At 37.7% G+C, this 72,089-nt stretch overlaps 4 protein-coding genes and 1 long non-coding RNA gene across 22 annotated transcripts in view; 3 read left to right on the top strand and 2 right to left on the bottom strand.

Moving 5' to 3' along the window:
- Positions 1-443, bottom strand: part of LOC110923724 (F-box protein CPR1) — a 1,038-nt gene extending 595 nt beyond the window's left edge. Inside the window, exon 1 of the mRNA XM_022167785.1 lies at positions 1-443. This exon is cut by the window's left edge and continues 595 nt beyond it. Within this exon, the coding sequence (XP_022023477.1) occupies positions 1-443 (443 nt within the window).
- A 4,379-nt stretch (positions 444-4,822) lies between these two features.
- Positions 4,823-5,908, top strand: LOC110925731 (F-box/kelch-repeat protein At3g06240). Its single transcript, XM_022169591.2, has one exon. It carries the CDS (start codon positions 4,823-4,825, stop codon positions 5,906-5,908), a length of 1,086 nt encoding a protein of 361 aa, XP_022025283.1.
- A 27,445-nt stretch (positions 5,909-33,353) lies between these two features.
- Positions 33,354-47,611, top strand: LOC110924024. Its single transcript, XM_035985378.1, has 2 exons — positions 33,354-34,343; positions 46,460-47,611. The coding sequence occupies exons 1-2, from the start codon at positions 33,354-33,356 to the stop codon at positions 47,609-47,611; spliced, it is 2,142 nt and encodes a 713-aa protein (XP_035841271.1).
- Positions 47,612-56,833: 9,222 nt separating this feature from the next.
- On the top strand, positions 56,834-58,076 carry LOC110924025 (F-box/FBD/LRR-repeat protein At1g13570-like). The gene is made up of 4 exons (XM_022168070.1): positions 56,834-56,839; positions 57,395-57,490; positions 57,576-57,734; positions 57,810-58,076. The coding sequence occupies exons 1-4, from the start codon at positions 56,834-56,836 to the stop codon at positions 58,074-58,076; spliced, it is 528 nt and encodes a 175-aa protein (XP_022023762.1).
- Positions 58,077-58,967: 891 nt separating this feature from the next.
- LOC110924662 lies at positions 58,968-64,323 on the bottom strand. 18 transcript variants are annotated; one of them, XR_004884783.1, is made up of 18 exons: positions 64,111-64,323; positions 63,806-63,858; positions 63,259-63,335; positions 63,111-63,172; positions 62,875-63,041; positions 62,731-62,801; positions 62,540-62,639; positions 62,358-62,414; positions 62,199-62,255; positions 62,030-62,110; positions 61,542-61,610; positions 61,372-61,452; positions 61,243-61,295; positions 60,821-60,894; positions 60,299-60,448; positions 59,739-59,804; positions 59,454-59,514; positions 58,968-59,360 (listed from the first exon to the last, which is right to left on the bottom strand). It is a non-coding gene; the product is annotated as an uncharacterized LOC110924662 (long non-coding RNA). The 18 variants fall into 18 exon arrangements; XR_004884780.1 differs by having other exon boundaries at positions 63,111-63,149; XR_004884778.1 differs by lacking the exon at positions 63,806-63,858 and adding an exon at positions 63,422-63,487 and having other exon boundaries at positions 63,111-63,149.
- Between the last annotated feature and the right edge of the window lie 7,766 nt (positions 64,324-72,089).

The following is a 72,089-nucleotide window of genomic DNA, read 5'->3' as shown; positions in this document are numbered from 1 at the left end:
GGGTCAATAGTTTTAGGACAAACCCCGAAAACAAAAGCATAGTTTCCGTCTGGCAATACTATATCAACAGATTTCCTAATTGATGGATTCCAAAAAACAATCAATCCCTTCGAACGCACGAGCAAACTCACCAATCCGTGAGAGCAACCGAGCACAGATGGATGCCAAAGTGGCTTAACAGTAGAGGGAACCGCAGGAGAAAACTTGTGATGCCGGGAACTGTCATCATCAACAATCGAAACATATCTGTCCTTAGAATATGCTGTGTACTTTATCAGTAGATGATGCGGTTGAGTCTGGTTGATGCTGTGATCAGTGATAAATTCCGAGCTATTGATCAAAGACTTCCATGGTTTTGAAACCGATCTGAACCTGATCAGTGATTTGACTGGAAACTTTTTCATGATTTCCCCTTGGATTTCGAAAGGAATGCAGGCGGACATTGTCACTTATGGGGATGGTTATTGTATCAGCTTTGAATCTAGGTTTCTATGAGATTATGAGGATACGAATATTATGGAAACAAGTTAGGGAAGAGACGTAGAGGTGATGAAGGGATATAATTTTGTAAAGTCTGGATGAAATTTTGGGCCACTGGGCTTCTTCACATGCAATGCTACATGGATCATGGATCATGTTCTTTATATTTTTTCCCACGAATTTCGTACCCATCCCAAAAAAACCCAAAACCGGGTATGTTGATACGCGGACAGTGGCGGATCTAGAAAATCTACATAGGGGTAACGGTTTAATAAAAAGGGGTAACGAAATCGAAAAGACGTCAAATTTTTCCAAAATTTACACTACCGTCGGAGCGTCAAGGGGCAACGGAGGTTACCCCTTCTATTACTGTAGGTCCGCCCCTGTACGCGGAGTAGTGTACCCGGTTACAAACTCCACCGTACCCGTAGATATGAATATGATACATTTTCTAGTGTAATACTCTATGCCATGCTTGCGGTGTGCGTGCATATAGTGCATACATGTGTGTACGGTTGGGGGCAAAAGTGAAATTGCACTAATTTTAATGTCATTTTACTACTATCGTGAAAATAACGTTAAAAACGGGGGACGGTAATCATGCATCATGTGGTGGTGTTGATAGCCGAAAGACGCGGGGGTACATGCACTAATTGGTCTGTCCCGATTGTTGAGTGATATTTGCGTTAGGTCCAAGGCTTGATGCAAAACTTCTATGGAGCCGGGAGTCTCACTGGAAGCAGCCTCTCTATTCCTACGGGGTAGAGGTAAGTCTGTCTACATTTTACCCTCCTCAAACTCTACCTTAGCTTTGCTATTGGTGGGATTTACCAAGTATGATAATGATGATGATGATGACGACGACGACGATGATTCTAGTGTAATACTCGAACCCGGTGACAAACCCGCCCTACCCTTTGGGTATGAATTAGGTACATTTCTAGTGTAATCCCCGAACCCAGTTATAAAACCTGAACCTGGGTTTTTTCAATACACAAATCAGGTTTAATGAATACCCAATTACCGATAGAGTGGATCTAGCCGTTTTTTATAAGCTAAGTCCTTACATTAGTCGCCTTTTTCTACCATTTTAACCCTCATTTGTTAGTATAAATAGAGAGTGAATGTTTTGGTTGAATCACAATGCTAAAAAACCTCTCAAAATCATAAAAACGAATATCCATTATGAAGAACACATTGTTATGATATTCTTGGCTTTGTTGTGATGAATATTTTATACATCTTTTATCCAATCGCCCTTCACTTAAGAGGTTCAGTCCGGTAACTTTCCACTTGAGTATACGTTCTCATGTTATGGGCTTTCAAAACTTATTTGGAAGTTGTAACGTGTTGTAGCTTATTCTTCGCTTGGATTTTGATTATAAATGCACCATTAATGAAAGAAAAGTTTTGAACTTTGGTTGTTAATCTTTGTTTTGGCCTATGCTGCAAGTGGCTTGTACTAGACTCCGTTCCACAAGAGCTTCCAACCTCACCAATCCACCTCAAACACGTATGCTTCGAAGAAAGTAGTCTTGTTGACGGCTATGGGTTAGGTTTTCTTCTTGTTTTGAACAAATGTTCTTGTTTTTCTTAATCGCTAATGTTAAATGCGTCAATATGTAGACTACTAAAATGAAAAAGGTTAGCGCCAAGTGTATGTGTTATATTGAGTTCAAAGTTGACCTCAGAATAACCGAGTTGATGATACGGGCCACAATTGGTTGGGGCGTGAGCTATCATCATCATTGCTGCAGTTTGGTGCAATGGTAAGTACTATTTTACTTGTTGAGCAACCTTTGCTCTATGAAATTAGCAACCAATTCATGAAAATTTACATAAAGTTTTAATAAAATAACACTATGAAACTTTTATATCAGATATGAGATAACCATATCATATTACAAAAAGTATATCTGAGTCAAGAACAATTACAAAAAGCACTCCAAGAAAACTGCTACGTTTCCTACAAATATTTTCTACGCATTTCCAATGAATGTAAATTCTGAGAATTTTCCCACAAAATCCCGACGGAAAACATAAAAAGCAACAAGAAAGTGACAAAAACTATATGCGTAGGAAAAGCGTGGGAAAATTCCTACGAAATTCCGACATAATAGTTTTCTGTTTCAACGAACCACACAAAACAATATCATTAAAAATTTGTTCAAGACATTGATACGAACCACACAAAACAATATCATTAAAAATTTGCTTTTGTATGTTTTTATGGCTCTTTACGACAATAAAAAGTTTAAGAAACTGAATAAAAAATTTATGGTGGAGAAAACGGAATGATGATACTTTAGAGGTTAAAAGTGTTATTTATATACTTTTATTTGTTGTAAATTGAATTTTCCTACTTGGAAAATTTCCGAGTTATAACCTAGTACATAACTAAGTAATCATAATTTCTTAAAAGAGAGATAGAGAATGATAATTTTGTTTAATATTAATAAGGAGAGGAGGTTTAGTATTTAAAAGTTGTGCTGAGAGACTTTTATTTTATTTTATTTTATTTTTTATTTTTTATTTTATGGAGGTTTGGTATTTAAAAGTTGGGTTTATAGACCTCTTATTAAAAAGAAAAGAAAAGAAAAGGGAAGGTATATTAGTTTTTTTATTATTATTATTATTATTATTATTATTATTATTATTATTATTATTATTATTATTATTATTATGATGATGATGAATATAAACTGATGATAAATAGTGTTTCAATTTTTTTAAGTAATTGTGTTTTTATTCTTTCTTTCTTTATAATTTATTTAATTTTTTAGTTAGAAATAGTAATTGATAATTTTGGTATTTGTTTTTTATTAGTAGTATTTTATTTAGCATTTAATTTGACTTTTTAGTAATAATTTACGTATGTTAACTTTAAAGAAAATCTAAATTTGCATCTATGTTTATTTATTTTTATAATATTCCAAGTTATTTGTCCGCGCATTGTGACGGTATGTTATTGCGGACATCAGATTGGTATCAGTTCGGTTCGTTACAGTATAAGTATGATTCATACAATTAGTATAGAAATTGACACGTGTTTTACATCGACCGAATACAATAAAAATGAACAATCGTACCGAAACCAATGTTGTTCGAACGGTAACGATCGGTTCAAATTGTCATGGTACTGGTACTGGTACCGGTATCGACATTCATTTATCATCAGTCATCACAAACAATTCGGTTCGTTACAGTATAAGTATCATTCATAAAATTAGTATATAAATCGACACATGTTTTAGATCGACCGAATACAATAAAAATGAATAACAGTACCGAAACCAATGTTGTTCGAATGATAACGATTGGTTCAGATTGTCATGATACTGGTACCAATATTCATTTATCATCAGTCATCACAAACAAATTTTTATAAAATCAAAAAAGTGTTAAAGCAGAAACCATAAAAATGAATAAAGGTATCAGTACTGATGTTGTTTGGTACGATACGCTAGTGATACGTTGTCAGTTTATCCAAGAAAAAATAAAAATTAATACCGGTACCGAATCAATGTTGTTCGTTTGGTTTCAGTTCGTTTCACTACGGTAGCAGCACGATATCTATTATCAACAAGAAATAATAAAAAATGATATATACCAGTACCAATGTTGTTCGGTTCAGTAATGTATAGTAGCGATGCGATCTTAGCTTATCAAAAGCACAAATAACAATAAATAGTGGTACCGCTACAAATGTTGTACAGTCGGTTTCGGTTCCGCTTGGTACGATAACAACATAATAGACATTTTCAAAAAAGTTTATATGCCAATCTTCCAAAATAAATAAATAAAGATTTAACACAAACCAACTGAACAATATCAGTATCTATATTCGTTTATATTATTTTCAATGGATGTCAGGTTTTCTTTTTCTATTAATATAGTGAATGTCTGCTCCGTAACAAACTGACCAAATACCAAACAAATTCCTATCGCGCAGAAGAATCTCACTAGTTTATTTTCAAATCAAACCACATATAAATTTAAGCATTTAAATTTAATTTAAATTTATTTAAATATATATTAAAAAGTAACAACTTTTCTTTATTATATCATTATATTTTTTGTTATTCTGATTAAATATTTATCATCATTAAAATATATGCCAACTCAACTAATTGTGTCCATCGTAATGTATTTAAAACTAGTTATTATTAATATCGATTTATAAATGGTAATGTAAATGGAAATAAATATGGAATTTGAAATCCTAAAAAACCTCCTTAAAAATCTCCGAATTAACCAAGGTGTCGGTTAATAAAATCCCTTTGTTAAGTAAACTAAACTAAACTAAAATCGGTGATTTCAATTGCTTGCAGATCTGAAGAACATGTGGACTAAGAAGACGAAGGGTGATGAGGTTCCATTTAGTTTAATTGAATCTGAGATACTACCAAGAGTTGCGGCTAAGTCAGACATAGGTCGTTGCAGGTGTGTTTGCAAACAGTGGAAATCGTTTTTATCGACACCTACCTTCGGCAAGATGCACCTCCGGCTTCACGGAACCACCATCGACGACTATAAAGTTGTCATACTTGACGGACCCACCTTATGCACGCTTTGCCCTTCTAAGCCTAACCAACAAGCGTATATCTTATCAAGCTTGGATGGATTGGTATGTTTAGGCTTACCGGAATCTTCTCAGCTAGTTTTTTGGAATCCATTTACAGGCGTCTCCAGGAAGTTGGCGTCTAACCCGCATAGTCCTTTTGACTACTCTGCTTCCTGTCACGATGCTGATGTTGTCGGTTTCTACAAGGACTCTTCTTCTAACGATTACAAACTTTTATATTTGTCTTGCGGGGGTTACTTTGGGGCTTATATCTATTCCCACACATCGGATACATGGAGAGAGATCAAGATTGATTTTGATGCTGATATCTGCGACGCTTGGTCTCCTGCTACTTTATGTGGCCAATGCCTTTATTTCGCAGTGTCAGCTTATATACACGCTCAAAGGCAAATGCATTGGTGGATTATCTGTTTTGATGTGGAGACCGAGACTTTTAGGAAAATATGTTGTCCCCCTCTTCCGGATGATGATGATATTAGGAGTTATTGTGCAACTTTAGTCCTTCTCAATGGATTCCTCCACCTGTATGTATCCTATACCATATTTATAAATGACATATGCTCCAAGCAGTGCAATCTGTGGAGGATGATGGACGCTGATGGGTGGGTGAAGGTGGTTGCTTTCTGTGACCCACTAGATGAGGATAACTTTACTATGCAGCAGCGTATATGCACAGCGAGTACTGGCAGTTGGCTTGCCGTTTTGGATGAGGATAACAATTCTTTCACAAAGATCAACTCTGAGGACTTCATAACACACTATCGCCATTTTTCTTCTCCGAGTTTTGAGTATACATCTAGGCGAGCGATATATGTTGAGACTCTTGTATCACCATATCCCTGATCGAATTCTTCAGCACAACCAATGGCCGCCCACCTTATGATTGTGACTAGAAAACCCCTTGTTTCTTTTTTATGATTGATTGATTGATTGTTTGTTTGTACTGCTGGTTTAATTCCTAAACATATATTAATATTTGAAACTGTTTTATATGATATAATAATAATAGAAAGCTAATATGTTTTAGAATACACAGATCAGTCCTGCAACTGGTGTTTGGTCACAGTTTGGGCCTTTGGTTGGATCTGTTGTCCTTTAATTGATTGTTGTATTTATTTTTGATTCTTTGTGCGTTGAGTTTCCTTTTCAGCCCTACATAATTAATTAGCGTCATCAAATCAAATCTGGTGGTGGTTTTGCTGGTTTATTATTGCTATACCTACGTGTTTGTTGGATCAATAGCCGAATTGGAATAACTATAACCTGAACGAATAAGCATTTGTGCTTTTGCTTATTAGGGAGAAATAAATACCATGTGATGCGATAGTGATGTTTAGAAGATATATTTTTCGATGTAGAAACTAGTATCTAAACATCTATACATGAAAGAAAATATAATGATGACCCAAGATTATTTGTATGCACTGCATTAGTGTATATAGTAACATTGATGAAATATGGTTACGTCGTCGTCACTAATGAATGATAGAATCAGGGTGATTAAGCAGAAATAGGGACTCTGTGTAGGAGGCCATCTGGAAGAGCGAACCATAAATCCCAAGACCATTATAAACTTCAAGTTCACCATCACCTTCATGCATCAGTTGGCCATTCTTCCTAAATCCAATTAAACAACTATAACACCTAACCTTAACACAAAATAGTTTTGTAAACGAGGATTTTGGAACACTAATTTTCAACATCATCCATACGTCACAAGCTAGTTCCATTCCATAGTAGTAGTCAAGCACAACAAGAGACTCCGTGAGCTTTAATATGTCCAGAGATTTAGGATATATACGGCTCACACTATCCGGAAGATCTACTTCTCCAAAATTTTCACTTGTCAAATCAAATGTAATGATCCGATGAAAACGATCAAATTCAGAATCAATCACAACCCAATGAATAACCCCATCTATAACTACCACATCATTCGACTGAAGCAGATTCATTGATATGCTTCTCCAAGCGCCAGAACTTAATGTAAAAACTCCAGCCTCATTGGTATGTGAAAATTTAACAATCTTAGGGTCAAAAGTTTTAGGACAAACCCCAAAACCAAAAACCAAAAACATATCATAATTGTACAACTTTTATGACTAGAGTGGCATAATTATAGTAGATATGAATATTAAAATCAACTGATTTTTTTTAATGGTCAACGAATCCTCCAATTGCTGGCGAAATTCACCACATCAGAATACTCGCCTCCGTACCGGGGAAAACCCTCACCTAGGGCCGAAGCCCGTAAACACTCGCCCGAAGGCACGACAGTGCAGTGAGGTAAAACCCGCTTAGTTCAAAGATCGAACTAGCGATCTCCGCCTAGTCTCCCATCATTACCAGGTGCCGCAGAAACTAATGGAGAGGGCAGGAATCGAACCTGGGTCACTTAGAACACCAACTCTCTCGCGTACCACTCCACGACTAGCTCATTGGCTTAAAATCAACTAAATGAGTAAAATAAATAACATGTAAAACTATAAATAATTAATAAACTAAAAAGTTATGAAGATGTTATTTAGTTTACCATTATTTAATTTAGAAAAGATATCCAACATTCCTTGTACTGGAAGGTGGTATGCAAGTGGTGTTTGTGGAGTGAATCTTAAGAGTAAGTTTGATATTATGTGATGCAAGGCTTTTGTTATGTGATCATATGGAGGTTACGCGTTTGAGACGTAAAAACAACCTCTTGCATAAATGCAGGATAAGAATGCGTTCAAAGGACCTGGATATGAACCAACCAGCGGATGAATTCTATTGGAATAAAGTTGCTACACCAAAAGTGAACTTGTCAGTTATGCGGCTTATTGGAGGAATCAGTAAGCCACCTGCTTCTCCATTGTTCAGTGGCGAGAGAAGTTAATTGGAGTCAGATTTTGATGAGGGTAAATCTACCGACTCAAAACAATTATGATGTGGTTAACGCGTTACTTCAATCTGTGAATCGGATAGTAGCCGAAGAAGATCATACATGCGGTTCTATTATTAACATGTTTGAGGATTTGGCAAAGCCGGAATGAAAAGATTTTTAAAGGTGTGTCTAACTCAGTGAACAAATTGGTGAAATAGAGGGTTCTTTCGATTGGATCCAGCACAGAACCAAGTTCAAAGGAATCTCATGCTATCCATGTGCCGTTTTTAGCTAGTCTGTCCACTTGTGCTCTATGTAGACTTTGTTGTTTCTGTTTTGCTTGTGTGTTGGGCTTCTGAGCATCTTGCTTAGGAGTCCAGTTGGTTTTAATCAAAATTTTCTTGTTAGTCGTTAAAAAAGGGCATCTGGTGGTCACGAACAGTTCAGATATTAGTCATATGTGATGATGCAAAAGGGTAGTTCGTCGTCACTAACAATTCATATGATATGTGCCGAAATATAGTGAAAGAATACTAAATGGGTCATATATATTAATCTAAAATAAAACGGGTCAATCGTGGCAAAATATACTGGCCTAAAACAGGTCAAAATATAGACAACTAAAATGAGACGGTCACTACCAAGTCTAAGTGTTATATTGACCTTGAAGTTGACCTCAGAAAAACTGATGCAGGTCACCAGTTGGTTGTTAGTGGCGGAGCTTGAACGAAAAATCAATGGGGGCAGACTCTCAAATCCAAATCAGTGGGGGCCGGACTCTTAAAAATCCAATATTTTATGCTACAAAAGTAATTCGGAAATTTTGGCTACAATTAACACTATGAGCGAAAAATTGGGAGGGTCCAGGGCACCCCCGGGCCACCAAGATGCTCCGCCACTGGTTGGGGTGTTGAGCTAATATCATCATTCCTACAGTTTGGTGCAAGGGTATTTAGTATTTTATTTTGTTAAGCAACCTTTACTCTATAAAATTAGCAGCCAATTCATGAAAATTTACATAGTTTAATTAAAAAGCAATATCATGAAAATTTAAATATTAGTTAACCATACCATATTACAAAAACCATACCCTAAGGGTAACCAAGTATTCACTAAAACCTGGTTATGTATTGAAAAAACTTTTTCGGATATTCAAAAAACTCAGGTTCATCGCTAACCATCACACACATCGAGAAAAAAATTGACCGTTTGAATTGTTTTTGACTGTTTGGTCAATTTTAAAAAAATTTAATTCATCTCAAATAAATTATTCATCTCTCTATATAAAACCATCCATACCACACAACCAAACCACAAAATTCTCTACATTTTATATTCACATTCACCAACCATTTTCAGTCTTTCACATTCACAACCCAATGGCAAACCCGTGGATGGAAGAAGATAACATTGCGTTGAGGTTATCTTATGTAGCGGTCCAACACGAACCCACATCTCCTACGAGACGATCCACCTTTTGGAGTCGGGTGCACGGGTTATTTGCAACCTAGTGGGTGACACGAACCGAACCGCGAATCAATTAGATTCACGATTCACCCAGATCCGTTACCAAGTTTCTAGATTCCATGCCACATTCTTGAATGTGCCAAACCCCAACAACGAGCTCTCGAAGGACGAGTTTATTCAAGTTGCCTGTATCGACTACAAGCACCACTTCGACGAGGGTTTCACCCACGTAGCGGCGTGGCGCATTCTTGCGAACTATGTTTGAGTTATAAATTTTTAGATTTTATGATTTTAATTTTATATAATGTATTAAATTTTAAGTTTTAATTATGTGTAATGTTATTAGTTTATGTAATGTTTTAAGTTTAAGTTTTAATTATATGTAATATTTTAAGTTATTCAATCTTAAATTTTAAGTTTTAAGATATTTAATTTTGAGAATATAATTAAAAAAATTGTGGCTAGGGCAAGCGACGCCACCATTTACTAGTAAATAGGTACTTAGTGCACTTTTTTTAATACTTTTATAACTATAGAGGGCATAATTATATTATTTATGAATATCAAAATCAACTAAATGAGTAAAATAAATCATACATTTAAAATTATATAATGTTAATAAACTAAATGATTATCATTATTTAGAAAAAAGATATCTAACACTCTTTGTATAAAAAGAAAAAGAAAAAGAAAAAAAAAGTGAATGGTCGTGCACAAATTTCAGAGGAGTGAATTTTTTAGCAACGCAAAGTTATTGTTATATGATCTAGAGATTATGTTAATGAGATGTGAAAACAACCTTTTACAGAAATGCAAGATAAAAATGTGTTTAGACCTACTTAGGTCCAGCCAATTAATAAATAATATATTTAAAATTATAATATATTAATAATCTAAAAAGTTATAATTATGTTAATTCAATATACCATTTAAAGCCCAATTGACTTGTTACCTAGAACCAACAAATTTAAAGATTCACCTCTATAAATTACATATAAAATAACAAATTTAAAGCCCAATTGACTTGTTACCTATCAAATAGAGTGTTAAAACCCGCGAATCAAGTCCAACCATGACCAGTTTCACGCAAACCAGTTTCGATAGTGTTTTCAGATCAGATTTTAAACCTGATTCAGATTCCAACTGAGTTTCCTTTAACCTATAAGAGAGCTGGCATATCATGTATACCCGTACACGATAAGATACGACACGATAAAACACGATACACGAAATCCCATACACGAATATGACAAGATAACTTATCGTGTCCTTTTTTTTTTCAAACACGAACACGACAATTACCTGTTAATACCTGTTAACACGACTGTTCGACTGTTATACACAAAAATTACATATTAATACCTGTTAACACGAACAAAAACACGAACACGACATGCTATCTGAGAGTTACAGAGGGAGTTTAGGGTTTTTTTTTTTTTTTTTTTTTGAATTGAATGATGAATGAAAATAGAAAGGAATTAAGGAACCCACACGCACATGGCTGATGAGTTTTATTTAATTTAATTTCTTATCGTGTACTAACGGGTATTAACAGGTAACCAGGTATTTAACCTATTTATACATGAAAATTAACAGGTAATCTCGTGTCTACCTATTGGTACACGATACCTGTTAAGGCCATACACGATACATGTTAACTTCGTGTAGATTCGTGCCGTGTATTCGTGTAAAATTGCCAGCCCTACCTATAAGACTATAAGGGGTTGTTTGACAACTTCTGAATGGGTAAGTGCTGCACTAGCAAGAGGTCTAACCGTTAAGTATTAAACCAGTAAGAAGTCTGGACTATTAAGAGCCAGTATGATGCTTAATCACTCAGATGCAAATGTCTGACAAATTAAGATAAGAGGTCTTAACCATTTAGACTCGGTATTATGCTTAATCATTCAGAGGCAAATGTCTGAACCATTAAGACATCTGCTCGCGAAACAAACAATCTGAACCATTAAGTACTGAACCAATAAGAGGTATGAACTATTAAAAGTCCATTAAGACCTTAAATAAACAACCCCTAAGTCATTATGTCATCCTAGGCTATCAAATGCACGACCTGATGGGCCTGATAATGGGCCCATGTTAGATAGAATCTATGATATATCTCTCAAACAAATTATATTTCAATTGAACCTTTTCAATGCAACCATAACATAACTTATCGTTTTTGTTGAGTATATTGTTCTTCAGCGGAATCTAAACCATCAAGTTCTACTTTTTTTGAGGATTAATAACCAAGAACTTATAGTAACATCGCTTGCAATTCCTATTCTCAAATGTTAATCGAAAAAAAAAAAGTAACCAAATTATTATGTATTTTATTTGTTTGAAGCTATTATAATCACTTGATGGTAAAATAAAATAGTATAACTCATCATTTATTGATCATTTTTGTTGTGTGTGGTGTTAAACTGATTATATGACCGTTATACGCGTTAGTCATAATCTGATATAGGTAGGGTTCATCAGATGATTAGTTTCAAAGAACACGGATTTTTGAAATAGGATAAACTAATACTGTATTTGTCGAGGAACCTCCTGTTAAGAAACTAACACTTACCGGATGGGATAACGATCCCGAATATTGGTTAAATTACCCATATCTGTCTTCTCGTTGTATCACTTAACTGACCTATCAATCCGTTATTTTGATCTTGACCATCCACCACATGAATAAACGTCCTCACGTCATGGCTTCAAAACTTATCTGAATAATGTAATGCTGCAACTTATAGCTGAAACAGATGATGACTGCACCATTCATGAGCTATTCAGGTGTTTACCTTTGATTGAACATCTAACTACTTGGTCTAATTATGTTGAGGTACCATTTAATATTTATACACTATATATAAATGAAACATAAGTTTTGAACTTTGGTTGTTAATATTTGTTTTGGCCTATGGTTCAAGCGGCTTGTGATAGACTCGGCTCCATAAGAGCTTCCAACCTCTCTTATCCACCTCAAATACTTTTGTTTCAAGAAAGTTTATATGGATAACAACAAGATATTAGCTTTTCTTCTTCTTTTAATCAATTTGATTACCCGGAGTAGGAAAAAATTAAGCTAGAGGTAAACGTGTAATTATGATGTGCTTGTTTTGATTCACACCTCAAAATACATTGATACAAACCTTGGTGTATATTGCTGATGATGAATATATGGAAGAGTGATACAAACCTTGGTGTATATTGCTGATGATGAATATATGGAAGAGGAATACTCCGTTGTTACGTTGTATGGGAAGAACCAGAATATTCAAATGTTTGGTTGGAAAATTTGAATGAATTGGAGATTGGAGAATTCGATAACTTGAAGCATGAGACGGACTTTGTGAAGTTTATCTTGGCTAGGTCACCCAAGCTAAAGCAGATGAGCATATTCTATGTTCTCTACGATGAGAAACAACAGTTGAAGATGTCAAAAACTCTCTTACAAGCCCCACGTGTGTCGCCGGTAGTAATAAGTTATATGTGAGAGTCACTTCAAAGCAGGGCCGGTCCAACCATTTTAGAGGCCCAAAGCGAAGGAAAAAAATTGAGGCCCTACTGAGAAATGGTCCAATATGTCAGGAAAAAATTGGGGTCCTACTGAGAAATGGTCCAATATGTCAGGAGTAAGCCGAATAAAATGTATCAAATATGTCACAAACAAATAAATGGATGAAGTTCAAAGACCTTTAGATCACTCAACTTTCTTGAGAATTAATGCTGAGATTTATGATGGTAAGAAATGAGTTTTGTTTAGAAAAAAAAGCTGATGTTTTGGTAATTTAAGAAAAAGAGTTTCTTAATCGTTTCAATCGTTATAGTGGGATATGTGTTGTCTACAATGGTGATTGTTATCTAAATGAGTGTAACAAATTCTAAAAGAAGGCTAGTGTATGTGATTGTCTCATTAACTTTTTCATCAACTCTTTAAGAAAATTTTCACTTAATCTTTGGTAATTATTAGAGAAACTGAACAACGTTTTGAACCATGATTTTTAAGATAACAAAGTCGTTACTTATAAAATTTCCTAAGAAATAAGCATCTACATTATACCCATTATAGATAGATGGTCTCCAACACATCCACGATTTTACCTAAAATCACCAAATTTTGAAAAATATACAAACCACTGTACCTTTTGTATTGTACATCATCAATATAGTTCTAAACGTCCAATCTTTTCTTTCCAAATTAATACTCTCTATTAAATCACCATAAATCCTCTCTCTGTAAAATGTACTCAATTCACTTTTGTTTCAGTAAAAGATATCTAATTGTTTGGGATCATGTTATAAAACATGGATCTAGATACCAATCTTCGCAACGAACAAACAAGATCTGTATGAATACAAAGATCAACGGAAGCACAAAAACAACTCTCAAACAACTCCTAAAGGTTATTAATACAATAACCTTCAACGACTAACAAGATCTCTAATCTAACTTCACAGATTCAAGACAAATATGTGACAAAACTTTAGAAACCCTAATCGCTCAAATTGGAGAGAGAGAGAAACGACTGCGTGAATAATTGACTGAACAACTAGAACTTTCTTTATACTTCAGACTTCAACTCTTGTAGATAAGCCCAGCACATAAGCCCAGCAGCATGTAGATAAGTGTACACACAAGCCCAGCAAGCCCAACGTGATTTATAGCAAGTCCAGCATGTTTTATACATGAAAAAAAAGATAACAAGAAAATATTATAAGAAACTATTACAAAACATAATAAACGAAATATACATAAATGTATGTGTATAAAATACACACAACTTAATGTAAGTCATTGAACTGGAAGAAATGTTATGTATTTTAACACCCCCCTCTCAGATCAATGACTTTTAAACAAATCCTGCATATTTAGCCGATTACACAATGTTTCATGCTGAGTAGCTAACATACCTTTGGTAAACAAATCTGCAACTTGATCAGAGGATTGAATACCTACAGCTTTGATAATCCCTCTCGATATTTTTTCCCTCGAGAAGAAAATATCAAGTTCGAAGTGTTTAGTTCGGTCATGAAACACAGGATTGGCAGCAATTGCCAACACTGCTGTGCTATCACAGGCTAAAGACACAGGAAGTTGCACATTAACTCCAAGCTCAGTTAAAACATTTATGAGCCATAATACTTCACAAGCAGCAGCACACAACGCTCTATACTCAGCTTCCGCTGAGGATCTAGAGATTGTGCTCTGCTTTTTACTCTTCCAGGAAATAAGCGAATCTCCCATGAAAATACAAAAACCTGTAACTGATTTACGAGACTCGGTCAAAGATTTTCCCCAATCAGAATCAGCGAAAGCTTTTAGTTCGCAACTTTCACTTTTCCTTAACATAACTCCATTACCAGGTGACTTCTTTAAGTACCTTAGTAATTTATAAGCAATTTCCAAATGTCCAACAGTAGGATTGTGCATTTGTTGACTCAAAAAAATGCACTCTGTAAGCTATGTCAGGTCTCGTATGAGACAAATAAATCAGCTTACCGATCAACTTTTGATAATAACTCATATTAGCCAACAATTGACATTTTTCTTTACAAATATTAGTCACAACATGATTTTGCTCTATAGGACAGTTAACGGGTTTACACCCTAACATACCATATTCGTTCAACAACTCCATGCAATATTTTCTTTGTGACAAACACAAACTGTTATTACCTTTTAACACTTCTATTCCCAAAAAATACTTTAATTCACCTAAGTCCTTGATCATAAAGTTTGTTCGTAATAAACCTTTTACACTGTTTATTTCATCTGTACTATTACCAGTTAAAACAATGCCATCAACATAAACTAACAAGATAACAACAATCTCACCTTTACGTTTAACAAATAAGGAATAATCACACATACTTTGAATGAATCCAAAATAAACTAAAACTTTTACAAGCTTTTCATTCCACATTCTAGGTGCTTGTTTTAGACCATAAAGAGATCTTTTTAATTTGACACTCTAGACTCGTCCTTAGAAAAATACCCTTCAGGTAAAGACATGTACACATCTTCATGTAATTCACCATACAAAAATGCATTATTTATGCCTAGTTGATACAAATTCCAATCAAAGTTAACAGTAAGTGAAAGAACACACCTAACAGTGACCATTTTAACAACCGGTGCAAATGTTTCATCAAAATCCACCCCCTCTTTCTGACTGTACCCCTTAGCAACCAGCCTAGCCTTAAACCTCTCAATCTCACCGGAATACTTATATTTGATCTTCTAGATCCATTTACAACCTACCAAACTTCTACCCTTAGGTAAATCTACAAGATCCCATGTCCCATTCCTATTGAGCGCTTCAATTTCATTATTCATGGCAGATACCCAATTGGGATCTTTGACAGCCACAGAAAATGAATTAGGTTCACTAGCTTTATTTAAACTGGCAGCAAAACATTTGTTTTCTATAGACAAGTTTAAATAGTTTACTACTTTCTCAATTCCATACTTTACCTTTCCTTCAACAACATAGTCATTAAACTTCTTAGGCATGTTAGAATTTCTACTAGATCTCCTAGGTTCAACCTGAACACTCAATTCAGAACTTGTTCCCTCAGAATTAATATTTTCTACATTACTTTCACTCACACCCTCTGTGACAACCCGAGTTTTCAAGGTCTTTCCTCACAACTACGTTCTCTTATTTCGTAACGCTCTTTTACGTGCACTTGATTATTTGATTGCATATTGCTGATTATTGTTAATTGGTTAAAGGTTAAGCATGAAACTTTGTGAATTATTTGATGTGTTATTAATATGCATATATACATATTTTAAATCTTAAATGCTCATGATGAAACACCCACTTATGTTGATATATGTGTTATGTATTAATAATATGTTTTAAATAGTTAATAAAAGAGGACCCACCCGAAACACTCACACGAAAACACCCCTCACCTGGCGAAAACACTTTGGTGTTTTCGTCCAGGAGTGGGCCGGCGAAGACAGAATGGGCTTCTGGCCCAGTAGCGATCAAGTATATGTTTCTGTCCCAACCTTTACGTGAGAGTTTCATTCGGCAAACCCTAACTCCTTTCTTCAAGTCGATGGCAACCCTTCTCTCATTCGAAGCTAGATTACCCTTGTTCGATCATTCTCAGTTCGGTTAGTGATTTACACGTTTAGTTGACTTAAATGCTAAATATATGATTATGATATTTAAACTTGTTCTTAACTGTGATACGTGTGATCAATTGATTTCTTGACTTATTGCAAAACTTGATATCGATCTATGGTTTTGGCATTATTGTGATTAGGATGGTGTAAATCTTATTTTTGTGTGAGTTGTTAATTGTGATTGCTTAGCTGTTATGCGTTGAAAGAACTGTGATGTGATTGTGTTTGTGGGTAACATCAGTTTAGTCATACATGTAATATTAGGGTTTTATGTGTAGTGAAGACCTAGTTATGTAACAATCTTGATATGACATGGGTATGATAGTGGATGTTGATGTTGTGGGATTGTAGGATGAACAGTTGATTATTTAGCAGAATACGGTTCTATGTGGTAACATGTTGATGAATACCTGGTAATCACAACGGCTCGCTGATATGTAATAATGATGGAGTGATGATCATGATTGTATGAATAGATCTGACTGAACAAATGATTGTTGTGGCTGATGATACTGTTAGACGATGATTAGAGTTCCTGGAATGTGTAACTGTTGTCGATGATCATGTCCGACTCGACGAAAACCCCGTGTCAACGAAGACACTGCCCGACGAAAACACAACCACTACGAAATCTCTTTGGGATTTCGTCGCCCAAGGGATTTCGCCGCCTAGGGGATTTCGCCGAAGGTGATTTCACCAAAAAGAGATTTCGCCGCATATTCTGTGAAGTTGGAATATTAGCACAGTAACTCAGTTAAGGTTGTTGACTCTGTTAAGTTAAGTTTGTTAACCCTGTTAGGTTAAGTCTGTTAACTATGATAAACCTGGTAAATGATAACTATGTTAGAATAAACTGAGAAAGCATCTATGTGAAGCATGAATTGCATGAAATTGATTAACTATTTACATGATATGTGGTGCTAAGTGCCAAGCACACTTTGTGATATAGATTGCATACGAGTCATTACAAACATAAACTGATTGTGTATACGTGCATACTATAGGCTTTGATTGAATTGCCGTGCTACGTGAACTCTTGTTTCAACTAGTATAATGATGTGTGTGGTTATGTGAACGCTACTTGTATAATGTAAGCGTGGGATACATGATTCATGTGTAAGCGAAACTGATTTAATTTTCGGTAACCACAGTAGGGATTGGTTGACCAACGGGGAACTAGTAAAGTAACTTAACAAACCGAGCAAACCAAGGTGAGTTCACACTCCTAAGGCATGGGATTCCCGGTGGGTTGGGAATGGGATTGAATAACTACAACAGAACTTGTACATTTACCACCACTAGACTACTTACCACCGTCTTCAGATTGGGAAGGACGCCAGCGCTAAACCTACGTACTCGATACGTACCACTGTCCTCGGATTGGGAAGGGCACTTATGTAAAACCTACGTAATCTCATACACACTACTGTCCTCGGATTGGGAAGGGCACTGACGTAAAACTTACGTAAACTCATACTTACCACTGTCCTCGGATTAGGAAGGACACCTATAGATACAACTAGTCTAGTAATATACAACATGGGAAGCCCCCACTGATTATGGTCATGTTTGGGAAACAGGGTATACTGGTAATTCACATGGGAAGCCCCCACCAACTATGAATATGTTTGGGAAACAGGGTGAACTGGTTAATCATATTTTCAACTATGGGGTAAACCCCACGACAAGTAAGCCAACTAAAGACAAACTATGTTTTCGTAAGCAACTTAAAACGAACACCCAACTGTGAACTCGCTCAACTTTGTTGTTGACTCGTTGTTACATGCCTTGCAGGCCTTTAGGTACATATCAATGGAACTTGCTGTCTGAGAAGCTGGAGTGGTCATGGGTCGAGCTACGTGGAAACGCAACACAAGACTAAGAGCTTATACATGTGGTTTATAAACACTTAACGAGTTAAATATGCTTCCGCTGTAAAATGTGAATTATTGTAACGTTGTAACACTATTGTTAATAAATGAAAGTTTTATTTAAATATACTCATGAGTTCAATGTGATTGGTGGCTAAGATCCTGGTCAGTCACTGATGTGCGTGAAGTGTGTTATAATTTTGATGAGTATTTAAGCCCTTTTTACACTTTTAGCCAAGTTTTAAATTTATAAAACACGATATTCACTAACACTAAACACACATATGGGCAAGTGCACCCATCGTGGACGTAGTATAGTGTTGGTAAGATACCGAGGTCGTCCAAGGACACAAGAGCTTTTAATACCGGTTTATCCTCAACGTCTAACCAAATCAAAAAGTTAGAGAAATGTTTTAAACTAAAAAATAAAAACTAACTAAATGCTGAAAAGTAAAATAAAATAAAAACAGATAGACAAGATGAATCACTTGGATCCGATACGTGTATTAGTATAACCTTTGATTATTTTCGCACTTTTGCACTTGTTTAAGAGATTATCTTAGTTATTGTAGTAGGCCCCTCTTTTGAAGGCGACGTTACCCTCAACCCAGTAGTTTGAGTCAGCAAGGATACAATCCTAAAGGGTCGGATTATTGAAAGATAATGAATTAAGTTATTAATGCAAATTGTGGTAGGCCCCGCTTTTGGCGGTGACGTTACCCTCGGCTAAGTAGTCTGAGTCAGCAGGGATACAGTCCTAAATAGCCGGGTTATAGTATTAATAGTAGTTAACTTATGAGGGGGTCAAAGAGTTTGGATCCCCGCCATCCAATACCTATGGGCATTGAAGGAGATCCTACTAAATTTGACCCAGGTCCCAAGCAGGACCTCTAAACGCTGAACAAGGGCAAGACCCTTACCAAACCGTTCCCTTAACCCCCGACCAGGTAGCCAACATATCTCCATATAGACCGTGGAGATATGAATGGTGAAAATCTTTTATTTTATATAGACAGTAAAATAATGCCAAGACACCACGGACAAACGATAAGGAAAGATCACCTTCAACATAAGTAACTAGTTATTAAAGTCATTAATACAAAACCAAATAAAAAGTGCAAAAGATTAAAAATAAAAAGTATTATACTAAACACTTGTCTTCACCAAGTGATGTAAGAGACTTAGGCAAACATGGCCTTGATTGTCAAGAACTCTTACGATCAATCTTGGATCCCGAGACGACTCACACACTCTACGATGGACAATGGATGATGGTGGTGGATGATGGTGTTATGGTGGTGGTGGGTGGTGGATGAAGTGTGAGAGAGGTGGTGTGCCAAGGGATGAGAGAGAATGAAACCAAGCTCCTCTATTTATAGGCTGAACAGAAGGCTGGACACGGCCCCGTGTCCGCTGGACACGGCCCCGTGCCCGTCTGACATTCTCTCTCTTCATTAATTGTAATTGCGAATTACAATTAATGCGCCTGCTGTACTTTCACCACGCCCCCGTGCCCGCTGGACACGGCCCCGTGGTGGGCAATGGAAGCTTCTACTGGTTTGTCTTTTCTGCTGCTTCCTGGGCACGCCCCCGTGTTCGCTGGACACGGGGCGTGTTCAGACTCTGTTTCTTCTCCTTTGTCTTGGGAGGTGCCGTTGAGGGTCCGGGCAGTCCACTTTTGTTCCTTTTCTTGTATTTTTGCTAGAATTAGTTGTCTTTTTGCTTCTTTTGTGATTTTGAGCTCATTTCATCCTGAAAATACAAAAGGAAGACAAAAACACTCTTTTTCCAACATTAGTACTTAAAAAGGGTTAGTTTTATGCCTTAATTGATGTGATTTATATGTTGCATTTTACACACATCAAATACCCCGACACTCCCAAATGGAATAGGTAGAAGAGAAGGTTTTTAGCTTGTCCTAGAGTGTCGGGAATCCAAGGTCTTTGTAAGTTTTATTTTTATTTATTTACAATCCTATTCGTTATGATTTAATTTGAACGTTTCATAAGATAAATTACTTATTTGGGCATAACATGCCTTATTAAAATTCCATTTATATACGAGTTCACATACCTCACGGGAGATCACTCAACACTCGGCCGAAGGTGTATATTTTAGTGAATCACTCGAGAGCGGCATGGAACTTACGCCTTCCATAGGCTTGCCAAGCAATCAATCCTTCTCATTTTTAACTTTTTACCTTTGTAAATATCAAGAGGACTTTTGGGGTGAAGGGTTAGGCTTGGGTTAAAGGTGGGTGGTTGGGTTAGTGGTTAGTAAAAAGGGCGAAAATCGTAAAAAGCGTCGGTTTTCGTAAAATGCCTTGTTTTTAGTGACTTTTTATTTTTTTGAAGTATTTCTCCAAACAAGCTTTTTTAAATAGCTTTTGTTTGTTTTTGACTTCATCACTATTGTTTTTTTTTTTTTTTTTACGTCACATGAAAGGGCAAGTTTACGAAAAACCGAGCTCGTTACTAAAATAAAGGGCGAAAAATAAAAAAGGTTTTTGGTGGGTAAAAAGGGTTTTTTTTTTTGGGTAATGAAATGAAAGGTTTAGGCTCAAAGGGGCTATCTAGGGGGATTTTTGGGTAGGTGATAAAAAAAATGAAAAATAATGGTTTTGAAAGAAAAATGGTTAGTCCTAATGCCTCCATCATTTACTTACTTGGGTTTAAGTTGGTAAGGACCGGGAATGTATCGTCGTGGCAAGTTCTAGATTTGTAAGAACCAAGCGGCTATTCACACAAGAAACGAAAAATGAGCATTTAGTCTAAAGATGTGTATATTTTTATGCTCAATAAAGGCTCAAAACTCACTTTTGTGGGAATGGGTTTTTAATGTGATCAAGTATATATAATCAAATTTTTAACTAAGCTTGTTATGCCGTTTCATAATTTTCTTATGTTGGTTCCTTTTTTATCACGACGCTATCGGTTGTAAACTTGTAAAAATATAACCTTTTTAGAACTTGTTATTCCCAACTTAAACTAAGACAAGTAAATAAAAAGAATAATAAAAAAAAGTTTTTGAAAAAATTTGGGGTGTTTAGCGGTTCCAATAGAGTTTTGTGTAAGGCTTGTGTTTAGGATTTTGCAAAATTCCAAGGTTTTAGCATCCCCCCCACACTTAAATTACACATTGTCCTCAATGTGTCCAAAAATAATGTTTTTGGTTGATTAGAATGTGTAAAAGTGGGTTTAAAAGCAAAGTTTTGTGTTACTGGCATCCTGGACACGGCCCCGTGTTGACCGGGCACGGCCCCGTGGTCAAGTGCCAGTAACAAAAATTAGAGAATAGAAACAAAAGCCTGGACACGGGGGCGTGTCCGCTGAACACGGCCCGTGTCCAGTTACCTGAACTGGGTGATTTTCTGCAGGGGGCTCAGCACGGGGCCGTGTTGGTTGAGCACGGCCCGTGTTGAGCCTTCTGTGATGGAGATTTTTGTCGGGTTGCTCTGTTCTTCTTGCATGGTTCCATTTTTCTCGTTCCCTTTTTCATCCATTACCACCATGAGTGTGTTTTATTTGTTAAAACAACCATCAATCTTAAAAACCGTCATAACATTGCTAATCATAGAGAGAGACATTACATTAAGATAAAGATAAAAGTACATAAATATTAAACTTATGGAGTTCTAGCCCTATGTTTTATTTTAATTTAGCAAAATTTCCAAGAAGCTACTAATCTTGGTTAGATAAGGCTTTTTAGAACTCCTTCTTCCGGGCGTGGTTCTCCTCATATGTCGGCAAGCCACTCCTCTACCTCCCTTGGAAGGAGAAAAGAGGGCTCGTTCGCATTAGTTTGAGGAGTTTCAACTTCCGCTGGAACTTCTTGTGGGTTTTCCATGGGAGGTTCTGCGGGAAAGTCTCCCCACCCGGTAGGGTTGTTAACCCCGAGTGCCAAGTTCCAGTCTTGTTGTGGAAGGACTGGTTCCATAGGAGGTGCTACCAAAATGTTTAACCTTTGGTGCAAAAGGTTAATCTCTTGGAAGCTGCTTTCAAGTCCCATTGTAAGATCGTTAATACGGTCAATGAGGACCTCCTCTACTGACGTCATTTCGTCGAGAGCTTCCCTCAGTGCTATCACGTAGTGCACAAGTGTAGCTTCAACGGAGGGCCTCCTTCCCCTTCGGCTGTTTGAGGAATGAACGGATGATGTTTCGCTGCTTTCACTCGCCATTCTACGAAAAATAAACCAAAAGCAGTTTATATGACGAAACAGTTTCTGGACACGGCCCCGTGCTCATTGAGCACGGCCCCGTGTTCATCTTTCTGCAAAATTTTGGAGCAAGGAATCTTAGGTTTTTAAGTTATTTCCTGGGTTTATGTAAACTTTTTGACAGTAAATAACTTTAAACAATGTTACACAACATGTTTTTACCAAGATTTCATGATCAAAACTCATTGTTTCCTACCACAAAAGTTGAAAAATTCAAACTTTTCATGGTAGCTTTTGAAGAAAGATGAAGAAGAAGGAAATGTCTAGAAGAGGAAAGGACAAGATGGGTTGTTGGAAACTTCTTTTAGACTTACCTAGGATTGTTTGAGAGAAGATTCCTTCAAATCTCTGTCCCAAGTTGGTCCAAATGTGTAGGATCTTTGGCTGAATTTATAGAAAACGACAGCCTTCTGGACACGGCCCCGTGTCCGCTGGACACGGCCCCGTGTGCAGATGAAATTCTGACACAGTTTGTCCGTATTCTGACGTTCTGATCAGAAGGGAATCTTTTGGTGGACACGGGGGCGTGTTGGCCGGGCATGGCCCCGTGTCGGAAAGCTGTTTTATGAAGTTTTGTCTCTACTAAGGAGTTAATTTATATCGGGTGGCTCTTGACTTGTTGGAACAACCCCAAAGTGCCTAAGATACCTTAATTGTCCTATACTAAGGCGAGAACGCAAGAGGTTATCGGTGAGGGTAATTCCTATTTTTATTCTAGGTGGACAAGTCCAACCCTTTCCCGGGCTCTCGTTAAAGAAGGTGTATGCCGAATCGCTCAGGTCTATGTATGCACCGAACGAAGTCGATGGGGAGTCCTTCACGGCACAATCGGCACAGGGACGACTATCGTCCACGTCTTTTCTAGGTAAGAAGGTATTTTCGGGAGCAACAAGGTTGTCGGAATGCGGTTCCAACATTTCCTCATGGTCATCATCTTGGGATGGATCTAAAAAATCCTTCCTAAGTTCTTTTGACCAATTGAGAAGTAGTTCTTCTAGTTGAAATAACTCGTCAAGGAGCATTTCTCCTAGAATATCTGGCTGGGCGCATTCGAGGGAGAAATAGTGCTTATTTTTACTTTCGCCCCTCTTAAGGTTACAGGGAATCGGTGGGTCTATATAGTGGGGCCTATAAGTGAGAAAAAAACATTTTAATTCCTCATGTTCGCCTCCACATATTCGACACCACAAACCATAAGAGTGCCGAAAGTAAAAAGAATTACTATCACTCATGTTTGTGTCAGAAATTACCAACTGCCGGGATCTAACGGTTCTGTTTTCAGCAACTGAATCTTGGGCACGGGGGCGTGTTGAGTGGACACGGCCCCGTGTTCAGCCTACTGTCTGACTTAAAAACAGGATTGCCAGTTCCAATGATTGAACACGGGGCGTGTTCAGCAGGCACGGACCCGTGTTGAGCTCTGCAGAAGCTGAAAAACTAAGAAAAATTCCTAAAAAATTAAAGAAAAATAAAAATATGATTAGGCCGTTGATTCCTAACTTTCTTAAAATCCTTGTGTCCCCGGCAGCGGCGCCAAAAACTTGATGTGCGTGAAGTGTGTTATAATTTTGATGAGTATTTAAGCCCTTTTTACACTTTTAGCCAAGTTTTAAATTTATAAAACACGATATTCGGGGGGGGTTAGTGCACGGACCTCCCGGCCGCCGGAGTATTTCAACTCACGCAAGCTAGCTTAGCCCCATAGCTGCCTGGCGGTGATTATCCCACCCGGAATTCAATACTTGGGGTTGCCAAGGCTCGAACCCGGGGCTCTACTGAAAGAAGGGATGAGGCTGGCCAACTGGGACACCCCAGTTTGTTATAAAACACGATATTCACTAACACTAAGCACACATATGGGCAAGTGCACCCATCGTGGACGTAGTATAGTGTTGGTAAGATACCGAGGTCGTCCAAGGACACAAGAGCTTTTATTACCGGTTTATCCTCAACGTCTAACCAAATCAAAAAGTTAGAGAAATGTTTTAAACTAAAAAATAAAAACTAACTAAATGCTGAAAAGTAAAATAAAATAAAAACAGATAGACAAGATGAATCACTTGGATCCGACACGTGTATTAGTATAAACTTTGATTATTTTCGCACTTTTGCACTTGTTTAAGAGATTATCTTAGTTATTGTAGTAGGCCCCTCTTTTGAAGGCGACGTTACCCTCAACCCAGTAGTTTGAGTCAGCAAGGATACAATCCTAAAGGGTCGGATTATTGAAAGATAATGAATTAAGTTATTAATGCAAATTGTGGTAGGCCCCGCTTTTGGCGGTGACGTTACCCTCGGCTAAGTAGTCTGAGTCAGCAGGGATACAGTCCTAAATAGCCGGGTTATAGTATTAATAGTAGTTAACTTATGAGGGGGTCAAAGAGTTTGGATCCCCGCCATCCAATACCTATGGGCATTGAAGGAGATCCTACTAAATTTGACCCAGGTCCCAAGCAGGACCTCTAAACGCTGAACAAGGGCAAGACCCTTACCAAACCGTTCCCTTAACCCCCGACCAGGTAGCCAACATATCTCCATATAGACCGTGGAGATATGAATGGTGAAAATCTTTTATTTTATATAGACAGTAAAATAATGCCAAGACACCACGGACAAACGATAAGGAAAGATCACCTTCAACATAAGTAACTAGTTATTAAAGTCATTAATACAAAACCAAATAAAAAGTGCAAAAGATTAAAAATAAAAAGTATTATACTAAACACTTGTCTTCACCAAGTGATGTAAGAGACTTAGGCAAACATGGCCTTGATTGTCAAGAACTCTTACGATCAATCTTGGATCCCGAGACGACTCACACACTCTACGATGGACAATGGATGATGGTGGTGGATGATGGTGTTATGGTGGTGGTGGGTGGTGGATGAAGTGTGAGAGAGGTGGTGTGCCAAGGGATGAGAGAGAATGAAACCAAGCTCCTCTATTTATAGGCTGAACAGAAGGCTGGACACGGCCCCGTGTCCGCTGGACACGGCCCCGTGCCCGTCTGACATTCTCTCTCTTCATTAATTGTAATTGCGAATTACAATTAATGCGCCTGCTGTACTTTCACCACGCCCCCGTGCCCGCTGGACACGGCCCCGTGGTGGGCAATGGAAGCTTCTACTGGTTTGTCTTTTCTGCTGCTTCCTGGGCACGCCCCCGTGTTCGCTGGACACGGGGCGTGTTCAGACTCTGTTTCTTCTCCTTTGTCTTGGGAGGTGCCGTTGAGGGTCCGGGCAGTCCACTTTTGTTCCTTTTCTTGTATTTTTGCTAGAATTAGTTGTCTTTTTGCTTCTTTTGTGATTTTGAGCTCATTTCATCCTGAAAATACAAAAGGAAGACAAAAACACTCTTTTTCCAACATTAGTACTTAAAAAGGGTTAGTTTTATGCCTTAATTGATGTGATTTATATGTTGCATTTTACACACATCAGTCACGCCTCCAAGCGGTGGTACTCCGCATGTGGATTTTGGAGGTGTGACACCCTCAACCCTATCAGGCTCACTACCACCACCTCTAAGGCTGCTGAGAACCAGTCATGCCTCTAGAAGGGACAGTTTGGGTTTCTGATTGCTGAGACTGATGTGTAAAGGTATATCAGTAGACTTATCCCTTTCCTCATCATTGGATCCGCCTGATTGTTAAGTATCCAGGTTATCATACATATCAAAGAAATTAAGTGTATTAACTTTAAGATGTGTGTTTATATCAAATGAATCAAAAACAATCTTTTCTTTAAAGGGAAACACATTTTCATAAAATTTCACATCCCTGGAATAGTACACAGATTTACTATCCAGACTAAACACCTTATATCCTTTCTTTTCATTTGAATATCCTATAAACACACATTTTTTCAGCCCTACTACTTAGTTTATTTGACTCATTTAAAATAGTACAAAAACAAAGACACCCAAACAACCTTAAATGTTCAAGAAAGGGCTCAAAATTATACAACATTTCATATGGTGTTTTTCCATCTAGCACAGAAGCAGGAGTCCTATTTATTAAATAAGCAGCTGTTAGAATACATTCATCCTAAAACCTAACAGGTAAGTTACTTTGAAACAATAAAGCACGAGCAACATTAAGAAGGTGTCTATGTTTTCTCTCCACCACCCCATTCTGCTGTGGAGTAAAGGCAATACTTGTTTGATGAATGACACCATTGTTTTTACAAAAATCTTTCATTCTATTGTTAACAAACTCTAAACCATTGTCACTTCTCACACATTTAACATTTTTTTCAAACTGAGTTTTAACAATGTTTACAAATGTTTGAAAATATTCAAATACTTCAGACTTATCTTTCATCAAACAAATCCAAACTGCCCTTGAGTAATCATCAACTATAGTAAGGAAGTACTTTAACCCTTCTTTACTAACCACCTTGTATGGTCCCCAAACATCAAGATGAACCAATTCACCTAAACAGATAGTTTTATGATCACTCAATGGAAATGGTTCTCTATGTTGCTTTGCTTTATGACATATCTCACAAGGAACATTATGTTCAATTACTTTAATATTCAACTTATCATGTAAAGGTTTAATAGCTTGACCAGAAGGATGTCCTAATCTAGCATGCCACAAATTATAAACATTACTATTACTACTACACACCTTAACAGAAATACATGAATTTCCACAAAAGTATAGACCATCAACTTGTCTACCAGTCACCAGGGTTTTCTTTGTTAATGAGTCCTGAATGTAACAAGAATGTTCATCAAAACTAACAGACAGTTTATTATCTTTTACAAATTTATGAACAGAAATCAAGTTAATACAATAAGCAGGAACAACAAACATATCTTGCAAAACAACACCATTTGTAAGTTTCAAATTGCCAATTTTAGTTACTAAAGCATCAGTTCCATTTGGGTGTTTAACTCTTATATTTAAGTTAGAAACGTCTATATACTCGGTTAACAATTCACTATCTTTAACCGTGTGTTGGTTTGCGCCTGAATCTATTATCCAACCAGAATCCTTCCCATTACCAAACAAATTTGCAAAACAAAAAATGGGTTTGTAAAATAAATTTGCACAAAAGAAACTAGTAGAACTACCTGAGACACTGTGACTCTGAGCAGCACCAACTTCATTACTTTTATCTGATAACAAACTTAACAACCTAGACAATTGTTTAACAATTAAAGACGCAGGTACACTAGTTTCAGAAACACAACTGTTATTAGTTACAACTGCCCTCTTCCCTGTCCCCCTCTTGGTTACATCCAAGAGAGATATCCAATAATTTCAAAACATTTGTCCGCTGAATGACCAACCTTATTACAGTGGGTGCATTTTAAAGACTGGTTTGTACTCTTATTTCCTTTTTTAATGAAATCACTTTAATTTATCTTAGAAGCAAAACCAATTGTTTGACCCTTCTTATTGTTTCCAGAATTTCTATGGGATTCCTCCCTAGAAACTATGGCAAATGCCATTTTAACAGTGGGCAATATTTCTTTTGTCAACAAATTAGTTCTTACACTTTGATAACCATTATCCAATCCCATTAAAAATTGCATCGGTTTAATCATTTGATTAAAGTTGTTAAAAGATGTGGATGCTTGACAGGAACAAGAAGGTAGTTGCAAAATTTCATCCAATTGTTTCCACATTATATTAAGCTTATGATAATATTCAAACACACTCAAACCACATTGATTAAAACAATTAATTTTTTTATACAGGTCAAACACAACTGAACCGTCAACTTTATCGTACGTTTCTTTTAATTCTTTCCAAACCTCGGATGCTAAACTAGAATAAACTTGACCCAAGTATAACTCTTTTGATATAGAATTTAACATCCATGTTAAAACTACTGAATTGTATATATCCCACTGGGCTGCAAGCACTTCATCAGTATTTGATTTAACACAAGTTCCATCAATAAAACCATACTTGTTTATAACCCTAAGTGCCAATATTATTGAATTAGCCCATACCCTGTAATTTTCAGTTCCCTTCAACTTAATACTAGTTATAGTTAAATGCACAATATCACTAGCATGCAAATATAACAGATTACTAACATCCAACTTACTAATCTGAGTAGCAACAGGATCACCCATTATGTGACACCTGTGTCACTGTGACCGTCAAACAAATACCAAACCAATGAAATATTGTGTTTCATACTTGGGATTTGTGAAATTATGTGTATCATTTGCAGATATCAAATTCTTGTTCGATTTCGGGCCTTAAATCGCTTTCTGGAAGTATATACGCGATCTAATGCGTAAATATAATCAGTATAATGCAAAAAACACTCTGGAATAGAGAAATAGGCATAACATACCTTAAATAACCTTTACAAAACTTAGAAATAAGTTTTGGATGGTTTGGTATGCCGAAATCAAGTTTATTCGCTCGCAGGGACTATTTGCGTCAACTTGCAAAAGTCTGCCGTTTCGTAAGGAAACGTACAGTCCAGAACATGATCATAAGTTAAACATACCATATATAACCTAAACATGGCTTAGAAATAAGCTTTGATAGGTTCGGTGTGCGAAAACATGCTTATATGATCTTACAGGGGCTAAAAGTGTCAAAAACGGCGTAAGTTTGCATTTTCACGCATATCTTACGTTCTGGCCACATCTGGACATCCAAAATTTTTGTACACACTAAAATATTTTTATTTTAGTGATCGGCATGCAAAAACTTCATTCGTATCGCAATTTGGATCGTTTTTGCGTTCGTTACGACTTCCGTTGTAATTAACCGAACAACGCAACCGTACGACCAAACGAACCGACATCCGAGATATTTTTGAGCATATTTTAAGTTCCCTATACTTTAACTTCATTTTAGAGCTTTGAAATGGGGTTAACGGGGCTTAAACGTGACAAAAGTGCATCAAAAATTAAGTTTCTCAAGTGAAGGGACTAAATTGTCAATTTCTGAAAGTTGCTGGTCTGCAAGTAGCTTACGGACCATATGCACATGTCCTTACGGTCCATAAGGCATGCCCAGTGACCAGAAATCATATTTTGCAATCTGTTTGATACTTTAGGGGCTGATCTTGCAAATTCTTGGTGTGTTAACCAAGTTAACACCTCTCCAAGGCTTTTAATCAGCTTGTAACACTTGTATGGCCATGATTTAATCCTTGTTGGCCACACCAACACTTGTAATGATCTTGTAAACTCACCACAACTATAAATAGCCATCACCTTTCATTCATTCCTTGCTCATTTCCTTCTCTTCTTTCCTCTAATCTGATTTGGGAGCATTCTCAAGTGATTGATTGGAAATTTATTCTTTGTAGAAAAGATAGCAAGGACCTTTAGTGAGCATTCTTTCATCCTTTTATTGCTTACTAGTTTAAAAAGTCAAACAGTGTTTGACTTTCAGTTTGACCAGTCAATGGTCAACGCAAAGTTCGGTTGAACTTTGCAATGTGATTGTAATCACGATGGTTATAATCCTTAGTGATTATACCAACTGATTATCACGTTAAATAGGTGTAGTGACGAGTCAAAGTTTTGGTCAAAATGCGTTTTAGCACGCATTTTGCAACGGAACTACTTTTAGGTATCAAAACACTTTGTTTTGATACCAAATCAATTTTCTAAGTAGGTTAAACATGTTTTGACGTGTTTAACTCGTCACTATTAGTTTAGTGCTTGTTTAGGGTCATAAGGTAAGCGGTCTAAACAACCGCTTAGACTTTCGAACCCGACCCTTTTGGTCGATCTTTAGGATCCAACCAAGCTTAGTTAGTGATTATAGTTGCATAGGGAATAACCACTGAGGTTATACCTTATGATCACATAGGATTGGTTAGTCGTATGCTAGTTAGCTTGTATGCCCATAGGAAATGACCAAAATGCCCTTTTGAAGCTAAAATCCGTATTTTGCATATGTGATCAACTTTTTGACATATAATCTGATTTAGTAACATGTTTAGGCATAATTGGGCATGTGAGACTTGACATAGCACATAGTTAACCATCCGAACATAGTTTTACGCTAACGACGCATTATAGTAGCTTATACTACCATAATGGGTCGAAACGGGTCAAAAGCACTTAGGTAGACTTTCAAATCAGAATGTAAGGTCTATTAAATCATACCATATGAGTTCAATTACTCGTTTGATTTATAGAACCTCATTCTATCCTATCTCTCGATTTAGGTCTGGTTATTTACATAGTTACCTATATAGGGTGCCGTTTTATTCCGTGATCCCTCTAGCTTTGCTTGGTTGTTGTTCAAGACTTCTAAGCACCTTCAAGTGAGTACACAGTCCCATATTTTACTGTTTTCAAACTGTTTTAGGGTGGAACACATGTGCCTGCTTATTACTTTCATGCTTTCCATGTTTTTATATCATATACTTGCTATGTTCATTAGTACACTATTAGTACATGATTTCATTATGTTTTTATGCTATGTATGTTCACTTAGGGCATACTTAGTACATTGTTTTACATTACATTTTGTTGCATATGCTCATCCAGCATATGGACACATAGTTTTACATTTTTGAACCGTTGTAACCGTTTGATCATATAAACCGTTTGTGATCACTTGATTATGTGAACCGTTTGATTATGTGAACCGTTTGTGACTACTTGACTATGTGAACCGTTAGTGACTACTTGACTATGTGAACCATTTGTAACCTTTGATTGACATGAGCCGTTTGAAATTTGTGTGAACCGTTGGGTTAGGGAAGTGGTTAGGTAACGGGGCAGGTGTAATGTGTTAAAGGCATGGTGGATACGCCGCTGGTACTTCCTATATATAAGTGCTTTTAACACATTATATATCGTTGCGTTATTGATGTACGGTAAAATACATATATTTGTCCCCTGTAAATTGTATAATTATTGTATAGTTTTTATTTGTTTTATTTGGTTATTAGTAGTATATTATGTTATTTGGTGTTTTGGCAGGTTCTGGTGCAAATGGAGGAAAAATGAGCAATCTGAAAATAACCAGCCAGTTGAGTAGAGTAGGGCGCCAATAACCGAATTAAAATTCCTTGATTGGGCCGAGCCTACTATATCTCTATCTTATCAATTAATAGCTGACATATATTGATTGAAGGAATTGGCCAAGTATTATTATAAAGGAGGTAATAATTGTTTTGAAAGAGTAAAACAAAAGATCCATATATGTTGAAGTGGGGGACGATAAGGGCTTAAAGCCCAACAACAGATGTGAAATTATGAATGTTGGGAGCAATATAATTAAAAACTTGGACGTAAAAAAGAATAGATAAGTGGGGGAAGAAATTTATATGGGCTGGGCAGGCCCATTAAGAGACATCAACAGCAGACGAAAGAAAAAAAAAATAAAAGGGCTGCCATCTTTATTTAAGGAGAGGACGCACGTGAGGGAGCCACACATCATCTTGGAGGGCCGCACATTAACAGAGACGAAAATATCATCACGGCACATCAGACAAAAATTAGTGTGGAGGAAATTAAAGAAGGGAAGCCAATTGGTTTAAGGGTTCAAGCCATGATCAAGATTCAATCTCGGGTTTGCAAATAATTATTTTTATTAGTTTGATATACTTTATGTTATTCGAACTCATAATTATGGATTGTTTGTTATTTGTGATTTGCTTCTTGTTCTTGACTATGATATTCGGCTAAAACTCTCAGACTACCTAGGCATGACAATAGTTAAATAAAGGTTGGATTTTTATTTGGTTTTTGGCGTGGTTGTGGATATTTCTTGTACTGTAAAAGCTATGGGAATTTAACTTGGTGCATATGCGTGCTTGTGATTGTTTGATTATTGTTTATTGCTTCGTTCGATTCTTGGTGACGGTCTTTATCACAGAATAGAGTCGGGCTAGGGTTTTAGGTTTTGGTGAGTGTCTATATCACATAATAAATCTCTAATCCTTTAGGGTGAAAATCTAGTAAGTAACCTTAGAAACAATATTCGGTAACCTAATAAAATCAAGTGTGCTGCTAAACTCGTCGCTGTGAGGCTCGAGGGTATTAATAGGTCTCGGTTTGGTTATAAGTCCTTAACATTCCATTGTCTATTAAACCAAGATTAAAACCCGTAGTTGCTTTAGACGTTCGCGCTGTGAGGTAGAGCGTCTTATATAGGCACTTTCAAGAAATCTAGAGGACTGTAAGGAAATCTAGAAAGCCGGTGAGCGTAATAGCCTAGGTAGTCTTCATCGCCTTTGGTCAAAGTCTTCGTCCACATTCGTGTTTAGTCTTTTCTTTGATTTTTTCTAGTTTAATATTTTATTGCATTCTTAGGATTTCTAGAACCCCCCCCCCCCCAATCAAATAAACAATTAGTTAAAGTCCGTGTCAGTCTAAGTCTAGATAGAGTCGTTAGCGTAATTTATTAGAGTCTTTTGGGTTCGATACTCGGAACTTCCTTAGGCTATACTGCATCGATCGGTACACTTGCCGGTCGGGTGGTTTAGGGTTTGGAGAGTCTTAGTTTTATAAATTTAAAGCTTAGAGAGTCTAGTTTAGGGTTTAATTTAGTTAATTTAATTGAACCACTTTTAGCACATCAAGTTTTTGGCGCCGTTGCCGGGGACTCTTGGCGATTGCGTTGATTACTTTGTTTGGACTTGCTTGACATTATACGTGCTACGTGCTATTTGTTCGTTTGGTTGAGTCGTAGGAGTCTAGATTCATTTGTTTCCTTTTGATTTAGTTTGCCGAGTCAGTTGTTAGTCTTCCTCTTCTTCATCTCCACCCAATTCTTCACCACTCACTATGGCGAATCGCACAGTCTACGAGCAGGCGACCACTGGTTTCACCGGTGAGAATTCCCCCATCACCCTTCCGAACATCCCGAATGATAGGTCGTGGCGGATTCCTTCTTACATCATGACGGCCATCACCAATTCATGCCAGTTTCATGGACGTGACGACGAGGATGCACCCGCTCACATCAACCGCATCACTCGTCTTTGCAGCACCTTCTCCATTGAGGGGGTGAACCTCGATGCTCGATTTCTTCAGATCTTTCCATTCTCACTCGCTGGACGCGCAGCCGTCTGGTTCGATTATCAGCCAGCGGGCACTTTCACCACTTGGGCAGGTCTTCGCGATGCTTTCTTAGCCAAGTACTTTCCACCAGCCAAGGCGTCTCGCCTTCGTGACCAGATCCACTCCTTCCGCATGGAGCCTGATGAGCCGTACCACTTGGCGTGGGAGCGTTTTCAGACTTTGATCTCCCGTTGTTCTCAGCATGGTTTATCCGATTGGGCGTTAGTTGAAAAATTCTACAATGGTCTTACTCCTGAGATTAGAGCTCATTTCGATACTTCAGCAGGAGGGCAGCTTGTGGGTAAAAAGACAGTAGCTGAGTGCAATGATTTGTTTCAAAGTTTTGCCCATTCAGATATGGATTACAGCACTACCAGCAGAACTCCCATTCCTGTTCATACCACCTCGGCCGGTCGAGGGGTAAACCAAGTTAGCTTGGATCCATCGGTAGTTGCTGCTATAGTCGAGAGAGTTAGAGAGGAGTTGAGGCAAGAGATGAGGCAAGAGCTGAGTGAGATTAAGAAGAAAGTTGATAGGTGTGAGGTCTGTAGGGGAGGTCACGATACGATTGAGTGTCCCACACTTACGTTAGAGCAGGTTAAGTTCATAGCCGGTCAGTCTAGGGGTCAATTTAGTAATAATAATAATCTTTTTAACTCCAGCTGGCAGGGTAGTGGTAGTAGTAGTGGATATCGCTCTTCTGGCGATCCCCTGGTTTTCCATCGAGTCAGTATCAAAGTAGGGGACTGATTTATATCAGAGTGGTCGGTATAGTGGTTCAGGAGGTCAGTTCGCGAGTGGAGGGTCGACTCAGGAGAGTCAAGGCAGTGGCAAGGCTCCTGAGGGTAGTCTGAGCAGGTTGGAGGAGATGTTCGCTCAGATGATGACGCAGAATCAGTTTCGGTTTTACGTAACTAGTTTGCGTAAATTGACCGAAACGGGTCAAACGATATCATTTTTACTTCAAAATCCAGAATGTATTTAGTATACCCATATTATACAAGTATTCAAACTTGTCGGGTCTAAATCACATTCTATCCGGTCTTTCGCTTAATCGTGCGTAAACCGTATCATTCCTAAAACTAACCGGTCAAAGCTTAAGCTTAAATAAAAGGCCGTTAGGAATCTAATAGGTTAATTATAAACCTTTGTTCCAGATTAGGAAGCCCGGTAAAAGCTATCACCACTTATCGTTTGTGACTTATACTTGCTCAGGTAAATACATTTTGACTTATTTTCCCTATACGGGCTTGGGGTACGGTAATTAAAATACCGCTTGATCGGGCGCACAAGTCCTGCTCCCTATGGGTGTTCAGTCTTGAATAGCTTGTGTGATTTCGTTTAAACAGTCTTGTCTTACTTAAAGGCTTTGGGGGGTTATTGACCATGTCCCGGATATCCTTGGCATTATCTTACGAGATGGCCACGACCAGAGCACGGGGTGTAGGCGTACACCCGTCGTGTATAACTCTTTGATGTGGTGTGTCAATTAAATCTCTAGCCCGGACAGTAGATCCCGGGCCACCAGAGATATAAGTGCATGTAAATCGTTCACAAGTTTATATTATATAATTATCCCAAGTTAATAAAATATTTATGCCTTGTGCATTTAAATAAATTTTAAATCATTTTCAAAATGAGTCGGTTGATTTGTATTTACCAGTGTAAACTGACGTATTTTTCCCAAAAGATTAAGTGCAGGTACTATACGGAAATAGGCTGGCTGTTTCCTAGAGAGCGTCCACAATAGTCTCGCAAACTCGGACGACATTTATCTGTTGAACTATTTATTTCTATTTTTATTTGATCCGCCTGTGGATCCATTTCAACTACTGTGATATTATTATTACACTTTATTTAAAAGTTGAAATGTTTCTATTCTGCTTCCGCTGTGCATTATTATATTGTGTTGATTGTCTATGACGATGCCAACTACGTCACTGTACCCCACACCGGGCCCACCGGTGACACGTGGAAATCGGGGGTGTGACAGGTTGGTATCAGAGCCAACGCTGAGTGAATTAAACACTATCCTAATGTGTTTAATCTCAGTTACACAATTGCACATTCCTCGATTTTCGAGTCTAGACAAAGAACTTAGGAAATGTTCAACATTTCGTTTAATTTATTTTATTATTTATTATTGCATTGTCTTATATATTTTGTTGTGCAACTTGTTTGACTTTTGACAGGATCAGGATGCCGCCAAGGATGAGAGGTCGTGGAGGATTTCCTACATCGCACGATCATGAGGCTGGTCCCTCGCATAGGCGGGCCCCATCTGCTACACACCACACAGCCGCTAACGACCTTTGGAGGTCTTTTGCCGAGCCTGCTAGGCATTCGGTTTCCGCGAGCACTTCTCCGTCATTACCCCACTCGTTTGGGCCCCATTCGGAGAACGGGCCCCATGATTCGCTTGGATCATACATACCGTTGCACCAGTCACCGCACCAGCACCCAGCGCCAGCCTACCAGGGTTTGTATAACCCTAATGCTTATGTGGAGGAGCCAGTGGGCCATAACCCACTTGGGCAGGAGGACCACTTTTCTGGTGGTCACGGGATGGACGTGGACGAGGAGACGGACCCTTCGCTCCCACCATCAGGTACACCAAACCACCCGATTGAGATATCGGATGGGTCGCCATACACAGGATCACCATTTAATGGTGTGGACAGCTTCCAGGAGAGGTTCAAGCAGCATGATTGGTACTTCACCCCTAGCCACAACTCTCCTATGCTTCAGTCACTCCATGGTACTCCGATGCTCCAATCGCTCCATGGTTCGCCGGTGCACTCACAGCACCACTCGCAGCAGCAGCAGCTCCAGCAGCAGCCGCCTCTACCGCAGGACCTATCTGAGGCCCTGTGGCGTGACGTGATCACTCCGTCACCACCGCCGCCGCCAGTCTTACCTCCTCCGCCTCAGAGGCCTAGGAGGAATGCGCGCATGTCTACGCGCGGAGGGATTCGCATAGGCACCCCTCCACGTGTTAGTAGCAGCCGCTACACGTCCCTACCCGGGGAGTCTGAGACAGGGGAGTCTCAGCATCCAGTATCGGAGGTTACTTCTGTTCCGATCCCGCCTCTGCCGCCGCAGAATTTTGGAGAGCCGATTCCGGCTTATGCTAGTGCCGCTCAGTTCAACCCGTTCGAGCAGGTATTCCCTCAGGGTTATGATTACACGGGAGACCCTTATTGGCAAGCTGTGAACTACAGCTCACTCCCACATAGTGGTCCACTTGGAGACCCTTGGGCTGCTGGCCCATCTACTTTTGGTTACCCTCCGGGTTACCAGCAGCCACCGCAGCCGCAGCCTTACCAGCCGCCGCAGCCGCAGCACTACCAGCCACCACCACCGGCGCCTATGATGTCGCCACCGCAGGTTCAGGAGATCCTGCAGGGGATTGATAGCATGCGACGCGAGTTTCAGCACAATATGCGAGAAGATCGCCGACGCACCAGTGGCATGTTTAAGAAGGTATTCGATTTGCTCAAAGGTAAGAGCAAGAAGGATCGTTGAATCCTTCGATTATCATTTCGTGTACTCATGTCCCTGCGTGGACATTTATTCCAGTACCTTACCCCTGCGTGGGTATATCTATCTTCTCTACCCCTGTGTGGGTATGTTATCCTGTTAACCCCTGCGTGGGTTTGTTTTATTTTATTTTGTTATTGTTGTACTTGTTTAGCCCCTGCGCGGGCACGTTATTCATGCTAGTTATGTTATTTCAAAGTCCCGTTTAGGGCAATTATGTACTGGTATTCTATTGGAAATTTAAATGGTTAATTTGAATTTATCATTTTATTGTATGCATGAATAATATTAAAATAATGGAAAATATCAATTTTTATTTGATTTGCCATTTTATAAGAATCTTAGTAAGGTATAACCTAGCTTGAATGCCTTATAACAGGCCTGGCCCTGATGGTAAAACCTGGTTGAAAGGATTCAACTCCCTGTTAACATCTGAGAACATGTTAACATTCTGGGCTAAGCGTGATCTGTAGAATCACACGACCCACCTTTTAATAAATTATCTACAGATTATATCTGTATACAAGTCTATTAATGACTTGATACCTACGGGTTATGACTATGTCATATAGTGGCAGTTGTGGTCTATGACTCCCTGCCTAGTAAAGAAATATCTACAGATTACATCTGTATACAAGTCTATTAATGGCTTGATACCTACGGGTTATGACTAGGTCATAAAGTGGCAGTTGTGGTCTATGACTCCCTGCCTAGTAAAGAATTATCTACAGATTATATCTGTACACAAGTCTATTAATGGCTTGATACCTACGGGTTATAACTATGTTATATAAGGACAGTTGTGGTTTATGACTCTCTGTCTAGTAAAGGATTATTTGTTTAATTATACAATTTATAGTCCTATAAAAATCTAAATTTATAATTTAGTGATTGTCCTTGTGACTAGGCCTATGGTGCCAATATATATATTTTCATTCCTTGATTGCTAATCAGAGCCTGAATGAAATTTATTAAATTAACTGCTAAGGTTTTTGATACCATGGTTAATAAATCGTCTAGGACGATAATACTGTTAGGTTCTAAATAAGACCTTGTCCTTTATTGTAGCTTAACGCTACGATGGCCAAATCGGAAGAAACCAACAGTCATTCTGGGGAACGCTCAGATAATGCAAAGATTCACGTTACCGGTGCAGAATTGCAAGCACTGATTGATAATGCTGTCGCCAAGGCTATGGATAGGCAGTTCAGAGAATCTAGTGGTACTCAGAGTAGAACCCGCTCAGTGACGCATGTCAAGGCTAAGACTCATTCTGGGGCTCATAGTAAGCCGCCGTCTAAAAAGAGTGAGCCAAAGAAGGTTGAGGATGATAATCATTCCTCCAACCACAGCAGCGTCCCGAAGCAGGAGATTGAGCTGAAGCGTGACACGTACAACAGGTCCTGTACGTACAAATACTTTGTATCTTGCAAGCCCAGAGATTTCACTGGGGAAAAAGGAGCCGTCGATTGTATGACGTGGATCGACGAGATGGACACTGTAGTTGATATCAGCGGGTGTGCTGATAGGGACGTCGTTAAGTACGTGTCCCAATCATTCAAAGGAGATGCGTTAGCATGGTGGAGGTCACTCCTACAAGCTGCCGGTAAGGCCACACTGTACGGTTTGTCATGGGAACAGTTTGTGGCCCTGATTAAAGAGAACTTCTGTCCGCAGCACGAGGTCGAGCGAATCGAATCGGATTTCGTATCCTTAGTCATGAAGAACCTCGATTGTCAAACGTATCTTACTACGTTCAACACGCTGTCTCGTTTAGTGCCTTACTTGGTGACCCCGGAGCCACGTAGGATTGCTCGATTCATTGGGGGTCTGGCACCGGAGATAAAGGCGAGTGTTAAAGCTTCAAGACCTACAACATTTCGATCCGTAGCGGATCTATCCCTCTCCCTCACTCAAGACGTGGTTAGATTGAGAGCCATAAGGAGCTCTGAGGAGAACAAACGAAAACGTGAGGATGACACCTCACGGAGATCTGAAAAGCGACATAGAGGGAACAACGACCACAGGAAAGGGTCAGGGTCTAGGAAGAGTGATCATCAGTCGGGTGAAAAACCCAGATGCAAGTTTTGTAGGAGACACCACTTTGGGAGGTGTCGGTTTGAAACAAAATCCCAGTCTTCGGAGAAGCGATGTGGAATCTGCAAGTCCACCGAACATAAGGCTGTGGATTGCAAGAAGATGAAGGATGCAACTTGTTTTGGTTGCAACGAAAAAGGTCATATTCGGCCCAACTGTCCAAAGTTTGCGAAGAAGGCCGAGGAAGGGAAGAAGACTAATGCGAGAGTCTTCAAAATGGACGCAAAGGAAGCAGTCCTTGACGATAACGTCATTACCGGTACGTTTCTTGTAAACGATGTTTTTGCTAGAGTCTTGTTTGATTCTGGAGCTGATAAGTCGTTTGTAGATAATAAGTTTTGTAAACTGTTGAACCTTCCTGTTAAAACCTTAAGTGTGAAATATGAGGTGGAATTAGCCGATGGAACCATAGAAACCGCCTCAACTGTCCTAGATGGATGTGTTATATCCATTAGGAATCATTCTTTCCCGCTATCCTTGCTTCCCTTTAAGTTAGCTGGATTCGATATAGTGATAGGCATGGATTGGTTGTCCAGTAACCAAGCCCAGATTTTGTGCAATAGAAAGCAAGTAATAGTTAAGACTCCGTCTGGTGAGTCACTTACTATTCAAGGAGATACCCAGCATGGATTGCCTGAGCGAGTGTCCATGCTCAAGGCATCCAGGTGCATGCAGAAGGGATGTGTCATTTATATGGCACAAGTTACCATAGATGAGCCGAAGCCGAAGATTGAAGATATTCCTGTTATCTCGGAATATCCTGAAGTGTTTCCTGAAGAACTACCCGGATTGCCACCGGATAGACAAGTAGAGTTTCGGATAGATATCATTCCAGGCACTGCACCTGTAGCAAGAGCACCATACAGATTGGCACCAACGGAGATGAAGGAGTTGAGGACGCAGTTGGATGATCTATTAGCTAAAGGTTTTATTAGACCTAGCTCATCTCCTTGGGGAGCGCCAATCTTGTTCGTTAAGAAGAAGGATGGTTCGATGCGCCTGTGCATCGATTACCGTGAGCTTAACAAGGTCACTATCAAGAAATCGGTATCCGTTACCCAGGATCGACGATCTGTTCGATCAGTTGCAAGGAGCAAGTTATTTCTCCAAGATTGACCTAAGGTCAGGTTATCATCAGTTGAAGGTCAAGGATGAAGACGTACACAAGACCGCGTTTAGGACTCGTTATGGACATTACGAGTTCCTAGTGATGCCGTTTGGGCTCACCAACGCACCAGCCGCATTCATGGATCCCATGAATCGCGTCTGCAAGCCTTATTTAGATAAGTTCGTCATTGTCTTTATTGACGACATCCTTATCTACTCGAAGAGCCAAGCTGATCATGAGAAACACCTTCGTTGTATTCTCAAACTTCTGAATCAAGAGAAGCTTTATGCCAAATTCTCGAAGTGTGAATTTTGGCTTCGTGAAGTCCAGTTCCTTGGACATGTTGTTAGCAAGCGTGGTATCCAAGTAGATCCCGCTAAAGTCGAAGCAATCATGAATTGGCAGGAGCCGAAGACGCCTACCGAGATTCGCAGTTTCCTCGGATTGGCAGGATATTATAGGAAATTCATCGAGAACTTCTCAAGGATTGCTGCGCCCCTAACCTCATTGACCCGTAAGAAGACTAAGTTTGATTGGGGCCCTAAGCAGCAGGAATCCTTTGACATTCTGAAGCAGAAGCTGAGCAATGCGCCAGTATTGACATTGCCCGATGGAATAGAGGAATTTGTGGTGTATTGTGATGCATCGCATACTGGCATGGGCTGTGTACTCATGCAGAAAGGCAAAGTCATTGCCTATGCTTCTCGCCAGCTAAAGGTGCACGAGAAGAACTACACCACCCACGATTTGGAATTGGGTGCGGTTGTATTTGCATTAAAGCTATGGAGACATTACTTGTATGGAACCAAGTGCATAATTTATTCGGATCATAAGAGTCTCCAGCATCTGTTCAATCAGAAGGAATTGAACATGCGTCAAAGGCGATGGATGGAAACTCTCAATGACTATGATTGCGAGATACGATACCATCCAGGCAAGGCAAATGTGGTTGCCGACGCCTTAAGCAGAAAGGAAAGGGTTAAACCGATCAGAATCAATGCCAAGCGCATTGAAATAAGAAATAGTTTGAATGAAAGGGTGTTAGCTGCACAGCAGGAAGCTGTGCTGGAAGCTAACTATCCTGCGGAAAAGTTGGGAGTAACTGAGGAGCAGTTATCCCACGACAAAGATGGAATGCTACGTTTAAACGGACGAATATGGGTTCCGGTATATGGAGGACTTCGGGATGTTATCCTCCAGGAAGCCCACAGCTCTAAATACTCCGTTCATCCTGGAGCTGATAAGATGTACCAGGATTTGAAGTCAAACTACTGGTGGATTGGTTTGAAAAAGTCCGTGGCCGAGTATGTGGCCAAATGTTTGACTTGTGCGCAAGTCAAGGCTGAGCATCAGAAGCCGTCAGGTTTGCTTCAACAACCTGAAATTCCCGAGTGGAAATGGGAAATGGTGACAATGGATTTCATCACCAAGTTGCCGAAAACGAAAAAGGGAAATGATACCATATGGGTCATAGTTGACAGACTGACTAAGTCAGCTCATTTTCTACCCATCAAAGAGACGTATAGCTCAGATATGTTAGCTCAATTATACGTTGATAAGATAGTAGCGCTACATGGTATACCTATATCTATTATTTCTGATAGAGACACTAGATATACGTCACATTTTTGGAAGAGTTTCCAACAATCGTTGGGCACTCGTTTGAATTTTAGTACGGCCTATCATCCTCAGACCGATGGTCAGAGTGAGCGTACTATTCAAACTTTGGAAGACATGCTTCGAGCATGTGCGATCGACTTAGGTGGTAGTTGGGATAAGCACCTACCACTGATTGAATTCTCCTACAACAATAGCTACCATTCCAGCATAAAGGCTGCGCCTTTTGAGGCCCTATACGGTAGAAAGTGTAGATCGCCCATTTGTTGGGCAGAAGTTGGAGATGTCCAGTTGTCTGGACCAGATATCGTCTTCGAGACGACAGACAAGATCGTTCAGATCCGTGATCGTTTGAAAGCTGCCAGGGATAGGCAGAAAAGTTATGCGGATCCTAAGCGCAAAGATTTTCACTTTGATGTGGGTGAAAAAGTGTTGCTCAAAGTATCACCTTGGAAAGGTGTGATGAGATTTGGAAAGAAAGGCAAGCTGAGCCCGAGATACATAGGACCTTTCGAGATAATCGAACGTGTCGGGGCAGTCGCTTACAAGTTAAACTTGCCTGAAGAGCTTAGTGCCATTCATAATGTGTTTCACATCTGTAACTTAAAGAAGTGTTTCGCTGACGATTCACTGGTTATACCGCATACAGATATACACATAGACGAAAGTCTAAAGTTTGTTGAGAAACCTTTGTCGATTGAGGATCGACAGGTAAAGAAGCTTCGAAGGAAGCACGTGCCTATTGTTAAGGTCAAATGGGATGCCCGTAGAGGTCCCGAATACACGTGGGAAGTGGAATCCACGATGCAAGAGAAATATCCCCATTTGTTTGAATAAATCTCGGGGTCGAGATTTCTTTTAAGGGGGTGAGGATGTAACACCTCGAAAAATTTCGTCCAATAATGTCTTGACACGTGTCATAAGGTTCCGTTATGTGAAAACATACTTTAAAGGGACTAAAAGTGACAAACCGTGAAAACTATGGAACGTAAGGGTCCAAAGTGTCGACAATGGAGAAATAGGCTCTATGATAACCCCACATAATGTTTATAACCTTTAACGGATGGTTCATGGATCATACGACGCGGAAATTGCCTAAAAGTGAAGTATTGTAAACTATAGGGGCCAAAAGTGTCAACATGTTTAATTTATACCTCTGAGTGAACTTTTGGCAGACCCGAAGCTTTGTATAGCTAAAATATACTCACTAGAATATGTGGTTAAAATTTCATGAAGTTTCGTCAACGTATGAGAAAGTTATGGCCAAAACCGTACTTAAGGGACTAGAAGCGTCAACGTCGAATTCAGGGCTTTTCGGTTGAGCGCAAAGTTATCCGAGAGCATTACCATGTAGGTAAAAGTCCTAAGGTTCTTAAAAACCAAGTTTGGGGGTTTACGGGTCGAGAAAAGTAGCCGAAACATCACGTACAAGCACAGGGACCATTTCTGCCAAATTGGAAACAAGTTTGGCTGATCAGAAGGGTCAGGCGACCCGCCTGGACATGCCCAGGCGGGCCGCGTGGGACTGCCAGCGACCAGAAATTCGTTTTGGGTTGATTTGGGTCCGAATTTGAGTTGAAAACAGTTGTCTCTTGCCTCCTTTTGCACCAATAGCAACCCTTGCATGCCTACACCAACAGTACACCTCAAGAATCAGCTTTAAATCAGTTCTTGCAACCATTTTTGATCATTTTCAATTGGGAACAAGAACACATTCTCACAAGAGCTCTCAAGAACTCTCAAGGCAAGCCTTCTGGAGGAATTCTGATCAACAAGGCCGACTCCTAGTGATCATTTAACACTTATAGGACTCTTGTAAGCATTCAATTCGTTCTCTAATCCGTTTATGCTTTGATTATTAGTAAAAGTCAAACTGGGTGTTCATAACCTTTGACTTTCTGATTAAACGGATTTCTTTCAGTAATTTCTCGAATTGAAACTTGTTATAGATTGGTATTTATGTGGGAAACAAACCCTCTAAAGGTTACTAACTGATTCCCACTACATGCATGCTTAATGTCGAGTCAAACCTATTTCTAAAAAGTCAACAGAAGTGATTTTTGCGAAAAATGACATGATTTATGATATAGATGACATGCAACCTGATTGATCATTGAAAATAACTTGTAACATATATATAAATGTGTTTTAATCATCATCAACTCGACAATCTATAGTATAGCCACGAATCGGAACCGAAAGTCTTGTAAAACGATTATTTCGTAGACTATCGATTCGGATTCGTACATGCATGTTCAAGATCTGTATTGGAAAGTATTTTTGACTATTTTTATTGTAGTTAAACCTTCTGGAATTTTCGTTGATTGAGTCTATGCTTAGCCTGTTCGAATGCTTGTTTCCGGTTTATGCATAAAGTTGACTATTTTGCCCTTTTTGATTTAAAACGGGATTTTTGGAAAAATGAAAGGATAGAAATCTTTATTTTTATTATATAAACTTGCACCGAAAGTTTCGGATCAGTTGGTGGTCCAGATTGTGAGTTATGGCCATTAGCGTAAACTATATTATAAATTTACATAAACGGTCCTTTTTGCGTAGAACCCGTTTCTGGCCACGTTTTGGTACAAAACTTTTTACCAACTGATTATATATAATATTCTGGGAATTTTGATGATTTTTAATTAATTTTTGGCTGAACGGATCCTCGATCACCTAGCCATTTCGGCTTATGTCGGTTTTGACCGTTTTAGCCATAAAACGAGTTTTACACATCCATTTGACCCGAAACCTTTTTCTACTGATTTTGTATGATGAATAAATTATTATAAGACTTCTGGAAATATAAAAATCTCAGATTTACTGCGAAAACCCGAAAGCGCCCTTAAATCGTATTTTTAGCGTTTTAAGCGCATAGTAAGCGTTGTACTTGTTTTAAACCTATAAAACTTATACCTACTGATGTAAATCACATATTTTCATATAATAACAGTAAGTATGATATTTTGAACTCAGGTTTCCAGTTTTGGCATTTTTAGCCCTTGTGAAATTACTAAATTGCCCCTACGGTGCATAGTTTGGTTTTAAATGATATATTTGACATATGGGTCATACCCTACTGATATAATATGTTATATTAAGCATATGTACTGTATGAACCAGACCCGAAACTCAGATTTCTAATTTTACCCTTTTATTATCTTTTAAATGACCAAAATGCCCTTCTAAGGCATAAATTGAGTCTAAAATTATCCCGGGCAATATAGGACATAACTTACTGATATAATATCATGTTCTAAGCATATTAATTCAGGGAACTTGCATTTGAATCTTTTGGCTACCCGTATCGCCCTTTTCGCATTCGGTTCGGTTTACGTAACTAGTTTGCGTAAATTGACCGAAACGGGTCAAACGATATCGTTTTTACTTCAAAATCCAGAATGTATTTAGTATACCCATATTATACGAGTATTCAAACTTGTCGGGTCTAAATCACATTCTATCCGGTCTTTCGCTTAATCGTGCGTAAACCGTATCACTCCTAAAACTAACCGGTCAAAGCTTAAGCTTAAATAAAAGGCCGTTAGGAATCTAATAGGTTAATTATAAACCTTTGTTCCAGATTAGGAAGCCCGGTAAAAGCTATCACCACTTATCGTTTGTGACTTATACTTGCTCAGGTAAATACATTTTGACTTATTTTCCCTATACGGGCTTGGGGTACGGTAATTAAAATACCGCTTGATCGGGCGCACAAGTCCTGCTCCCTATGGGTGTTCAGTCTTGAATAGCTTGTGTGATTTCGTTTAAACAGTCTTGTCTTACTTAAAGGCTTTGGGGGGTTATTGACCATGTCCCGGATATCCTTGGCATTATCTTACGAGATGGCCACGACCAGAGCACGGGGTGTAGGCGTACACCCGTCGTGTATAACTCTTTGATGTGGTGTGTCAATTAAATCTCTAGCCTGGACAGTAGATCCCGGGCCACCAGAGATATAAGTGCATGTAAATCGTTCACAAGTTTATATTATATAATTATCCCAAGTTAATAAAATATTTATGCCTTGTGCATTTAAATAAATTTTAAATCATTTTCAAAATGAGTCGGTTGATTTGTATTTACCAGTGTAAACTGACGTATTTTTCCCAAAAGATTAAGTGCAGGTACTATACGGAAATAGGCTGGCTGTTTCCTAGAGAGCGTCCACAATAGTCTCGCAAACTCGGACGACATTTATCTGTTGAACTATTTATTTCTATTTTTATTTGATCCGCCTGTGGATCCATTTCAACTACTGTGATATTATTATTACACTTTATTTAAAAGTTGAAATGTTTCTATTCTGCTTCCGCTGTGCATTATTATATTGTGTTGATTGTCTATGACGATGCCAACTACGTCACTGTACCCCACACCGGGCCCACCGGTGACACGTGGAAATCGGGGGTGTGACAATCAGGCGTTCGTTAAAAGTCAGGAGAAGACTAATAAAAACCACGAACTTCAGCTCAAGAGTCAGCAGTCTACTCTTTTAGACCTTCAGAGGACAGTAGGGGATATAGCTAGGCAGTTGAGAGAGTCCCCCTCTGGTCAGTTTTCAGGTACCATTCACCCGGTTAACCATTCTGTGAAAGCCATCACTACTCGTAGTGGGGTGAGTCTAGGAGAGGTCGCGAGAGAGAGTGCTGAGTTAGAGAGTGATGCTGAGGTAGATGAGGAGATAGAGATGAAGGCCCCAGGTAAGGTGCAACATAGGCTTGGCCCAGCAAGTACCGCACATACCGAGGAGCCTCAGGTTGAGAAGAAAGTGGAGAAGCAGCCGGGTAGGGCTAGGGCGGCACCAGTGATTGATTACTCCCGTCTTCCGTTTCCTGCCCGTGCTAAGCAGCAGCAATACGCTAGGGAATACGAGAAGTTTCTTACGATGTTCACCCAATTAAAAGTCAATCTTTCGTTCATAGAGGCCCTGAGATCCATGCCCAAATATGCCAAGTTTCTTAAGGATTTCCTCAAGCGTAAGGATAAGTTAGGTGAGTGTTCTATTACTCCACTGAATGGCGAATGTTCTGCGGTTATTCTAAACAAACTTCCTGAGAAACTCACTGATCCGGGCATATTCACGATCCCTTGTTTATTTGGTGGTGATGTTCAAAACCACGCGTTGGCAGACCTTGGTGCTAGTATTAATTTGATGCCTTATTCATTTTACGAGAAACTAGGCCTTGGTGATTTGAAGCCGACTCGTATGACCCTCTCGTTAGCAGATAAGTCAGTTAAGTATCCTAGGGGGATCGTAGAGAATTTGTTAGTAAAGGTGGATAGGTTTGTCTTTGCAGCAGATTTTGTAGTGCTAGACATGGAGGCTGATGAAAAAGTGCCATTGATTTTAGGGCGCCCGTTCTTGAACACCGCTAAAGCGCTTATAGATGTCTTCTTAGGCACAATTACACTTAGAGCGGGCGACGAGTCAGTAGTTTTCGAGGTGAATACTACGAGAGGGTCGAGTGAGGGAGTTGAGGCGGTCGCGTTGTTGAAAGAGAGTGAGAAGGTTGAGAGCGATCAGAAAAAGGTGGTGACTGAGCTGAGTGTGGAGAAGGTGTTAAAACCCAAGTGTGGGGATCCACCTGATAGGAGAGTAGAGGAGATAAAGAGAGATTGATGAGGTTAGAATCTAAGATAGAGACGCTGAGTAAGGCTCAGTGTGGGGATAGATTTCGATATTAAACATCTAGATTCAAACCGCCCGATGACGAGTTGAGAGATTGCGAGAGATATGAGGGAGTTTGGAGAGATGCGGGCAATGATAGGTTTGATAGTGTTGTAGCCCGTAGTAGTTGGTATGGAGGTGAGCTGCGCTTATATGATCCTCCATGAAGTGCGTGAAAAATTGTGCATCATTTGTAGAGTTTGTATATTGAGTCTTTTATTGTGTACCATGAGTCTAAGTTACTAGTTATTGAGTCAGTCGTTCGTGTCGAGTCGGTATTGCTTTGGTGTTTGCTTGTTTTTGTTTATGCAGGTTTGAATACGTACCACCCGTACTCAATCTCCATTCGGGTGATTTTGGAGCTGCTTATCAGATTTCAGGCATTTATCAAGCATACCAGTTAGAGTCACAGCCGATCGCGAATGAAATGCTATACGATCAAGCTGGATTGGACGAGAGTTTGGAGCTTATGCGTCATATTACCAGCTAAGTCCTTTCCAATTTTGCCCTAGTCTTTTTATTTCTTATTTCTTTTTAGTTTTTGAGTCGGTTTCCATCTTACATTGAGGGCAATGTAAAATTTAAGTATGGGGATGGGAACTATTGTTCAGTGTGTCTAGTTAGAAGTGTTTTGAGTCAAAAAAATGAAAAAATACAAAAAAAATAAAAAAATTGAAAAATCCAAAAACATTAAAAAAATTAGAAAATGTCTTTTGAAATTAGAAGTTTGCAAAATAAAAACGGAAAATGATAGAAAAGTCGGGTTTTTGTTCGGGTGCAAATAATGATAATATCAGATTAAAATAATTGAGCTTGTGTCTAGTTTGGGATATGCGGGTAGGCTCGATTCGGTTCTGGGTCCCTTTGATCTTAGGAAAATTGGTATTTAATAAACCAATCTTTGCCCAGTTGGTAAATAATAATCCAACCTACAGAATTGGTATATAATAATCCTACCTATCAATATGTTGGTACTCAATGAACCTCCGTTAGTTTTTTTTAACTGAAGTTAGTTTTTAAGTTTTATTTATTACACAAACAGTCCCTGTAGTTGTAATTTACTAGTTTTAACTATGAGTTAATAGCCAAAATGGTCCCTGAGGTTAATAGCCACAACACCGCCACCGCCACAGACGATGACTGACCAAAAACATCACAGATTCAACAGCTCTAGCGACGGTGGTGGTGGTGGTGGTGGCGGTGCGGTGGTGGCGGTGGTGATGTGGCGATGGTTACGGTGGTGGAGGTGCTGTGGCGATGGTGGTGGTGGTGGTGGCGGTGCGGTGGTGGCGGTGCTGTGGCGGTGGTGGTGGTGGTGGCGGTGGTGGTGGCGGTGGTGGTGGCGGTGATGTGGCTATTAACCTCAGGGACCATTTTGGCTATTAACGCATAGTTAAAACTAGTAAATTACAACTACAGGGACTGTTTGTGTAATAAATAAAACTTAAAAACTAACTTCAGTTAAAAAAAACTAACGGAGGTTCATTGAGTACCAACATATTGATAGGTAGGATTATTATATACCAATTCTGTAGGTTGGATTATTATTTACCAACTGGGCAAATGTTGGTTTATTAAATACCAATTTTCCTTGATCTTAATATACCTAAATGTCGGTCTACTAGTGGGTTCTCATCTAGGGAAAGTGGGGAAATTGAAACCGCCAAAAATACCATAAGGGGCACCGTTATAAGTTAGAGCCGTTAGAGTTTGTGATCATAAAAAAAATAGAACAAAAAGTGAGCTAGAAACTAAATGAAAGTAGCCATTCCTATGTAGTCTGAGCTGGGGATAGCGACTCTACAGCAAGATTACCGCTAGGGTGTATGAAATCGACCGTGCAAAGCAATAAAAAGAAAAAAAATAATAAAAAGTACCGAAACTAAGTAGTCTGGGTTGGGAATAGCGACTCTACAGCCGGATTACCTCCTGTTTTGGGAAAGCACCGTCTAGACTCACGAAAGAAAAAAAAATTGAAAAAAAATGGAAAAAAAATTGATTGTAAACTCTCTTGGTTTTGATATAAGACGGTTGGGAATTGGTACAGTGATCGTTCCTTTTGTCCTATAAGTTTGAGGTGGGAGTAGATGAGAATGCAATTTCTAGTGTGAGACCCTAGGTGGATTGACCCACACTTGAACTAAATCGCATGATAAGAGTTTAGAACCGGGTTCGGGTTTAAAAGGACACGAATACTTGCAATCGCGGCTAACACAAGTTTCAGTTTTAATAAGTAATTTAAGCTTTTGTCCCGAATGGTTATTCCGACTATGATTCCGTTTTGCATAATTCTTTTTCGGGACGAAAAAAGGTTAAGTGTGGGGATTTTTGATGTACGGTAAAATACATATATTTGTCCCGTGTAAATTGTATAATTATTGTATAGTTTTTATTTGTTTTATTTGGTTATTCGTAGTATATTATGTTATTTGGTGTTTTGGCAGGTTCTGGTGCAAATGGAGGAAAAATGAGCAATATGGAAATAACCAGCCAGTTGAGTAGAGTAGGGCGCCAATAACCGAATTAAAATTCCTTGATTGGGCCGAGCCTACTATATATTGATTGAAGGAATTGGCCAAGTATTATTATAAAGGAGGTAACAGTTGTTTTGAAAGAGTAAAACAAAAGATCCATATATGTTGAAGTGGGGGACGATAAGGGCTTAAAGCCCAACAACAGATGTGATATTATGAATGTTGGGAGCAATATAATTAAAAACTTGGACGTAAAAAAGAATAGATAAGTGGGGGACGAAATTTATATGGGCTGGGCAGGCCCATTAAGAGACATCAACAGCAGACGAAAGAAAAAAATAAAAGGGCTGCCATCTTTATTTAAGGAGAGGACGCACGTGAGGGAGCCACACATCATCTTGGAGGGCCGCACATTCACAGAGACGAAAATATCGTCACGGCACATCAAACAAAAATTAGTGTGGAGGAAATTAAAGAAGGGAAGCCAATTGGTTCAAGGGTTCAAGCCACGATCAAGATTCAATTCCGGATTTGCAAATAATTATTTTTATTAGTTTGATATACTTTATGTTATTCGAACTCATAATTATGGATTGTTTGTTATTTGTGATTTGCTTCTTGTTCTTGACTATGATATTCGGCTAAAACTCTCATACTACCTAGGCATGACAATAGTTAAATAAAGGTTGAATTTTTATTTGGTTTTTGGCGTGGTTGTGGATATTTCTTGTACTGTAAAAGCTATGGGAATTTAACTTGGTGCATATGCGTGCTTGTGATTGTTTGATTATTGTTTATTGCTTCGTTCGATTCTTGGTGACGGTCTTTATCACGGAATAGAATCGGGCTAGGGTTTTAGGTTTTGGTGAGTGTCTATATCACATAATAAATCTCTAATCCTTTAGGGTGAAAATCTAGTAAGTAACCTTAGAAACAATATTCGGTAACCTAATAAAATCAAGTGTGCTGCTAAACTCGTCGCTGTGAGGCTCGAGGGTATTAATAGGTCTCGGTTTGGTTATAAGTCCTTAACATTCCATTGTCTATTAAACCAAGATTAAAACCCGTAGTTGCTTTAGACGTTCGCGCTGTGAGGTAGAGCGTCTTATATAGGCACTTTCAAGAAATCTAGAGGACTGTAAGGAAATCTAGAAAGCCAGTGAGCGTAATAGCCTAGGTAGTCTTCATCGCCTTTGGTCAAAGTCTTCGTCCACATTCGTGTTTAGTCTTTTCTCTGATTTTTTCTAGTTTAATATTTTATTGCATTCTTAGGATTTCTAGAACCCCCCCCCCAATCAAATAAACAATCAGTTAAAGTCTGTGTCAGTCTAAGTCTAGATAGAGTCGTTAGCGTAATTTATTAGAGTCTTTTGGGTTCGATACTCGGACTTCCTTAGGCTATACTGCATCGATCGGTACACTTGCCGGTTGGGTGGTTTAGGGTTTAGAGAGTATTAGTTTTATAAATTTAAAGCTTAGAGAGTCTAGTTTAGGGTTTAATTTAGTTAATTTAATTGAACCACTTTTAGCACATCAGTTATCTAGATCGTTTGGGCAATGGTAAACAAAACAAAGTTATAATACAAGGTTTTTCCAACGACATATATATACTATTCGAGTTTTTATTCCAAAAATGATTTACAAATTTGGATTTAATTAAACAAATGTTTTGAGGTTAAGAATCATGGCTACGAGATTTTATAAATTGTAACCAATTTGATTTGAGTTGGTTAATTATGTCGCAATACTATACTTTTCAAAACAAGGTTTTTAAATAAGTATTGCAACACATAAAACGAGCTATGAATCTGAAACTCATACAAAACCTATGTACTCGCCGGCATTTTTATGCTGACGTACCTATTTTCACATGTGTTTCAGGTACAATAGTTGGTGATGCTTGATGATGATATTGTGTACTCTCACATAGGATTGGACGAGGCCTTAGTGACTTAATAACAATGAAAGACTATTTGTACATGTTTTGTTTTAAATTTCCAATGTAATGTAATACATTTGATTTAATAAAACAAAATTATTGATTCCATGGTTGTGAAACAATGATTCTGTTACAACACTCCCTGACGTTTCCGCCACGTTTTGTTGTTTTACGTGGTCGGGGTGTGACACATTAGACACTAACAACAAACAGGATACAATACACAAACATATAGCAACAAGAATTCAAGGAAGGAAAACCAAATTTTCACACAAGTAACAACCAAGAGCACAGATGCGTCAAACCAAATAAAGAAGATATAAAACAAATATAACCAGAAATAAACTCACACAGGCGAATCCAAGACAGGGAGTCAGATCAGAGGTTCATCACTCAAAAGGTGCCTCTGCAAACTTTGTCAAAGAAGCCTCCTAGACCTAGAGACACAACAATAAGATCAACACAAATGCAACAGAGTGAACCCTCTCTGTGTCCCAAATCCAAACCGGTCCAACTACCCCGGCAAAAGTAATGCCTAGACTCGAAACAATATGCAAGTGTGACAAGAAAAATAAAATCAAGGCCAAGGAACGAACTCACCAAGGGTGCGTTTAACTCCAAGCGAACCTGTTCCGTAACCTTCGAGGGTTACAAGAACAAGGTTAGAAGAAAAAACCAGCTACCAGATTCAGTTAGTTTGCCTCGCAGCCTTCACTTAGGGCTACCAGGACCAACGTGAATCAGCGAAGAACACCAAACCCTAAGTTAGGGTTTCAACTTTGACGACCTTGAACCTCCTATGTCCGGCACAAACCCTGAGATGCAGAACCAATAAAGATCTGAAGTCGGCAAATAGAGTATTCACCAAGACTTAACCAGATAAAGAACAGAATCAACTTCAATCCAACCAGATCTGAGCAGATCTACCACAAGATGCACAGCGGCTTATCTACAAGAGTTGAAGTCTGAAGTATAAAGAAAGTTCTAGTTGTTCAGTCAATTATTCACGCAGACGTTTCTCTCTCTCTCTATCTCTCTCTCCAATTTGAGCGATTAGGGGTTCTAAAGTTTTGTCACAGATTTGTCTTGAATCTGTGAAGTTAGATTAGAGATCTTGTTAGTTTGCCTCGCAGCCTTCACTTAGGGCTACCAGGACCAACGTGAATCAGCGAAGAACACCAAACCCTAAGTTAGGGTTTCAACTTTGACGACCTTGAACCTCCTGTGTCCGGCACAAACCCCGAGATGTAGAACCAATAAAGATCTGAAGTCGGCAAATAGAGTATTCCCCAAGACTTAACCAGATAAAGAACAAAATCAATTTCGATCCAACCAGATCTGAGCAGATCTACCACAAGATGCACAGTGGAATACAGAAACCCAAAGAACTCCTACCAGAGCTCTGATACCATGTTATAAAACATGGATCTAGATACCAATCTTCGCAACGAACAAACAAGATTAACAGATCTGTATGAATACAAAGATCAACGGAATCACAAAAACAACTCTCAAACAACTCCTAAAGGTTATTAATACAATAACCTTCAACGACTAACAAGATCTCTAATCTAACTTCACAGATTCAAGACAAATCTGTGACAAAACTTTAGAAACCCTAATCGCTCAAATTGGAGAGAGAGAGAGAAACGTCTGCGTGAATAATTGACTAAACAACTAGAACTTTCTTTATACTTCAGATTTCAACTCTTGTAGGTAAGCCCAGCAACGTGTAGATAAGTGTACACACAAGCCCAGCAAGCTCAGCGTGATTTATAGCAAGTCCAGCATGTTTTATACATGAAAAAAAAGATAACAAGAAAATATTACAAAACATAATAAACGAAAGGGTGGGGTTCGGCTAGAAAGTCCAAATTTCCTAAAAAGTGTAAAAAGTCATAAAACACTCTAATTTCAGCCATAAAACACACCTAAAACCTACAAATAACAGAGTGAAAATTACTAAAACACAATATTCAAACCATAATAGTTCATAAAAACTTAAAACACACAATCGTAGAACTATGAATATAAAACACAACATGCTAATCAACATAAAACACAATAATATTTGTTATTCGATAATCAGAGCCTTATCATCCAAAACACAAAACACAAACCACATATATGATGTTTTATTAATCTTTATTTTGTTATTTGTGGGTTTTTGGTGTGTTTTATGGTTGACAATTTGGTGTTTTATGACTTTCTACACTTTTTAGGAAATTTGGTTGAAGTCAAAGTCGGTTCTAATTTATAAGAGAAGGTTTAGCCCAATACCCATTTGATTTAAAAATAATAATAACGTTTCTTTGAGCGGCTTGCAAACATCAAATGACGTAAGGCCTAAGGGGCACTGTTTTCTAGGCTCGAATAAGGCACCAGAATTCTCAGGACCGACCCTGATGTCAAATGTCTTTTACTTACTATAAAAAAACAGGGATAAAGTTTTATATTTTGATATAGGTTGATAAATTTATAGTTTGATTATTTCGTTTAGTACTACTGGAATTTTGTAATTAAGAGTAGAGGTGGGAAATGGGCAGGAGGGGTTAATGGTCAAAACTCAAAACTTAAAATGGGTATTTGTATAACGTCCGATAAAAATGTGCCAAAACACCTTTTTGAGTCATCTATATAAATTATCATGTGACTTAAGATTACAATTTTTTTATCCATTTTCTAAAGTCTTGTTTGGTTCTTGTCCTTTAAAGGTGAAATCGAGACAAAGATGAATGAAAAGGTAATCGAGTAGACTTGAATGTGTTGCAAGCATTTAAGAGCCGTGTTTGGAGATTTTGGAGAGACATAAAAAGATGACATATGATTAAAAAAAATATAACAATGGGTGTCAAAACTCACGGAGGCAAAAGCTTTTTGTTTGAGCCAGGAACTACAAGTACGTTTTTGAGCGTAAGAGTGCAGCTTGATAAAGAGCATAAAGCATGATTGATACGAGAGGTACAAAGCGAAATACCATTCCGACGACCACACTTTCCGAACCAAGCTATGTCGCATCATTAACCGTGTCAAGATCCAATGTCATATGGGTATAAACAAGTTGGTTGTTGATGATTCCATTACATGTAGAGATGCACAAAAAGCGGTACTCTGAACCTGACCTGAGAAAAAGACCCGGAACCGGTTGTTTTTGTACCCGGATATTTTATACACGTAACCGAATCGGTTGTTTTTGTACCCCGGATATTTTACAAGCGGGTATGGATATGGGATTACCAACATCGGATGTTGGTAATCCCATACCCATACCTGCTTGTAAAATTGTGTCTCGTACCCGACCCAATACCCGTTGGTTATTTTTCGGGTAATTACCCGTAGGGTATCGGGTATACGCGCGGGTATCGGGTCTACCCATTAATTGTTAAAAAATATACGTTAGGGTTTCCAAATACATTTTTTTACTATTACAATTATTATATATTTTATTTATCAGCAACTATTATAAATTAAAAACGTACATTACATGATATAAGTTTTATCATAAATAAATAATAACTTTATAGTTCTTATACACTTATATGTGTATACTTCAGAAGATACAAAATATAAATACCATTATCAAATATATATACTAAAAGAATTTTTTTTCATGAACATACAAAAATAAATCACTAATACACAACGATTAATGGAAAATAAAAATATAAATTAAATACTCCGGGTATATGATCGGGTATATAGTTCGGGTAAACGGGTATGTGGTTTCGGGTAATCGGGTCAGGTATCACCTAATCCCATACCCGACCCATAGCCGCGAAATTTTTTAAATCTAATCCCATATCCGGCCCAATACTCGTAGGGTATCGGGTATACCCCATTTGTGTCGGATTTCGAGTATACCCATCGGGCTTGGGTATTTTTGCCATCCCTACGGGTATTAATACCCTGTTCCAGTACCCAGTTATACTCCAGTTATACTCGAACCCAATCATACCCTACCCCGATACATAGGGTATGATTTTTCTCCTCAACACCCGTATATGAACCCTACCTGATTTTTCAATATCCGATTCCATACCTGTAACCGATTCCATACCCGGAACCAGGTCTTAAAAAACCCGATTTATGCTCCTCTAGCGGGCACACAAAAACCATGACATCCGTGAACATGTCGAGGCCCAAAACGCATGGATCCAATACTAAATCCAAATAGAACATCTTCAAATGCATGTGGATTCGTAAAATAATCAATAAGATATGTTGGGCCATCAAATGATGGGCCTATCCTTATATTTCTTCCGTTTACGACCTCGTTCTGTTGAATTTGATTTCTTCTATGTTGCCGTTAGGGTTGATGATACCCGTCAAGCCGAAGACATCGATGACCTAAAACTCTTCTGGTAACAAAACTTCCAATTCCTAATTTTAAATGTTTATCGAAAGATAAAGTAACACCATGCAATAGATTGAGTGATAAATAGATAATGTGTTAACTTTAACTATTAAAAAAAAAAAGGTAAAATAAGTTTATATAGATGGGTTATTATCCACTTTATCTTAAATTGATTTTCACCGTAACTAGTTTTTGCAGCGTTGTTTAATATCAATCCAACAAAAAGAACTAGTTTTTGCAGCGTTGTTTAGTATCAATCCAACAAAAAGAACAACTGAAGATGAAAACGAGAAGTATGTACAAAGCTGAACGAATGTCTTTGGATAAGCTTCCGAGCCCGTATTAGAAACCATCCTATGTCTTTTACCAACCGAAGAGGCAGCAAGGACAAGTATTCTCTCTAGGGAATGGAGGTACAAGTGGACCAATATTCCTCGCCTTCGGTTTACTTTGTGTAATAGAACTTCCAAGCCAACATCTGATATAGCAAGTACAAGGAAAAACATGGACATGAATGATTTACACCAAGTTTTGTTGCTGCGCCAGGGTCCAATACACGAGCTCACCCTTGTTATGGATGATTACTGGCAAGGTTACAATTGTTTTGAGTTTCAACAGATAATACTTCATTTGTCGAGAAACCATACTGTCAAGAAACTAACACTTTTTGGACCTTATGAATCAAAGAACATTTGGAATAAATTACCCAAATCTGTTTTTGCATTGCATCACTTAACGGACCTCTCTCTTTCTACTTTTCATATTGACCTTCCATCAATATTTAATGGCTTTGGTTGCCTTGGAAGCTTATGCTTGATGTATGTAAAGATCTCTACACAAACTCTTCTACATCTTTTATCCAATTGTCCATCACTTAAGACCTTGAATCTCGTAAGTAGCCTCTTGAATCTACGTTCTCACGTCATGGAATTTCTGTAGTTATCTAAATATTGTAACGTGTTTTTCAGAAAATAGATGAATCAGGTGATAAATGCACTATTAATGAGCTATTCAAGTGTTTACCTTTGATTGAACGTCTGACTATGTCGGGTGTTGTCTCTAAGGTAATATTTATTCACCATCATATATTATTGAAAGAATAGTTTTAAACTTTTAGCTGTTAATATTTGTTTTGGTCTATGGTTCAAGTGGCTAGTTCTAGACTCGGTTGCGCAAGAGCTTCCAACCTCACTAATCCATCTCAAATCCTTATGTTTGAATCAATCGTGTCTTTCTGGGGCCTACGGATCAGCTTTACTTCTTGCTTTGATCAAATGCTCCCCGAACTTGGAGCATGCGTACCTAGAGGTGAATGATATAATTATATCTTGTGTTCTGCTTGTTTGATTCTCACTGACACAAAAAATATGAACCTTCATGTAGATGAAGTGCGATTTGGACTTCTCCGCCATAAAAGATGAATATTCAGACGTTTGGTTGGAGCATCTGAATAAATTGAGAATTTGTTTTTTCCGCAACTCGCTTGAGACGGAGTTTGTAAAGTTTATGTTTGCTAGGTCACCTAAGCTGAAGAATGTGAGCATATTCGTTGCGGTTGATCGGACGCAAGATCAGTCTAAGATGTTAGAAACGCTCTTCCGGACCCCACGTGCGTCTTCGGCAGTTAAAATTACCATTTGGACAGTCTAAGATGTTAAAAACACTCTTACTTTGTTGAGAAATATTGTTGAGATTTATGATGATAATGTAATGTTTGTATGGCTACTTTGCTACAGTATCAGCTATTTGAGATTTGGGACTTGTTATTAGTTATCCAGTATTTTGTGGTTATTTTATGATTATTGTGTTAACTTGTTTCTTGATTATTTTTATTTTGACGTTTTAGTTATTCCATTTATCCGTTTAGTAGCCAGATTGTCTCGATAGTCAACATAAGTTTTCAAAGTTGTTCAAGTACGCAATAAAAAGATTTTTTGGAATATGTAGTACTTTCATATTTATTAGCATAACTAGCTTATCACCCGGGTAGAAACCCGGGCTGGAAAATTAAAATTACATTAATCATAAGTGTATAAATAAAAATAATGCAAATAAAGTAACATAAGGGGGGTGTTATATAGAACACGATGTTATACATTTAGCCCCTACACTATACATTTAGTTTACTTTTCGACACTATGGGCGACTACTTGGGCTTTATAAAACTTTGGAATATGTTAAAAACATAACTTCACTTGTAAAACTATAATGAAAAAGACTCCTCAATCTACACTTTTAAATACAACTCCTGTTAAGTAAATAAATGATGAAATAAATAAAAAATTATGAAGTCAAGTATTGTGGTTGTGAAGTATTGTGGTTTGTTAAAGATAATATATAGGATCCATATTTAAGAGATGGGTGACCCGAATTTTAAATGGACCCGCTTCCACCTACAATCTTATTCAACCCATTTATATAAGTGAAATGCAAAAAAGGGAAAAAAAGAGAGAGAAAAAGCTATGCATTTGGTTAAATTCTTGACAAATATTAGTTCATCTCAACGCCATCTCAAATTATTACTTGCTCTAGCAAATCTTAAAGTTGCATACAGAAAGTCATATATTGTAATAGAGGTGGCATGTACATATAATTTCAAATTATCATAAACCATAGCAGTGTAAAGTAATCTAAATAGTTGATTTAGTGATGTGTACTCTACCAATACAAAATAAATGTGTTTTGGGCTTTTTCTGGGATTTGTGAATTAAAAGACTGCATCGTCTGTTTCTCATCTTCTCCCTCAACTTCATCTCCTCCTTGCTATCAAGGTGACATCTATAATATCTTTGCCTATTGCTACTTCAAAGCTTTGAAAAGCTGTTAGAAAGTTAAAAAAATGAAATAAACACCTCTTTATATTAAAAAATACTTCTAATAAAAAAATTAAAAGATACTTCCTTGAATAACAGGAAGAATGTGTGCATCCAGCTTCTGCAAATGTTGTCAGGAATATGAAAAGTTTTCAGGTAATTGTGTTTAAAATGTTTTTTTTTTTTTTTTTTTTTGTGAATTAGAAAGTCAAACCTTGTTAATTATCTATAAGAAGCTCCAACATATAGTTATTCCATACGAACCGCGGTTCTGCCTGTGTCAACGAAATTCAAACATGTATTTCATTGATAACGGGTCGAATGTGGAAGGAAAATTAGCTAAAAAGAAATAGTAGTATAAAGTATATACAAAATGGACATAAAAAGTATTGATGGACTTAAACCGGCCCGACCCTTTTTGACCCATCCCGCACAATTTGCCAACTCTACTTTCGGCAATGGTAGATCCATGATTTCTATTAATGTAAGCAATACTTACCTACCTCCAGAGATGAAGAGAGGAAGTCTGGCTGATTCTTCACCCAAGTCATTCAACCGTTGGGCGCTGCAAAAAGGCAAAAAAGTAAGGGTTGTTCAAAAAGCTCGCGGCTCGCTCGAAATTGGCTCGTTTGTATAAGGGCCGAGCACGGGCCAAGGTAAGCTCGACTTGGCGGCTCGCTCGTTAGGCTCATTTAAATTAAAACCCAAATTTTAATATATGTAAATTATAACCCAAAATTTTATTATATATAAATTATAAATTCTTTTGTTTAAAAAATCTTTTGTGTAAATATGTGTAGAAATATAAAATTAATTTTCTTTAAAAAATGCGACGACTTGATGAGTTGGCTAGAGCACAACATTTCAACTCGTAAAGATAAATGAGTCGAGACAGTTATGCTAACTTTAGCCAGGCATGGCTCGTCTCGTTTACAGCTCTAACAAAAGTCATCATTCATATTCGAAAAAAATTCTTATTTTTTCATAAATATGGAGAAAAAGCAATCCTTATTTTGAAGGTATATTTTGAATTATTTACTTTTATGATTGGCTTTTTACCTTCCCTTGATGATTGAGGGCCTCTGGGGTTCCAATTTTTTCAAGCATTTTGTCAAGAAGTGTATCTACTCGACTAACAAAGAAAGAAGCAACACTTGTAACCCTAGATAAGTCATGAAGCCTCCAATCCATCTAAAAAATCACCAACAGCTGCCACATATATTGATAATGAAAATATGAGCTTTGACAAATCATTAGAAAGAAGCAAAAAAAGAGAATAGTATTGAACTAAAAGTTTAGGTGACACGTAAAAATGATACGTATTCAGGTTCAAGTATATAATTGCCCAAGTAACCTTTTTTGTTATTTCTTGTCTATTCTAGGCAAAGGTATTGACCACAAGGCCTTTTAGTTTGATCAACACCATGGGTTTGAGCACTTCACATGCATGTTATATGTTCCAGAAGTGCCATTGCCAACTACATTGGCTATATAATGACTCCATAAATATACTTGATTATATCCATGTTAAACATAAATGAATAATAGATAAATACGAAATTGTTTAAAGATAGGGATTACCAGATAAGATTGGAGCTGGGCAACGCAAGACCTTAAAGAGCATCAAATTCATTTTCATATTGATGAAAAATAATCTGAATGAAATGATTGAAAAACATATTAGTCATTATAAGTTTAGAACAAAAGAAAAGAATGATGGCATACATAGTAAAAAAATCAAACACGTTTTGTCCTTTATGTTTAAAAAATCAAGCACGTTTTGTCCTTAAAAATCAAGCATAAAGGACAAAACGTGCTTGATTTTTAAACATAAAGGACAAAACTTGCAAAGTGGGCTAAAGATAAAGGACAAAACTTGAAATTCACTCTAAAGAAAATATAATTTTTTTGACTTGATAAATAGATTGATATGTAAAACAATAAGAGAGACGCTACTTCTGGTTGTAAACAAAGCTTGTTTGGTTGTACATCGACACACACACCTTAGTTTTTGGGACCAAAACGCTTGGCAGCTCCTTGAACTTTTTTTGACCAACTACACAAGTATGCTGTGAGATTTCTTCTTTTGTTTCAATATTCCTAATCAGAAGTTACAAGTAAAGGAGATATACCACATAACTAACATGAGATCCTTCTGCAATAGGGATATCTGTTCTTCCTGCATGTCTGGCCCTGTGCCCATTTTGCAACCTCTAGTGGGCCAAACCATCATATAAACAACCCGACGAAAAAAACATAGCTATAAAAACAGATCAAGATGCAATAAAAAAGAGAAAATAACCTGGAATCGTCATCCAAAAGGAAAGAATTGCTTATTGTATTATTTTCTTCTGTCATCATAATCCTCATGCTGGATATAACATAAAAGACGATATCAAATATTACGTAATACTATTACAAAAGTAATATTATTATAACAAGAATTTAGCTCATTATACGTGTTCACCGTTTTAGTTAAATTTTTTAATTGTTTATTTTTTTTATTTTTTTATTTTTTATTTCACCTATTTGAGATAAAACATAACCCACATCGGCCCGTACCTAAGCGATTGGGTCAAAACTGCCAGGGTTGACCCGAAGACACCATCTTATCCACTTTTTATGACTAATATGATAACAAAAAAGATATTATTACAGTAATGATCTAACTCTTTAAAACAATTTTGAAGGCTGTTTGCATCAAAAAACAAACTTTGGGTGTATTTTGGACCGTTTTGAGATAAAAATGCAACCAAAATTGACCCGTTTGTCACATCTATACAAACTTACATTTGGGGACACACTATGAGTTCCATATTTGTCATCCCAATACATTGTAACGATCCGGTACAACTGTTGTACACTAATAACCTGTAAAACAAAACAAAATACGACAGTTGAGACACGTGTTAAAATGTAAATGTAAACGAAATTATATATTTTGTAGCATGTCACTCACGGGACGCAGGCTATGACTTATTTCATCAAGGGTTTTCTTCAGCTATTGATGAATAACCTGAATTGAACGAACATGTATTAATGTTTTTTTGCAGACAATGTATCAAAATCATCTACGTTATATAAGAAGTAAAGTGCAACGCAAAAGTTAATTATTTACCAGAAACCCGATAGCCTGCCGGATATGTTTAAGTTCTTCCCATGCAAAACCCGCATACTGCAGTACTTTTTGTTTAGCAAGTAGTACGTTATTTAATTTTCAGTTAAATACATGTGAAATTGCTTATTTACCCTTGAAGATAAAAACAAAAAATATTAAAAAAAATATAAATAACAAAATACCTCAACGGTTGCGTTGTAACACCAGTCTTTTAATTCACCAAGTCAGGCTTTCACATATTCACCATTGCTGAACGAACAACATTCTCGTCTCAAAAGAAGGCTGCAGCCAGAAGTATAAAATGATGAAAATCATATTCATGTGTTCGTATGGATATACAAGAATATATGCTGTCTAGGAAGATAAAGTATACCTGTTAAACAATTGAACATTAATGAATGAAAATATTTGTGTGAAAATTTTTTGGACCAAAAATGGTGGTACCTGAAATAATCAACAAAATCAGACAGGTATAATAGCTACGAGTGGATAAACAAAGTCTTAGCGTACATGTAACCTGGGTTATAAAAAGCGCGCCTGAGGCGCGCCTAGGCTCCAGGCGCAGTAAAACGCTTTTTCCACTAAGCGCAAGAAAAGCACAAATGGAGAAATAAAAAAAACATTTGCTGGATGATGTATACACATAACTTGGTTGGAAAAAAAAGAAGAAGAAGAAAAGCTAATCTGCAAAACAAAATTGATGGTATTATGAACTGAAATCATCAAGTATAAGTTATGAAAAAGTATACTAACCTTTATTTGGGCAAGACAGAGGATAGAAAAACAAAATTCCTGATTAATCAAACAAATGAATGCTTATCATGAAATAAAAGAAAGAAAAGTATAAAGTAAAGTAAGTGTGTAATAACTCAATTTTGACCCAAGAAAGGGAAAAGAATACCAATTAATGGAGGTTGATCCGATTCTACAGCGTTTCCATCAATTCGGTATGTCAGTCCATTCAAGAAGCTTCTCCATCTATGGAACATACAATCACCACAACACATCTTCATTCTTCTCATGCGTTCAAATCAACAAACAAAACCAGCAATAAAAAAACCTACCTTGATAAAAAATGCTTAACCGTAGTGTGACAAAGATGAAATCGAATCAACCTAATCAAACAAAACCTAGCATTCGAATCGAATTGTTTGTCACAAAAGTTTAAATCAAACCTAATCGAATAAGACCGTATCAAATTAAACCAATTAAACCCTAGTTCGCACAAATCGTAAAACTTTCCAAACTATAAAAGAACAATGAATTCACAAACGGAATCTGAAACATATATACATCAAACGCCCAGTCAAAATAAATGAACGATTAGTACTAAACGATTAGTCCATTCAAGAAGCTTCTCCATCTATGGAACATACAATCACCACAACACATCTTCATTCTTCTTATGCATTAAAATCAACAAACAACACCAGCAATAAAAAACCTACCTTGATAAAAAAATGCTTAATTGTAGTGTGAGAAAGATGAAATCGAATCAGACCTAATCAAACAAAACCGAGCATTCGAATCGAATTGTTTGTCACAAAAGACGAAATCAAACCTAATCGAATAAAACCGTATCAAATTAAACAAAATTAAACCCTAGTTCGCACAAATCGAAAAACTTTCCAAACTATAAAAGAACAATGAGTTCACAAGCGGAATCTGAAACATATATACATCAAACGCCCAGTCAAAATAATTGAACGATTAGTACTAAACTAAAAAAGTCCTAATCAAGAACAAATCTTACCTGTGATTTGAAAAACATCTAGCAAACATGAAAAAAACTTGGTTGAGACAAATCGATGGTTTTGGGATCCAAAGATATGAAGCTTTTGCAGGTTCTTAATGTTCCACCGTTACAGCGTGAGGTTAAAGGCAAGAAGAATTACAGCGGCAGGTTCTAGAATTAGGGTTGTCAAATGAGAAAGCGTGAAGGAGAAGCTGTGAATGAAGATTTGAGAGAATTAGGTTAATTAGATTGTATATATACCCGGGTCAAGAAATCGGGTACGGTTGTCCCAATTCGGATCCCGTGTCTGCCCGTTTAAAGGAAAAAAAAAAGACCCGAATTTTTGGAGCCAAAACCAATTTCAAGAATGCATGAGGTGATGCCACCTCATTTTCCAAGCCCTCATAACATGACACATAAGCCCTTATTTATCATGTTTATATATATATATATAGATGGATATATTTTACTATTTCACAACGAATTTTTTTTCTTCTTTTGGATGTTCATCGGATATTGGATGATGAACCTTGAATCTCAATATTGGTTAATGTAACGTTTGTTTAGTTTTGACTTTTATGTAAATGTTACATTTGTTTAGTTTTTACTTCTATGTAAACAAACTTGTTTGACTTGCTATATTCCAATTCAAGACCTCAAAGTTTCAATATCTAGGGTGCACAAAAAACCTGAACTCGGGTTTTGGGTCCCCGAACCCGTACCCAACCCCAACCACTTCTCTTTGTTACGAGTCTTACGGTGTTTTGTTTTGTAGATTGCTTTAAGTTCATCATCGAGGAAAGACTAAGGATTCACCATTATTTGACGAGATCATACCCACAAGGATAAATCCCTAGGATTAAGACTTGGTGTTTCTTCATTGGCGCCCACCGATTTTTTATACTACTCATCATCCTTTTCTTTCCTCTCTGATCATCTATATGGCTGATCAGGGTATGCCTTTCCTGAATTTTGGTTTAAGCTCGCAGCATGCCCCGGGTGCGAACAACGCGCACGTCTAAACCCATCATGTTGACGGGTACACCGAGGGAGGGGTCACATACGCCACTAGTAGTGTTGCGCAAGTCAACTGGCACATTATACCAATGGCGCAAACATGAGCCCCTCCGCCCAGATTGCTTCTTTACTTTCATGGGAGGAGACCCCCACCTCCTGGTTCATGAAATCTCAAGCTGCACTAAATGCGTTACGCGCACAAGCACCAAATACTACACATCAGACCCGAGCAGTGCAACCAAGTCCGAGAATTCTGGATTACACTTCTCCGCCAAGCGATTGCGCGCGAGCAGGGGGAAACCATCACTAAAATGACGAGTCATATTATGACGTTAGCACCACTCGTGACACAAGGGCCAACACCGGAAGACATGACGAAGCGCAGTATGAACACATACGCAGAAAAAACCCCCTCCAGGATCGTCTTGGTCCTCAACGTATCACTCACGACGAGTGGGACACGTACTCGAGGGAATCTTGTACAGACACAATGACTGATCAAGCATGTTCGACAGAATAGAAGCCAACCATCGGCCGTACAAACCATGCCCACACGTAGTGTTCAACCCAGCCGCCGAACACAATTTCAACCTGGTTTACCAGCTGCAAAAGAATCTAAGTTTGCATCTAACATCGCTTTAGACCTGTTAGAGAAGGCGAAACTCCCGCCGAAAATAGGAAAGTTTAATGGTTCGTCAGACCCAGACAACCACATCCGCTTGTTCACCATCGTAGGTGTGACACCCGATGTGGTGTCATCTTTTTGTCCAAACCCTCACAGACGCAGTACATGCATGGTTTGATAGTTTGCCAACTGGTAAGATTAAGTCATTTACAGACCTGCAAAGAAGACATGTCAGTGACTCCACAGACGTCATGAACATTTGGCGCAAAGAGAGCGAGTCGACTGAAGATTTCATCACAAGATACAACAAAGAATGTCTTGAAATTGGGGGTGTAAGCATAGACCTGATGCACGCATACTTCACTAAAGTTGTGCGTTGTGACGATCTGATCAGAACAATCTCAGGGAAAGAGGATATGCCCAAGGATTGGGACAAAGTCATGTCGGCAGCCAAATTTTGGGCGCAAACAGAGCAAAACCTGACTAGAGGGAAGGGCCATCATTACAGCGGCAACAATAACAAAGATCACAGCCGACGCAACAAGAAAGGTAGAAACATGCCCAGGAAAGGCCCCCAACCCAATAGTTACGAAAGAGAGAAATGCAAACCAAACGACGACGCGTGAGCAACGATCAACACGATTAGTTATAGAAAAAACCGTCAAGCAAGAAAATAGAGAGATATAACTGACTCCACTCACAAAATTTCACACGAAATTCTGAGTACGCAGAACCATCAGTTTAAACCATCGTAGCAGAGGCGCAACAAAATAGGTCAGGATCCCAACCTTTATGTGATTATCATAAAGAATTAGGGCACAAGACAGACGATTACATCTGTCTGCGCACAGAAATTGAAAAAGCCCTGAAGAGTGGCAAACTCACTCATCTGGTGCAAAACGTTCGCAAAGAGATTAGGGAGGTCACGCGCAATGATGAGGGACCAAGCAACAAGAAGATTCGCCAAATTGATACTCACATGATTCAAAGCAAACCCAGGAAAAACAGGAAAAATCAAAACAAACACCAATAAAACGACAATTAGCACGTGCAACAAGTGATTTTCCCGGTGGTGTGTGGCGGACCATGTGACAAATGTCCTGTCATTATCACTGGTGTCATAGGCAACTACAGAACATATTATGTCTTCATTGATCCTAGATGCACAATAGACATCATCTACGTACAATGATTCAATCAGTTTGATCCTGAAGATTAAGCACGCCTTAAGCCAGTTGACTTTTAGCTTATCTTGGGGTGCTATATAAAAATTGTTTGTAGGGTTCATTTTTTAAAGGCGCAAAAAATATTTGCCAAGAGAACTCACTACACATATGATAAGTATTTTGGTAGTGTTACTTTTAGCTTATGTTAGGGCTGCTAGATATAATTTGTTATTGTTTAGCATATAATTATGCTATCTATACGACCTATATGGTCATGTCGTATGGTGAACATATATTTTTCTAGTAACTTCTAGTTACTCACCATATTTGATTTTATGTCTCTATTTAGTGCAATATATTCGAGTTGGAAAACCCTTTAGTTTTTTTAATATTGTTGTCTGGACATATTTGTCATATGAAGTATAGTAGATATTTCATATTATTTTCATTCATGGTATCCATGTGATAACCATTTATCCAATCTAAATAGAACTACGCAAGTATCTTCAAGATACTAGAATATGAGACATTATTGATTAATAAACTTGGTATATGTGGGTAGGATGTTAGTGCTCTTCCGGAGCATTTGATATACTACTAACACCATAGAGCTAGTACTAATAGTTGTCTCTCCTAGAGGCAACTAATGTCTTTATGATGTTGTTAGTTGTGTTCTTGTATATTAGGCATTATCACCCAAATTTGTCATAGCTTTGTTGGAGCTTCTAGACATGCATAGATATAACATATGCATTTATATAAGTTTCAGAACATCTTAGTATAATTGTGGTTGGTGAATCCGCATTTATAGTGGTTGGTGTCTTACTCCTTTAAGATCTCCCACTCAGTGTCTTACCCCTTGAAAACTCTCTTTTTCATAAATTGTTTCATCCATGTCCACAACCCTCTACTGGGTCGCCAACTATTTTCCTATCCTTTATTCGTCATGTATGGTAATCGTATTTGCTTCAGTGAATGTACTAGCGTCAGTTGGTCGCGCCTGCCGACTTTTAAGTTTGTACTTCTTTATTTTGCCCCACGACTAGAAGACATGACATGAGATATCACTTTTCATGGGAAATTCATAACAAGTTGTTGAGAGGATGATAAGGGCATGAACTCGTAGGTCCAATGTGGATCTAGAACATGGATCTGGATTTAATAGTTCTATCAATCCTTTTTTTTTATTGTCAATGGACCTTTGGAATGTAGATTGTAGGTGAGGTAATTGTCCTTGGAGATGTTGAGGGTAATAAACTCGAAAAGTGCTTTTGTATGTTTTAGGAGAATTTCTAGTTTTCTACAAGTAGAACTAGAGGTTCTATAATTGACATCACTCATCTCCTTTTAGGGGCAATTTATGTGCTTCAAGATTTTTAAGTTTATATATTTGGATGTTTAACTATTTCAATTCATTTTGGATGCAACTGATAGTATCACTCTAAATTGAAACGATTACACTTATCACAACCTTATATTTTTATCCAATGCTACTACTAATGGAGATACTTTTCTTCTTTTCCTTGTTAGGCTAAGTTCTTTATTTAGGGAAGAGCATTATTTGCGTACTAGTTAGTCAGATGCTACTGTATATGCATAAGGTACATGTCTAGGTTTCATATCTAGATTTAAACATACTACTACTAGAATAAATGTTAATTCACATTCAAGATTAATTCACCCCCATAAAAATTAATTACATGAGTGGACGTTATCAAACAAGTATCTTATTATCGAAGCAAGGTATTAGCATTTAGAAAAAGAAAAGAAATCTTATATATCTATGTTTATCATAATAATCCACAAATATGGCCTCTACTAAGCTGAATATTTCTTTTCTCCTCCATCAGCATTACAATATTTTACCGCATTCGCTTCAAGGAATAGGATTCATTGTGGTTTATTATAACGGGCTTTGTGTATAATTATAAAGAACTTCTGGTTCTCATTGAGTAGAGCTGCATGTTCTATAGTATAAAGTTGTCGGTGTATAGTTGAGAAGGGTCAATTTCTTGTATGATTAAATTCAAGAAGTTGTCCAATCTAGTTACAAGATTTCTTGTGTTTATCAATGGTATCTATTTATTGCATCATGTATACTATCTATATTAAAGTCGTACACATTAATTTATGTTCTTTTAAATAACAGCTTTTGGGTATTGGCATGATCTAATTTTCTACCACTAAAGTTAGTAGCTTGTCATTGAGACAATGTACATATAGAAGATGAATTATTGATAGGATTGTAGAATAGAATTTAAGTTATGCTCTAAAAGGTGTTTCTATATGGTGTATATAATGACTAGTAAAAACAATCAAGTGATCAACTAACAAGCTCAAAAGCTAAGGAACAATAAACATATAATCAACATGTTTAATATAATGATCTAACTTGATTTCATAGGCATTGATACATGCCACTGTAGTATTAAGTAACACGTATAATTTGAAACTGTTGCAGTTTTCTTAATTTCGTCTTCTGACCCAATTGATACAAAAGAGAATCATCCAAGACTTAGGAGAAAAATGGTTGTTTGTGAGATTTGTTCCATCAGTGAGTGTTTGGCTTTATCTAAATGGTAATCCCACAATCGAAATATGAAAAATTGAAACGGACAAACAAATGGGTTTGTGATATGTGCTGACGGTTGGATTCCGATCAAGATAAAGAAAGTTGTTGCGGAAATAAAGATCAAATGGTTTTTTCAATCTCTTTATCAAGATAAAAAAAACAAGAGCTCAAAAAACAAAGGGACATGTAGATAAATTGAATGCTTATTCTTTATTGTATTCAACATAAAAGTATACAGATAAATATAACTGTAAACCCTAAAGCCCATAAGTATCAGGTTGGGCCTAAAATGTATGCTTTTTATAACATGAAGTCATGAACCATTTATTTGATTTGATTAATCTAAACTCTAATAAACCATTCCAACAAATGTCACATGCCATTTCCTCATGCTACCTAAATATAATATTAATTTATATTTCATTTTTATATTTAAAATATTGTACGAATAACTAATAAAGAATATTATATAGATAACTACAATTAATATATTTTAGGGTAAATTACACTTTTCGTTCTTTATGTTTGTACCGCATGGTAATGGATAGCCTTTAACTTCAATAATTACAGTCACAATCCTTTATTTGCAAAACTCATTACACTCTACGTCCTTTAGCACTAACCTAATTAAAATTTTAAGTTAAGTCATATCACATAAGGGTAGTTTAGTCTTTTAACCGATTAAATTAACATAAAAATAGTAAAAAATAAACAATAAACTAAAATAAGGATTCTGATTTGATGCCGTTCAATGCTTTCTTCGTCACCTCATCAGCTTTCATTGAACCAGAGAGGATCCTGCTATGATGCTTGTCAATGGTGGCCTTCTTTTGTTCTCTGCAACAACCCAAACATGTATCGGGATATCTTCAATTTCATGGCTGGCCGCTAAGGGTGCAAATGAGCCGCCATCCGAGATCTCTCTCTCTCTCTCTCTCTCTCTCTCAACCCTTTTCTTCCCCAACCAAACCCACAACCACCTGCCACCACACCACCACCGTTACATCTCCCAATTCGTGAGTGGGAGATTGGAGTAGGGATAGAGAAACATTTGTGACAGGTCATGATTTTTATCTTCCAACAGAAACGGCCAGATCTTGACAGCACCGTCGTCAGTCTATCAAAGAAAGGGTTTAGAAATTTGGGGCTTTACATCTTGATCTACATCGTTGGAGTTCGTGTCAGCCGGATGTGGGGAGAATGGTGGGCGTGGGTGGTGGGAGATGATGCGTTAGCCGAAATCTTTACCCTGTAATCTTTAGAAACCTTTTCAGTTTATTCATCTATAACTTCATAGACTCCTAAAATCTTTATATTTTCAATATAACTTACCACATGTATGTAGAGTTATATGAATTTGAGCTATAGAACTGGAGATTTATATGAATTTGAGATGTATAGTTGTAATGGTGATGGTAATGGTGGTTGGCTGATGATGATGGTGGAGAAAAGGTAAAGTGAGAGAGAGAGAGAAAGAAAGAGAAGAGGGTTGAGAGATGACGTTTATTTTCTTTATAAGTTTAGAAAATTCTTTTTGTTTTAAATAAAGGTGTGAAAAGACATAAATGCCCTCACATGGGATCCATGTGACATCTTTTAACATTTAAAATTAACTTAGTTAGTACTAAAGGACCTAGGGTGTAATGAGTTTTACAAAAAAAAAAAAAAATGACTATGACTGTAATTATTGAAGTTAAAGGTCATCCATTGCAATGCAATACAAACACAAAGGACGAAAAGTGTAAATCTATATCTATACTATATAATAAAAGAAACCATTTTTGTGACACTTGTCATCATATTAGGTCATGTCTTATGGATAATTATTATTTTAGTTTAATCTCTTCTAACTAATTATAGATAATCCTCATACTAAATATATTTAGTTTAATTATTACTTTTATATTTATCTATTTACTTCAAATTCAAACTTAGTTATCTAATTTGATATTAGAGTAAATTACGATTTTGGCCCCTGTGGTTATATCACTTTTACCATTTTAGCCCAATAAGAAATTTTTTAACATCTGAGCTCTCAACGTCTTTTTTTCTAACACTTTTGGACCCCAACGTCATTTTATCACTCAAATAGATGTTGATTTGCTTCTTAAATAACATATCTTCTTTTCAATAACCATCTTCACAATCACCATATCCATCGCGTATCAGTGTTATCCATTAGTATATTGAAAGATATGACTTTTTTATTATTGGTATATAAAATTAGATTTATTAAACCCGTGTAATACACATAGTTTTTTAAAGATATACCTTTTTTATTATTTACCATACAAAATTACATTTATTCGACCCGTGTAATATATGAGGTTTTTTAATATATAACTTTTTATTATTTGATATATAAAATTAGATTTTTTCTATTCGTACAATACACAGGGTTTTTTAAGGATATATATTTTTATTATTTAGTATAGAAAATTACATTTATTCAACCCGTGTAATACACATATTTTTAAAGATGCAATTTTTTTATTATTTGGTATATAAAATTACATTTATTCAACCCATGTAATAAATGAGGTTTTTTAAAGATGTATTATTTTATTATTTGGTAAACAGTATTACATTTATTCAACCCGTGTAATACACATGGTTT

This window comes from Helianthus annuus, chromosome 16, assembly GCF_002127325.2.
Source record: "Helianthus annuus cultivar XRQ/B chromosome 16, HanXRQr2.0-SUNRISE, whole genome shotgun sequence".
NCBI classification, from domain to species: Eukaryota; Viridiplantae; Streptophyta; class Magnoliopsida; order Asterales; family Asteraceae; genus Helianthus; species Helianthus annuus.
The sequence above is the reverse complement of the archived record's forward strand: the minus strand, read 5'-3'. Positions and strand labels throughout refer to the sequence as shown.

Bases quoted from the DNA above. Each gene is read 5' to 3' on its own strand.
- LOC110925731 (XM_022169591.2), top strand. From the start codon at position 4,823: ATGTGGACTAAGAAGACGAAGGGTGATGAGGTTCCATTTAGTTTAATT.
- LOC110924024 (XM_035985378.1), top strand. From the start codon at position 33,354: ATGGCGAATCGCACAGTCTACGAGCAGGCGACCACTGGTTTCACCGGT. The intron at 34,344-46,459 runs GTTTTCCATCGA...CACGAACTTCAG, and splicing joins GCTCTTCTGGCGATCCCCTG to CTCAAGAGTCAGCAGTCTAC.
- LOC110924025 (XM_022168070.1), top strand. The intron at 57,491-57,575 runs GTAATATTTATT...CTATGGTTCAAG, and splicing joins TGTCGGGTGTTGTCTCTAAG to TGGCTAGTTCTAGACTCGGT. The intron at 57,735-57,809 runs GTGAATGATATA...ACCTTCATGTAG, and splicing joins TGGAGCATGCGTACCTAGAG to ATGAAGTGCGATTTGGACTT.